The 64,116-nt window shown below is 36.2% G+C and overlaps 2 protein-coding genes and 1 long non-coding RNA gene across 9 annotated transcripts; 1 reads left to right on the top strand and 2 right to left on the bottom strand.

Annotated features, from left to right (window-relative positions):
- Positions 1 to 2,964: 2,964 nt before the first annotated feature.
- Positions 2,965 to 6,731, bottom strand: LOC131436186 (TLC domain-containing protein 3A). Of its 3 annotated transcripts, XM_058604757.1 has the most exons (8): positions 6,620 to 6,731; positions 6,531 to 6,556; positions 5,834 to 6,230; positions 5,288 to 5,741; positions 4,996 to 5,226; positions 4,837 to 4,935; positions 4,671 to 4,786; positions 2,965 to 4,572 (listed from the first exon to the last, which is right to left on the bottom strand). In XM_058604757.1, the coding sequence occupies exons 3-8, from the start codon at positions 6,106 to 6,108 to the stop codon at positions 4,566 to 4,568; spliced, it is 1,182 nt and encodes a 393-aa protein (XP_058460740.1). In that variant the 5' UTR covers positions 6,109 to 6,230; positions 6,531 to 6,556; positions 6,620 to 6,731; the 3' UTR covers positions 2,965 to 4,565. The 3 variants fall into 3 exon arrangements, with proteins under 3 accessions (XP_058460740.1, XP_058460739.1, XP_058460741.1); XM_058604756.1 differs by having other exon boundaries at positions 6,531 to 6,728; XM_058604758.1 differs by lacking the exon at positions 6,531 to 6,556 and having other exon boundaries at positions 6,620 to 6,722.
- A 2,266-nt stretch (positions 6,732 to 8,997) lies between these two features.
- LOC131436245 (uncharacterized) lies at positions 8,998 to 10,292 on the top strand. Of its 2 annotated transcripts, XR_009230600.1 has the most exons (4): positions 8,998 to 9,494; positions 9,583 to 9,686; positions 9,757 to 9,866; positions 9,923 to 10,292. It is a non-coding gene; the product is annotated as an uncharacterized LOC131436245 (long non-coding RNA). The 2 variants fall into 2 exon arrangements; XR_009230599.1 differs by having other exon boundaries at positions 8,998 to 9,686.
- Positions 10,293 to 35,391: 25,099 nt separating this feature from the next.
- Positions 35,392 to 47,448, bottom strand: LOC131435175 (eukaryotic translation initiation factor 5). 4 transcript variants are annotated; one of them, XM_058602796.1, is made up of 6 exons: positions 47,324 to 47,448; positions 46,355 to 46,561; positions 38,825 to 38,921; positions 37,753 to 38,751; positions 37,433 to 37,687; positions 35,392 to 37,095 (listed from the first exon to the last, which is right to left on the bottom strand). In XM_058602796.1, the coding sequence occupies exons 5-6, from the start codon at positions 37,643 to 37,645 to the stop codon at positions 35,947 to 35,949; spliced, it is 1,362 nt and encodes a 453-aa protein (XP_058458779.1). In that variant the 5' UTR covers positions 37,646 to 37,687; positions 37,753 to 38,751; positions 38,825 to 38,921; positions 46,355 to 46,561; positions 47,324 to 47,448; the 3' UTR covers positions 35,392 to 35,946. The 4 variants fall into 4 exon arrangements, with proteins under 4 accessions (XP_058458779.1, XP_058458777.1, XP_058458778.1 ...); XM_058602794.1 differs by having other exon boundaries at positions 47,254 to 47,403; XM_058602795.1 differs by lacking the exons at positions 46,355 to 46,561; positions 47,324 to 47,448 and adding an exon at positions 41,389 to 41,923 and having other exon boundaries at positions 37,753 to 38,522; positions 38,610 to 38,751.
- Between the last annotated feature and the right edge of the window lie 16,668 nt (positions 47,449 to 64,116).

The following is a 64,116-nucleotide window of genomic DNA, read 5'->3' as shown; positions in this document are numbered from 1 at the left end:
GTTCAAAGTTATGAGGTGAAGGGATGAGATTGAAATAGGAGCTCAGATGAAATAGGGAGCCGTTGCCCTAACATATTGTAATGCGGTCTGTGGTACTCTGAAATTCTCCTCGATTAGAAAGTGTCCCAAGTAGCACGTTAAAGTGCTGTCCTGTATTTTGTGGAACTTATCAAATTAGTTTATATACCTATTTTGGTAACTGTTGTGTTATGGAAAAGAGCACTTCTTCTGTGTTGTGCAACATATTTTCAAGTTCTTCCGTTGTAACAACCATGTAACTCTTTTTATATTATGACAAGTCAAGTACTATCGACAATCAGTGATATTTGATGGAGAAAAATTATTCAAAGCAACTATATAAGTAACGTTTAACTATACATATATATTTTATGAACGCTGATATGAGCTTCGAAAACTTATCTCTATCTTATCTAGTTACGTATGCTAAAGCTTGCTTCAGGTAGAATTGGAACAAAGACAATTGCCTGTATTTCAGTTATTTATTATTGAATTCAAGATCTTTTTATACAAATGTAGCGTTTTCTTCATACTTTTAAGAAAAAAACGGATAAAATTATTTGTCACGGTTTCGAAGGAATTCTCGAATTTTTCCTGTAACACGGCTCATTAGGCGGCGAACACCTTCTTCATCCATCGTTTTAGCTATCTTATTCTACCAGGTCGTCTTCTGGTTCATGTCTTTGACATTTCCTTGAGTCTCCTCTTCATGATTGCCCAGTATTTCACAATAGGGCGGAACTGGGAGCAGTTGGGTGGGTTAAGGTTTCTCTGAACAAACTGGACCCCTTTCTCTGCATACCATTCTTGAACGACTTTGCTGTAATAACAGCTTGCCAAATCTGGTCAAAACATTACGGGATGATCGTGGGATCTAATGAACGAAAAAAATCATTTTGGAGACACTCTTTTTGGTATAATTCCGATTGTCTTATTTGTAACGAAAACTTTCGTTTTTCTGCCACAGCTGCAAATGCCCTGTCAAATCATAAATTTTCTTGCAAATTAGTCGGCAAAAACAAATTTAAATTTAGCTGGAACATTCCCCCGAGCCGTTGCCAAGTAAAATTTTTGAAATAGAATTTGCCCGAAGTCAGCCCTGACATAGGTTTCATTGTCCATCAGAAGACACCCGTCGAACTTGGTCAGCACCTGGTCATATAGTTTCCGAGCACGAATTTTGACCACACTATTCTGTTTTAGGGTCCGATTGGGCTGTTTACTAGCTCGATACGACTTGATTCCTTCCCGGAGTCGAGTTCTCCTCACGGTACTATGGGCAGCACCGAATTTTCTGGCCAAATCACGGTCCGACCGATTAGGATTCCTCTTAATCGTCTTCAAAATCTTATCATGCAGTTTTCGGTCGACAGTTCCACTCCGACGATTAGCTCGAGGCTTCCGAATCGTCGTCAATGTTTTCTTATACCGTTTGATAACGCGCCATGCGGTATTTCTGGGCAATTTCAGCTGTTTAGCTAGCCTAGATGCAGACCACAATGGATTTTCCAAATAACTGTGCACAATTTTTTCCCTTCTTTCGGCTTCCAAAATCATACGTGAAGTTGACAAAATTTCCGACACGTGGGCTCCAAGAACTTCCAAATCCGCCCACCAGGAGCGCCACAATATGAGCAAAAGTTTGTTCCAATTCTAAATGAAGCAAGCTTTATATTTAAAACGATTGTGACATTGATACAAAAACTCAAGCCTCAATCCTATTACAAATGCAACAATAAATTCTACGAAATAAACAATTGTGAAATTCGTGGAAACTACTACGTGAATTGAATTGAAGATTTACAAAAACATACCCAACATAATTTATATTGAAGAAATTTTTCAGTTGATTTTGAATACAACTGCTCGCAATACAAACATGGATCTTTAAAAATATTATGAACATGAAAAATGATAATGCTACATATTGTAGAATTGATCGTTTGTGTTTTTGTGAAAAGAAAATCGACATACGTCTGTAGCATAAATTTGATTCATAGAAGTAACAGGAGCGCAGCATTGTCAACATGTCTCGAACACACAGTAGGCGCAGTGTTTGAATGGCGCGTTTGAATTGGCATAGCGGTAATCTGCGCTCCTGTTACTTCTGTGTACGTAATTCTAGCTGAATCGACTAATGTTGTTTAATCACCTGCATAACATGATTTGTGATTGTTTTTATTATCTTTCTAATTATCACTAATCACAGCACTTGCTGCTTTTATTAAATGACATTACACCACAACCACGGTAGTGCTTAATAAATTACATCACCACTATTGATTCACATATCAATCACGCTACGCACACTGAATATTTGCAGAAAGGTTCAGTTTTCGTTCATCGGCGAATTTATTCATCATGCATTCAGAAAAGGATTTGGATTGGATTGTTTTAATTTAAGAGGTTTTACACTTTTGTGCATTCGCCTCTTCTATTCACCAAAGGGTTGATATACAACGGTTATGAAAATTCATTTCCCAAAATTCTTCTGTTCAAGAATCATATCAGATATATTCAATGTGCGAAGTTTTTTTCCTAAATATCATCGAGCAGAATGTTCGCTAGTGAACTTTTCACAACTGATTTTATGCCATGTGAAATCAGTTTCAGTTTCAGTTTGTCTAAAAATCATTTGTGAAAAAATTCAGTCGTGATTTTCGAAATTTTGATTTTTTCTCAACATCGCTTTGCTTAACAGTTCGATATGATCTGATAGAGCACTGGTAATGAAACGTGTATTGCATTTATTACTAGATAACTACTATGCTTGGTATATCAGAGCTACGCAATACTCAATAATATGAATAAAAATAGGAATGCTTATTCAATTTATAAGTCAGAAAAAATACCAAATGACTGCAAAAAATGAAAAATCTTTTTTTAGGTTTGAATATATTGTATTAGAGTTTTTGTTCGGATAATTAATTGACAAATACAATTCAATTATTTGTGAATGACTTTTTTAATGCCGTCTATTAGGGTATTACACATAACATCGGTGTTATTTTGATTTTTCACTCTTTAGCTATCATTTATATCGCATCAGTAATCACTTAATCTGTCGAAAAATTCCAAGTTATTACACTTTATTTTCTATGCATTTACTTGTTCACCTTTCATTTGCATTATGAAAGTGCCAGTAACCATTTACATTGTTTGACACACTTCACAATTTGTTTGCTACGTTATGATTACTGAATGTCACACGTATCTTACCTCATTTGGAAGGAACATCTAACAATGAATGGATTTTCAACAATCATGGACAGCATACAGATGTATTGGGAATTTGTGTTATTCGTTCCATCGTCAATTCAGTGTGGAAGTATTTGTGTTTGTATTATTGTTTCGGTAACTTTTAAACTCCAATAACCGAAATAAATCTAGTCTTTTGGTTTTAATTACCTCTCATAGCATTGGGGTTTGTTTAACGGCTAGTTTGATTTGGAATATCTGTACAATTCACGGATACACTTGATATACTATATATTCGGCAAAAATATCATTTGTAAGAAATTTGTTTAGCACACTTATTTTTTAAAAAAATTTCCAAACATTTTGTATACGTGTATATTTTCTAAAAAATGAAAGCTCCGACATTGATATATTATTTCTATCTGTTCTAATAATCCAATCAATGCCTACACGCTAATTCCATTATTTGAATGTTATTCATTGTTTCAATTCAAAATATGTCGTTGAGAGAACTAGCTGCATTTGTGTATAGATTACCCATCTTTCCAAACATCCACAGCATCTTTTTTGTCAGTGTTTAAGCTTTATTAATTTATCACCTATTGCATTGTAAATACTAGTACTGCAAAAAATATTCATTCTTTCCTTTCGTTAGTTGTTCTTTAGTGCATGATAGAAGAAAGCTCTGAGACGCTAGGCGAACTAGTAAAGCGACTTGTAATGGTTTGAAACTATGCTTGCGCGTAATACTTTCAAATTTGTTCATTTACTTCTAAACTAAGACTTTTTTTATACCTCAACGAAGATGCAGTGAAGAATCTCGATTTAAATTCTTTGTAATTTCTTTAATTAAGACCGATTGAAAATAATTTCACTAATCAAGACCGATTGCAATTTCTTTAGCTTTTGTCAATTGATGTCAATTGATGTTCGTTCAATATTATCTTTTTCGCGAATACTGATTGTTTACAGCTGGATCACTAGGCCGTAGAACGTCTCATTTTTTAAATTATCTTTTGTTAAAGGAATTCCTCGTTTTTAGAGATTGCACCTAAAATAATAATGCATGTTTTAAATAAGTGAAACCAATCGGAGTTGCTCGTAAATTTGCGAAGGCAAAAGAATCGGATAATTTTATTTGTATTATTAACCTCTTTGCCTAGCAGCTAATTTCTTCAAGATATTATCTATGACTAGTGAGTGAAAAGAAAACCCAAAATGTTAATTAGATTGTGGGATTTAAACTATTCTACTGTGCTCTCTCTAAAGTAAATTAATTTCAATCAAACCACTTGGTAGAAGGTACGATTGATGTAAGCTGCCGAGAGAATCAACCCTGACTTTCCATCTTAGAACCTTGCTCAGTTTGCATGGTTTTGATATATAATGCAAGAAATAAAAAATAACGAATGAAAATAACAAGATATATATAACTTCTACATTGTTGTGCTTACATAAGCGAACGTATTTCGCTATCTTTGGATTGTGAATGTTTTAGCCCTACGCCATTGCTCGTTGTACCGTTCGACATTTTGCCTTGTTTTGAAGATTTTTTGTTGGAAATGAAAACCTGAAAATGTACCTTGTATTTATTGTTACGGATCAAGTCAAGTTTTCTACCTTTATGGCTCCTCTTATCATCAGCCGGAACCAATACAACTGGGGTAAGAATAAAGCTAGAATACTGACTTTGCAGCCCCGTGGAAGACGCCACAATGCCTGTGAGCAAAAACAATAATACGTGAAAAAAAGCAAAAGAAACTGTAAAAAAATACTTACTTCAAAAAATGGTAAATTTACTACATGGCTATAATAGTAGCACACGTATGGCATCAGGAAGACTCGGCACCAGAAAAATGAGACCAACATCACTAATCCGTTAGCAATGTATACCTTACTCTCCTTCAGCCCTAAGATGCTTAAAATACCACGGAATGATACAAATGGCGTTGATAGTTCCATCATATACATGAAACTAAATACACAGTCTCCTAGGCCACCACGAAGAAACTAAAATAAATATTGAAAATATTTTTACCAACTAAAATCATTACAGCGTAATAAATATTACCGATATTACTGCCAAACCGTATGAACCAATGAAAAGATGGTGAAACACCATCAATTTATGAGATATTAAATAACGTAAAAAGCTAGGTGTTCCTAGCTTACCAGAAAGTAGAATGCTCAGTGTACCATTACTAATGCTTGGAATGTCATCTATTGTTTGTAGTTGAATACCGTGTGTACCTGCAACACATTTTTCAATGTTTTTCCCATTGCTACTTGCTTTTTCTTCTCCATTGTTGGATGTAAGCCCGAGCTTCGCTAGAAGTTTATTTGAGGCTTCTGCCGCGTATACTTTGTACATAGACCAGATATCGTAGAAGAAGTATGAGGCTGCAAACCATGCGTACGATTCGGACAAGAAGTGTGTGGCGTGTAAGAAATTTCGAGGACACGACCATCGGCAAACGAAGAACCCTGCCAAACAAGAAAACATTGCTTGAACAGCCGAAACGATTCTGAAAAACGCAACAATTATTCAGTAATTAATAATCTCACAAAACTAAAAACGACTCGTGCATTTCTCTTAGTAACTTAGTAACGTACTCACTTGTTAGTAATATCTAGCACATCAGAAATCCTTAGCCGGTATCTTTTAACAAAGCACAGTCCTACACTTGTACGCAGGATTAGTTTATTGAGAAACTCGGTGAGGGCTACAAAGTACACAAATCCTAAGCTAATAAGTAGAGCTCCCTTCTGCACTGTGATCCGATCTGATGGATTCAATTCCCACAAACTGGCGCAGGCCAATCCGAAAGAACCCAAAGAATACAATAGCGAGAAAGCACATCCTTTCGTGTCCGTTTTTACATTATCTCTCATGGTGGCTGATTAAGAAGGTTTCGTAGGAATTCGTGAAGGAAGTGTAGTTTCGGTGGGATATCTATTGTTAGTTTTACCAACTTTAAATGTTGAGTAGTTGGTAGTCTGTACACTTCTCACAACTAAAACATGAGAATACAAAGTTTGTTAATTAAACGACATGTATTAAATATTGCGATGGAAGCAACAGTAATAAATTTTTACTTAGAAACTGATACGGTTTACCCAAAATTAAACTGGGTGATTCGATTAAGTACAATCTCGATCAATTGAGAGAACAAGCCAATTAAGGAATAGTATTTCTTACTCAACAAAAAGTAAATTACAATAGAATTTACATTGTCATGAAACAAGTTACGCAACAAATACTAAGCATTCTAATCTCTCTTTTCCATCTATAGTGAATTTATGTTATCATTTACCTTGACATGAAAACAGCTAGAACATTCTGCGTAATACATCAATTTATAATGCGTGATGAAATACTATAAGGTAAAATTAAATATCTCACTTATCAGTGTGCTGCAGTTCTGAAATCGTGTTATTTTCCTTTGAAATCTTCAAGGGCTCGAGCTGTTGATGGGGATATTTTCAGCGAATTTGACAGCGAAAACACGGAAAACACACATGGTCAGAGTTGCCATTTACATAGATTTATCGAAAAAGCAGAACTCGATAGTCCCACGACAAAAGGGCCTAACTGCAAATGAGAGCCTCTCTTTGTTTACTTTCACTTTTGATTATTACGGAGCCATTATTGGAAATTCTCTAAAGTTTCCAATATAAATCGAAAGCTTGTAGTTTTACCTTGAAAGTTTTGCAAAGAGTGAAGCGTCAAATATAAAATCAGTTCGGTAAATCGTGAAAGAAAAAGTAAACAAAGAGAAACTGTTATTTGCAGTTAGGCCCTTTTGACGTGGGAATTATATAATCCTGCACTGAGAAAAACACTATAGTAGCCGTAACCTGTTTGTCATGGTCATGTCAACTATACCCACATTATCGAAATGACGGAATGAGCAATGAAATCTTACTCGACTGCATGATTTTTTAGTGCTCGATCGGTTCAGTGCTAGAATTTTCGCCTGAGTTGACTGCTCGATCAACCTAATTGACAGTGACATTTTAAATGTCATTGAATATTCGCTCATTTTATGAATGTGTTAGTGTGAAATTTAAGCCATTTCACTACACTCCAGCTAGAGGAATGGATGATGCTGACTAAGGTAGGCCGTTTTGTTAATTTCCAGCGAATTTCAATAGTTTATGTTGGGATTCTAAGAAGAACTGGTTATTTACTAGTTCTGTATATCCGAAAAACATGAAGATTTAAACTTGTATATTCAGTTGTATAATGTTTTCGTTGAAAAATAAACTGAAAATCAGCACGAAAACGTGCAAAATCAGGAAAGAAGAAGAAGAAGACGAATTGACAATTCAGTCCGCATCTTCTCACTCAATTCCGAATGATTTCCGAATCAACCGGTTGTAGGCGAACCGGTTCATTCGGAATCGGTTGTTGCACTGGAGTTGAAATTGATTCGGAATTCATTATGATTTCCACATGAAATTCCGAATGAAAATTTCTCGCCGATTCGGAATTGATTCGAAATCCATTCGGAATTCATTCGGATCTGATAATGTGGGTATGCTTAAATAGTACCCACATTATCAAATCCGAATGGATTCCGAATCAATTCCGAATCGGCGAGAAATTTTCATTCGGAATTTCATGTGGAAATCATAATGAATTCCGAATCAATTCCAACTCCAGTGCAACAACCGATTCCGAATGAACCGGTTCGTCTACAACCGGTTGATTCGGAAATCATTCGGAATTGAGTGAGAAGATGCGGACTGAATTGTCAATTCGTCTTCTTCTTCTTCTTTCCTGATTTTGCACGTTTTCGTGCTGATTTTCAGTTTATTTTTAAACGAAAACATTATATAACTAAATATACAAATTTAAATTTTCATGTTTTTCGGATATACATAACTAGTAAATAACCAGTTCTTCTTAGAATCCCAATATAAAGTATTGAAATTCACTGGAAATTCACAAAACGGCCTACCTTAGTCAGCATCATCCATTCCTCTAGCTGGAGTGTAGTGAAATGTCTTAAGTCGCTTAAATTTCACACTAACACATTCATAAAATAAGCGAATATTCAATGACATTTATAATGTCACTGTCAATCAGGTTGATCGAGCAGCCAACTCAGGCGAAAATTCTAGCACTGAACCGATCGAGCACTGAAAAATCATGCAGTCGAGTAAGAATTCATTACGCATTCCGTCATTTCGATAATGTGGGTAACAACGGCCATGATATGAGATTATTCACTATCTGTATTGTATAAAATACTAGATAACAAAGACTATAACACAGACTAACAGACAGGACACTCAAATTAGATTCTTCAATCATTTTAACGGTCATTTCGAATATTCCTTTATTTGGGACAGTACTCACATGTGTCATGATGGCGCCACGTTACCCTATCAAAAACATCCTGTCTGTTATCTATACTGTGTTTATTTTTTTCATTTACTAACAGAGTTGCCATTCATGCAGAATTACCTGTAATGTATTGATTTGTATACGTCCATGCGAATTTCATGCAGGATACAGATTTAATACATATTGCCAAAACTATATACAGAATTATGCCTACTTCTCATCCTCCAACGCAATACAAAATCGAACCCGTTTTGTTACAATATTCACTTGCTTCTGGTCTGCCGCCACTTAATTTCGGGTGAAAACTACCAACACAAGAAAAAATAGTATAGATGAACAACGTTGAGTCAAATAAATGGTTACCTTCCAACATCGTGAAAAAGTTAAATATATTATCAACGTAATCCAATGATTTATTGTGACGATTCATTTTCAAAAATTTTGATGAAATCAGGCATCCCTGCAAGCAGCTGATCGGTGTTGACAAACGAGGGGAAACCAACTAGTAAAAAAACTTTTACGTAACACAAGGGGTGTACCGATAGTAAATAGTTCGCGCAGTACAATATAGGTGGAACTAGTGCATCTCGAAAAATTATTTTCATAAGAATTTACTCATACTGTCATGTCTGTTAGTCTGTGACTATAACTTGAGAAAACTATTTGTATTTATGACTTTTCTATTATGGTCATTCTAACAATGGTTGTCATCTCAAAACTAAGAACAAATAGATAAAATAACCATCACAAGGAAGGTGAAATCGCTCATGATAAATTTGAGAAGCGAAGTAGTTATTGCTACCATATCAGTATATTCTTCTTTACAATGAACAAATGTTACCATGAGTATATATATATAGTTGGCTAGAAGATTGTGAAGTTTGAAAACACTATTCATATTGTTCATATGAACAGAATTCATGTGGTAACTACATGATCGTATAGTGTTTTTCAACAGACTATGTCTTTTATTGTCAATAAACGCATCTACTTTTTTATTGGACATAACAAAGTTTCAGTATGGCTGAAAATTGCGTACGTGTATAACATAACTGGAGTGATGGATGCAGTGTATTTTGTGATTGTGCATAATTTTTCATTTACATTGGTCTTGAAGGTAATTAATGTAAATTTTTTAGTCATACTCGTTTCCGTCGTTGAAATTAGACTTTTCAACTTATTTTCAGTCAAATCGAAACGTTATGTAAATGGACGTCTTGTATACGAAAAAATATAGGTCGCGGGGGAACAACATATACTCTGTATGACGGAAGAAGTAGCAAGATATCTCAGTGCGGTAATCTAACAGGTGTTTAGGTTTACTTCTTGACTTGGCTGTTGATTTCGTTCTAGCTGCTCATTCTTGTTCCGGGAAATACTTCACCGGATAGTGATCCAGATTCCTGGATCAGCAACTGCAACCAGTAATGCTTCTACGTCAATCATGAACCTTTCAACAGACAACGGCGTAATGAGTGATGCAGCATTGAACTGATGTCACCACATGAGCTGAAGTGACAGTTCCCAGTTCCAGACGGTTTATGTCGACCAGCGGGCGTGAAAACGCACCGTTTCCGACGACATCTGCCATCGTAGCATGAGGATTCCTTCCTGATGAGGACTCTGAGTCAAATATCGCCATTCCCGTTGGAGGCTTGCTATCCCAAGTAACATTTTTAATACTAATAAATACTTGTAGCTGTCTTCAATGCTACATAATAAATCTTGCATTAAAACTTTAAACTCCACGAAAGCCTACCGAAAACCTCTATAAGAGCATGTTCCTGCCAAGTGGACCATTCTTCATAAGGTTTATAAAGCAAAGTGAAGAATCAGCATAAACCTGCGTTAAAACTCCAAATTCAAGAAAATTTTGAAACCAGCTTTACGATCAACATTAAATTTATTCGGATGGAATGAATTCCACTATGAATAAACTGTCGTTTTGATCATATTTTTCTTGACTATGTGTTTGTCATGTCTGCTTTGAATGGAATCAGTAAGAATTTATTAGATTTTATTTACGAGTTTGAAGCTTTTTCCGAACGTAGAAATTTCATGCGCTTTTATTTTTATCGTGAATGTATGGATAAAAATATGAATTATAACTAATCGCCTTGAAATAAATGCGGTTTTTGCGAAAGTCTCCATAATTTATTAACATTATTTTCTGTGATTCATCGTCATTTTTGTATAAAACTATTTCGTGGCGTTAAAACTTGTGCATACGTCCTGGAAATGAATCATGAAAGTCCATCATATTTCCTTCTTTTTGCATTTCGAAGTTCATTTGATGTCAATAAAAGCAACGGCAAGAAACATCATAATGGCGGCCATGAAATTTCCTTTAATGCAAATTACACTTAACGTAAGATGCAATAAATCAAATAGGCCACAACAAATATGTCATAAATGTACTTTAGAACCCTCAAATTTGCTCTGAGTGAAACTGTCATCCAATGAACACGCACACACACAAAACTAGACTTATGAAAGAATTTAACTGACAATAATGTTTTAAAGAAAATGTTTGAAAGCAATATTAAGAGCGTTTGAATGGTTTTATTCTAGTGCAAATTGTTTTATTTTCAGCCAAGTTGTAAGTCTAGGTAAAGGGTTTTAAAGAAGCTTTAAAAACTATGATATTACTTTTCAAAAGAGACACTTATTATAGTTGTCATAAAACAGATAGTGATTGAAAAATCAATTACAAAACTCCTATAAATTATAATCAAAACCATAAGGCATTCGAATTGTTACTTGAGATATGAACTGGGAAAACATTAGCAATGGAATCAGTATCAGAAATCGACGGTTCGTGTCTATCCACACCTCAACATGACTACTACGATGATCGATGTCACCGATGCTTCCACGCAAGCAGTAACACGTTACTTCAACATGGGAAATATTATAAAATTTGATTCGGAAATAAAACAGATCATTAACAAATTTTCTTATTTTTCTAGTACTTAGTATGATTTTAAATTCACTAAACTTTTAAACATTGGCGCATATTTTTCTGACATTCAATATTGTGGAATCAACCATTATTTTGAGTTTCGAGATAACTAGAAATGAAAATTCAAAAATACCATGGCTCTGGTTATAACAAAAAGAATAATGTAAAAAAATGCAATCGTGGTTACGCTAACCATCATATTCGTAATAGTTATACAGACAATATACTGTTCAATATTACTGCTCAAGAGGCGAAGCCTTATATAGTAAAAATTAACTTGACCATTGTTGAAATCACCTGATTGAATTGTTGGCTGAAAACCACTATACTCGCATGGTCAAAATGATCCCTGATATAGTAACTGGTACCATAACATTTTTCTGAGTGTACACTGAGAAAAAAACCATAGTAACCGTAACCTGTTCGTCATTGTCATTTCAACTATACGCTTAAATAGTAGCAACAATCATGATATATGAATATTCACCATCTGTATTGCATAAATTACTAGACAACAAAGACTACGACTTGACTAAACTATTTGTATTTATGACTTTTCTAGCATGGTCATCCTGACAATGGTAGTCATCTCAAATATAAGAAAAAATAGTTAAAATAACAATTTTTAGTAAGACGAAATTGCTCTCGAGCCTTGATATATATATGAGAAGCGAAATAGTTATTGCTACCATGTAAACATGTTCACAGTATAATAATATTACCATAAATAGAAACATGGTTTAAAAGACAATTATGAAGTTTGAAAACACTTGTCATGTAGACCATATCAACATAATTTAAGTAGTAAGCACATTATCGTATAGTGTTTTTGAACCGACTATGTATTTCATTTGTGCTGACTATACAAATTGTCAATAAACGGGTGTACTTTGTTATTGTCACATAAAGTTACAATATAGCAAACAATTTCGTAACACAACAGTGATTGATTTGAAGAAAAAAAGTATATTGTGATTTATATTGTGCAATTTGGAAGGTCTTGCAGGTGAGTAAATTTTGTAGCCTTGCTAGTTTCCGTCGGTGAAATTGAATTTTTGACTATTTTGCCGTAACGGCTGTTTTCTAGTGAAATCGACGTCCTGTATAATTTTTATTATTCGTTATCGGTCGCTGTAGAAACAACATCAAACGATTGATGAAAACGACGAACATCATCCGATTCCCGGATTCAAATCGCTCGAATCCGACAGAACAAATAACAATATATGGCAGGTGGGTATTGAGGTTTGCATCTGGATTGGCTATTAATTTCTTCCATGCTGCCCATTCCTGCTTCAGGAAAAACTTCACCGAACAGAACCTGGGATCAACAGTTGCAACTAAGCAATGCTGCTCCGTGTCTACGTTGATAATCAATATTTCACCAGGCACATCATCATTTGATTTGATGCAAAAATAAAATAGAATTCAATGAAACTATTTTGTTGTTCTTGTTCTAGAATTAAAAATCATAAAACTTTTTAACATTAGCTCATGTTCTGCTGATCTTCAGCATTGTTGAATCAACCACTGCCTTTAGTTTCAAAATAACTAGAAGTGAAATGTCAAAAATACCATGGCTCTGGTTATAGCGAAAACTACTTTTTTTATTAAGAGGAATCAAAAGGTGCAATAAAAGATAAATGCATTATTATAAAAACTTTGTGATTTATTTTTATCATTTCATAATTAGTTCGTTTTTACACTCACGTCTACCGGTGATTTTCTGTTATCGCGCTGTTCTTTCAGGATTCGAGCTTTACTAGTGGTGAATCCCTGAAGAACTTTTTGCTATTAACGGTAAAGAAATGTGACCCTAAAGCTATTAAATAAAAAATAAATCATTTCACTAGTCAGTAATGAAAAAAATGAAGTATACCTTATTATTTCATGATTCGTAAATATATCCTTAATGGGAGTTGAAAGAGCTAACGTGTCTGCGATTATAAATTGTTTTATGATGCACAAATCCCAGGAGAACTGCCTGAAGCAGCTGATGAATATCGAGGACTCACCACATACAATACGAAATGGGACAAGTTCTATAGAGTTTTCATATAAATTGTATGTGATATTCTTATCAATTCATTATTGTTACACTAATTTAGACTTCATGTACATTCTTGATAAAAAATATAAATTTCCATATGGTTTCAATGAGTTATACGATGCATACGATTCATATGACGAATCTAATAGTGGCCCTTACACGATCATTAAAAGTGTCATTACTAAGTAATGACACTTCTGCTCAAACGCTCGTCATTACTGCATTACTGTACATCATTACTTTTTAGCATTACACGTTCATTATTAATGATGAGTATTTGTAACTACTCCAGCAATAGCAATATTTTTATTTTCGTTTAGCTGAAAATAAATTTGATTTGCCATTGAAACGTTAAGGTTAATGAAATATTAACAATTTAAATCTACACTTTGTCATTTTTTCGCGTATAGTTCTAAAGATATTCATCACTTCCACAAAAAAAATAAGAAGAAGAAATAATGTTGGTAATGATGGAAAATCCACAATTCCATCATTACTGAACTCGTAGACCTTACACGATCATTAAAAGTGCCATTCCTTTTTAGTAATGACACTTTTAATGATCGTGTAAGGGCCGCTAATGAATATAAAAAAATATTTTTATTTCAGTGTACAATATACTGTTCAATATTACTATTCTAGAGCCGATACCATTTATAGTAAACATGAACTTGACTCTTGTTGAAATCATCTGATTTAATAGCGGCCCTTACACGAGCATTAAAAATGTCATTTTAAATGATGACTAACTAATGATGTAATTCACATTTGTTAGAAATTTCGTCATTAGTGCACCACTACACGTTCATTAAAATGATTTTTTTTACTAATGACATTTTTAATGACTCGTGTAAGGGCCGCTAATAGTCGGCTGAAAACCACTATACTCGCATGGTCAGGTTGGCCCTCTATATAGTAACTGTTACCATAATATTTTTCTGAGTGTAGTTTCGAACCAATCGAAATATTAACCCAGATGATGGAACGTAGATTCGCCACATTTTAGCCAATTCGCAGTTAGCGCAATTGATATCAAACGAGACAGAAAATTCAACCACGATTATACTCGAGGTGAGTAAAAGATACTAATAATAATAATAATAATAATAATAATCCGTATGTTATATTACAAATGTGTCGTTACTGATAGAAAGACAAATTTCCGTCGTTTGAAGCACCGGAGCCTGGTTCGTCACCTGCGGAAGCAACATAATCAGCTGCTCGTTCATCAAAAACCGTTCCCATAGATTTTGAACTTGAGAGTACAGAAGATTTTGTTTTGGACGATGTACCAACTACTTCCGGATTGTCTTCGCATTCGTTTCCCGCAGTATGTATCTTAACTGCAATGAAGATTATTATTCATACATTGTACGAATTCAAATATCATGTTTGTTTTGCGACCGCTCAAAAAGTCGTTATTGTTATATATTTTGTGTTTACCAAAAGGAGACGGACTGCGGCAACAACAACTTGTAGAACTGATACCTACGATTTCAGTACATGCATTAAGAAGAAGTATTTTGGGACATGTATTATTAAAACTTGGAAAGCAAGGTGCACCCTTATCCGAAGCTCGTAAATTAGAACTTGCTGGAATTGTTGCTGAATGGCACCTAATCAATCGCTCGAAAACAACCGAGAATGATCTTCAGTCTGGTATTACCCCAACACTAAAAGATGACTGTATCAATTTCTATATTTAATTAGTTTACCTTTTTAACAGAATTCTTATTATTTTCCCAGAGGAGGAGAGAAGAATGGAAAAATGGGGGGAAAATCTATAAAATCTATAAAAAGAAGTGGTCCATTAAGTAAAATGATGTGTTTTTTTTTGTTTCAATTATAGAGGCTTTAACATCTTAGGTCATTCGCCTCTTCGGACCAGAAAATTTTTCTGACCCTATGTGCGGGGTTGGTAATCGAACCCAGGCGGGTTGCGTGAAAGGCATCGACTATCCCATCACGCTATACCCGTCCCCCATGATGTGTTTTCGTTTCGAAGCAAAACAAACAGATCAAACAATACGCCCACATGACTTCATCTCGAAAAAATATTTGTTACACCATACACGCAGAGAAATTGAGCATGTTTAATATAACAGAACAGTTAGTAGTTTTTAAAATTTGATTTATATTCATTTCAAGCTAGAATATGATTGTTACAAACCAATTTCCCCCTTCAACAAAAACAATGATCTTTGTTTGATTTGAATCAAAATTTTGGTCCAACCAAACCAAAAATATATTTGTTCCCGCTGAGTTTATTGTTGAAATAAACTAACAATTTTATACATGTCAACCAAAGTTGAGTTAATGTTATCGGCAATGTTCTCGTCGACTCAATCCTGCTATACCTTCATATCAAGAAAAAACTTGGTTCTATTTATCTATGATATTATTTGTGTAATAATACAACTAAGTTTACTGTTTAAATGAACCGCGTTAGTTTTATTTCATATAAACCAGAACATGTTTTTTCTAGCGCGTATAAACCACTGCATTTTTGTCTCCGCGTAAGAAGTTTGCTTCTTTCATTTCCTAGGAGGTTTCCAACAATTCAAGTGTATGTATTGATGATTAAGTATATTTTAAAAATTTGCATCGTATTACATAACACATTTTCTTTACAAAAAATATTTGATGCAGGTTCGCTGTTTTGGCCGGACTGATGGAGCACCGAGCAACGGATGCTATAAAAATAAAAAAAAACATGGCTTTACTGCGGCATGTAAATAATTCGATCGTGTAGCAACGGAATGACGAAACGATCAAATGTCTTAAAAATATTCTAAATTAAAGATAGTTTTCTAGAAATTTGTGAACCAATATAAATCGAAATAAAAGTAGTATAAAATATAACCCTGTAAATTAGTTTGAAAGAAATCATTTTATTTTTAAAAACAAACAAAAATGTATGATTTCAACAAAGAAAAGCGTTTGTTGAAATAGCTAAATTTAAGGTAATTTATTTCAACTAAATAGTTTGTAAATTCAAAGTGCAACAATTCCTAACTTTATCTAAAGTTCGTTCATTCATAAAAAAATTTTCAAATTGAATTCACTGTGAAATTGTTTGTCAAGAAATTGACAGAAACGCACAAGTGAAATATTTGTTGTTTTTATCAAAATGTCGTTTGAAACAAGGTAACACACTGAGTAAAATTGATTATTATGTTTAGTAATTTCAAGCAGCAATATTTTCTATATCAAACCAGATTTTCTTTTGTCACTATTTTAACAAAATAAATCGTTGCGTGAAACCCAAATTTGGTTATATTTAAAAAAAAATTCTCTGCGTGTAGCAGTTAAAGCCTCGATACAGTTTAGTTTCGATCTACGTGAAAATATTTTTTTCAAAAATACTGCCACTAATAATTTTACAGCAATTGACTTGAAAGCAAGATACTATTATCAGAAATTGACGGTCCACCTGTAACAGTACATTATTGAAAGGATACATTATATTTTAAAAAGAGATATGATTTTATGTTTCAAGAAAATGATTTGTGAATAAGCAATACATCTTTATCGAGGTTAGCTATAAGCATTATTCGCATTAGGAACATATTGTAATTTTCACATATGTAAAACAATAAAAAGACTTTTAAAATACTGCATATCATTATATTATTAAGTAAATTAAACAGTACCATCTGAAAAACTTTACATATGGTTTTATGTGATCAACATGTTGCAATCTAGTATTATTCAGTTGAAGCCAGTTTATTATGATGTTGAAACACAGACTAACAGACATGACAGTATGAGTAAATTGTTATAAAAATCATTTTTCGTGATGCACTAGTACCACCTATATTGTACTGCGCGAACTATTTACTATCGGTACACCCCTTGTGTTACGTAAAAGGTTTTTTACTAGTTGGTTTCCCCTCGTTTGTCAACACCGATCAGCTGCTTACAGGGTTGCCTGATTTCATCAAAATATTTGATAATGAATCGTCACAATAAATTATTGTAGTACGTTGATAATATATTTAACTTTTTTAGCGATGTAGGAAAGTAAACATTTATTTTACTCAACGTTGTTCATCTAGACTATTTTTGATTGTGTTGGTAATTTTCATCCGAAATTAAGACCAGAAGCAAGTAAATATTGTAACAAAACGGGTTCGATTTTGTATTGCGTTGTAGGATGAGAAGTAGGCACAATTCTGTATATAGTTTTGGCAATATGTAATTAATCTGTATCCTGCATGAAATTCGCATGGAGGTATACAAATCAATACATTACAGGTAATTCTGTATGAATGGCAACTCGGTTGGTAAATGAAAAAAATAAACACAGTCTAGATGACAGACAGGATGTATTTGATAGGGTAACGTGGCGCCATCATGACATATGCGAGTACTGTCCCAACTAAAGGAATATTCGAAATGACCGTTTATATGGTTAAAGAATCTAATTTGAGTGTTCTGTCTGTTAGTCTGTGGTTGAAACTCAAGTGTTTCGCCGATGAATGCCATGTAAGATATCATTTCACATATTTCGAAATGCGCTTTACTTGACAGATATGTGTAAATTACTTTAATTTAACATCGTATGTTGTTCGAAATTAAACAGAAAATTTCTCAAAATAAATAAACACAACATTGATTTAATTAAGGAATGTTATTGTTTGCGGAGAGAAGGGTTCATTGATTTCTATGTGTAAAACACGATCAATGAACGTGCTTTGCTGTTGAATTAGTTGTGCGCCACGCTGGTAGATTTTCAGGTGTTTCGAATATGCATTTCAACTGGGTAATTTTATAGCACAAATTCAAGTGTAAAACCATCGAAAGCAACGTGCAGATTATTTTCAGTGTAGTTTTAACGTTGTTGAACTGCACGATGTAAAATACCTGGTGATCACGTTTTTCTATGTGTTAGTGCGGTTGTCATTTTATTTTGGAATAACAGAGAGACGTGAAGAAGAAAAAACATAAACAAATGACATTTCGGGAGTTGCTTTTATGAAAATATTTAGAGTTGGTTCTGTTTGCGAAAATATTGACAGTGAAATGCGGTGTTTTGTTCCGGGATGTTTCAATCGTCGAACTCGAGGAAATGATTTGTCTATTTCATATCATCGAGCACCGAAGAATCCGGTTATTAGAGAAAACTGGTTTATTTTTTGCGGACTGGAGTACAACAGTGTAAAAAACTTGCGCGTATGTTCTGCGGAACCAAAGATTATCAGTCGAGCGAAATGCAACGTAAATTTTGTGGATTTCAACGTCGGGTCTTAGCAAAGCATGGTGAGTTCAATATTTTTAGTCATCACAGGTAATGAGGACACTGATTTTAGCTCAACCTTCGATTCGCTGTAAATCCATGTCGGAGTTGGATTTCATTCCATTTGATAGCACTGGATGATGAACAATCGTTTGACGAATCCATGAAAACGGATCCTGTTCGGACTTCTGATTCCCACTATGTAAGTCGCTCTAAGATATTCGGGTGTAGTTATACAGTAATAATAACTTAAGAAATTTTCAGGTATTGCTTGATGAACAGAACGCGAACAAGCCGGATGCTAATAGGATAGATGCAAACGATAACAATTTCGATTTGCTGTTGGCAGCAGTTAGTCATGTCGAAGAACAAGTCGAAAGGCAGTATGCTGAAGAGGTTAATTTAAATCAAATTACCTGTGCGCATGATCATTCTTATGTTGAGAGCCTCGAAACGATGTCGACTGAATCAGTGGAAATGTCATTTCCAATAACAAAAGAGAAAGAACTAATCCAAGAAAAACTGTTTTCTAAGACACTGATTCATCAAATCGCGAAGCTTCAAGAGATGTTGCAAAAAGAACGATTGTCTTTTACTGAATGTTTGCAAAGGAAGCAGAAGGAAATTGTTGGGAAGGAAGAACGAATAGTTGCACTTAGAGCAGCATGTGAAGAGCTGAATAATATAAGGGAAGAAGAAGTTGTGAAGCGGATAAAGGAAGCGTTGAAAGACATCCTTACTTCTAATCAAATAGATCTTCTTCTTGGGCGTAAGAAAAAAGTTCGTTGGACTGCAGAAGAAATCGCTATCGCTTTTACTATACGGTAAGAACTAAACATCTTTTGATATATTTTGTTATTAGTAATATTCATTTGTGCAGATATTGTGGAATTTCAACATGGAAACTCCTTAAAGAAGAACTTAAGTTCCCTCTTCCCTCCTTAAAAACCATGCAAGAATGGAGCTCGCGCATAAAAATGCATGAAGGGGTACTCGAAGATGTTCTAAAATTAATGAAAATTGCTGCTACTGTTATGCCAGAAAAAGAATGCGTTACCATTTTGAGCTTCGATGAAATGTCTGTCGATGATACATTCGAATACGATAGCAGAAACGACACCGCTATTGGTCCTCATAAGCACATTCAAGTTGCAATGGCTCGCGGCCTATTTGGCCAATGGAAGCAACCTGTATATGCGGCATTTGACACAAAGATGACCGTAGAGATACTTAAAACTATAATAATTTCTCTTTATAATGCGGGTTATAATGTTGTTGGTTGCGTTTCGGATTGTGGTGGAGGAAATCAGGGATTCTGGAGTTCCCTATTGGTTGACCATGAACATACAAGTATGAGACATCCTGTTACTGGCGAAAGTGTATATTTTTTTGCGGATGCGCCGCATTTGTTGAAACTATTCCGTAATTGGACACTCGATCATGGATTTTTTTACAAAGGTAGCTGAATTTACGAATAATGCCAATCAGTGCATTTTTGCTTTTCATATTTGTGTCTATTCTTTTCTACCTATATTCTTTGTTTACCAAACCAAGTAATGACACTAACATATTCTTTCAATCTTAAAATATTCCTTATTTACAGGTAAAATTATTACCAAACAATTCATTTCTATGCTTGTGTTGAAAGCATCAACTTTAAACGCGCAGAGAAGGCGATGTCCAGAATTTAATGCCTTGTTCAAGCTCAACCAAAGACATATTATGTGTAAACAATCTGAGCGACAAAATGTACGCTTAGCAGTACAGCTACTGAGTCACACGACTGCCATCAACCTTAGAAGACATTTCGGCGAATTCGAGGAAGCTCGTATTTTAGCCGATATTATTCAAACCATAAACGATTGGTTTGATATAATGAATAGTTCTAATCTCAAAGTAACAATACCATTGAAAAAGTGTTACGGCCTGCAAAAACATGAACAAGATGTAGCACTGGAAAAAGTAGCGACTATGCTCTCGACGATGCGAACACTAACCAAACATCGTTTACCAGCAGCACGCTCACTACAGGTAAATTCTATGAGTTCTAATAGAATGAAGCAACAAAAATTAATATTTGAAGCAACATATTCAAATAAAAATGCCTTGTCGCTTTCACTTGAATTAAACTTTCGTAATATAAATATCACACTTCTCTGATTCCTTACACAAGTAACTCTCATTCTAATCAAACATTGTTGCAGGTCTTTCAAAAAGACATTCTAATGTCAATCAAGTCTACCAGGTTACTGCTGAACGATATGTCCAATAAATACAAAGTAAATTACATAATGACTTATAAATTGAACCAAGATGTTTTAGAAAACTTATTCGGTCAAATTCGCCAAAATGGTGGCCCAAACAACCATCCTTCTCCTCTTGACACATTAAATCGTTTGAGGATGATAATTTTAGGCAAGGGGCTCAAACATCAACTAACGCGAAATCAAAACTCGCAACGAATTCAAATAGAAGAAAATTATGTGATTTGCAAAATTTTCAAACAATCAAACATTTTCGAACAAAACAACGAATACGATGATACTGATGAAATGCCCAAAAGTCCAAGTCCAAGTGAAAGTCTGAAAATACAAAGTGGCTATTTGGAAGAAGAAGATGGTTTCGAATATGCGATGGGCTATGTCGCTAAAGTGCTGAAACCAAATCATCCAGAGATTGCTCACTATACATTCGAAAACGTGGAATCTGAAAAAGAGAATTACATTAACGATCTCTCATATGGTGGATTGACTGAACCATCAGAGAAATTTCTGGCTCAATCACGGAAGCTGGAAAAATTCTTCAATGCTATTCACAACAGTTTGGATAACACTGGTTTCAAAAACCATAAATTTGTTAGGAATCGAACAATACGTTTAATGAAAAAGAAGTTTCCTGAAATTGAAGATGATATCATTCTTCGATTTGTTAGAACCAGAATAAATATACGTGTGCGCCACACACGAAAAAAAAAATAATCGAGAGCAAATTTCTAAAGTTTAAGCAAACCCGTGCCGGAATAGACAAAAGAAGTTCAGTTATTAGAAAAAATAACACAAAACTTGAACATTTTCGGAATGCATTCTAACTCATAAACATTATGTTTCGAATAAATTCACTTTGTTCCTTCTCGAAATTGTTCCTTTATTTTTACGAATAATTCTAATGAATCCATCTATTTTCGTACCTATCAAAACAATTTAAAAGCATTTTCGGAAAATTTTATTTCACGAATCTTCCATAAGATTTCCTGACAACACTTGCTATCAGCTTACTGAAATATGTGATGCATTTGCTAAATTTTCATACTTGATGGATAGAATCTCTTCAAACTCATCGTTTCCTAACCAAGCACCAGCCAGTTATTCTAATTGCAACCTGAACAAACTGTCAACTAAACTAATTGTTCTAGTGTCAATCGACCCGTGAAAGATACCAACCGAATATACAATTTACAGCAATGTATCATGTGTTCATTTCGAAAGAGTACGTTTCTAAACCCAGGAATATTGATCGATTGTTCGTATCCATGGAATTTCACTTTCTTTAATCATTGCATTTTACCAAAGACATCATATTAACAAGATATCCAGCTCTCACATTTCCCGAACAAATTATTGGCAACATCCTTTTTTGCGAGAATGCTGCCCTCAGGCGAGTTCGCATCGAATCTCGTACATAGAAGTAGGGGAGATAAATGTCAAATTCGTGCGCGCAAAAATAGCAGCATTACGCACTCATACAACTGACATGACATGTTGAATGAGATGCCGTGCGATGGCGTTGCTGAACTGAAGATTGATTTCGCTCCAAGCTGACAGGGTCTGATTTTACGTAATACTAATTAACTGATCAAACAATTAGTCATCAAGCTATAATGAGACATCTCTTCGCCTCTTGTCTTGCCAGACTTAGTGACCACAGCACCTTCCCTCTGTTTAAAAAACTTAGATCAGAAACACGTCGATCATAATTAAAAAAAAGCACTTACGTACTACGGATATAAACTTGAAATGAACCGTTCGTACTGTGTGTGAGTTAACGGATGTACTGAAGCCAGTATCGTAGAGTAGAGCAGCGTATGACCAACTCGCTCGTAGTTAACTTCGAACGGATGTACGCAGTAAACATTCGGAATCTAAAACTTGATCTGATAACATTCTCACCGATGTATTTCAGTGTAATTCGAGCGAACAAATGAAATGATTCGATCGACCTCCATGTAAACATCGGTTGTCTGGAATGATTTCAATTTGTCATCTTTGGTGTTTCACGATGGATTGATGTCTCCTTGTGGTGTTGACAAAACATCATTTTCGCCAGTGAGAGCGCTGAACCGATGACAATAAATTGTGTTAGAAAAAGTTAATAGGTCAAATAAAACTATACTTACGAGTCAGAAGAGCTACAGTCAGACATTGTTTGATCGATTAGGAACTGTATTAGGAACTAAGATGTATCCATTATCGGTGAACCGATCGGTTAAGCAACAATCAACGTGTGGTCTCCATTGTTTATCAGTTAATATTATCAATAAGTGCAACATTTTTCTCATCCAATTTCGAATCATCTAGAGCATCGCCAGCATTTGAAATGCCAGCCACAGCACAATTACACTGATCCATGTTAACCGTAATAGATTCCACAGTGCGATCCGCCAAATCCTTCATCCAACGAAATGAACAGAATCGGATGTGTACAATTTTCTATATTTCGACGTCCAGATTTTCAATTAGTGTCAAAGATTCGCCAGGCTGCGCGACAACTGGAGTAACTTTGAAGTGAAATCACGATCTGAACTGGTCGTTTGTTTATGTTTACATGCTTGAATCCCGGCGCGCCATACTTAATTTCGTGAGAAAATTACCAACACAACTAAAAATGTCTTATCACGCCACCAGGGTATTTTACATCGTGGTTGAACTGAAAATCGAGTCAGTTTCGAACCTGGTTGTTATATTAGGTTTGCTCAAACCCCCGTTGCTAAGTGCGAAATCAACACAGTTTCGTGAAAAGTGTTTGTTTGATGAAACTACCCTGGGTCAGTTTCAGTTTTCTCAATCGAAAACGACATAATTGAAAAACTCGGGAATATCATAATCATATTTCTCGGTTAATTTTTCTAAAGGGCGTATAAGCAAGTGACAGTTTATCTTTGTTTATTTTCTCTTCTTATAATTACCAATTACAAATCTATTAATCCACGTTTATCACTCAACTCTTTGCATGAAATGATACCCGACACTTTCGACTTTGAAACAGAATAGTGATATCAAAGAAAATCGTTTTAATCATATCACAATAATCGAAAGAGAGAGTGATTAAAGAGAAACTGTCACTTGTTTTCACGCCCTAATGAAAAATCAACCGAGATTTGTTTTGTACCGTAGCAACTAGCATACTTCGATTTTCAAGAGTGGCCAGCGTGCACCCAGATTGATTCCTGTGCCGTTCTCTGTATCTTGTGCTTCGCCATTCAGATGCTCGTCATAGTACTGCCAAATACAAATTATAATACGGAATACTTCGACAAATTTTCAAGGACACATTTCACATCGTGCGGTACACTGTCATGATACACTGTCAGAGTGACAATGTACTTTAACCAAATACAAATTATAATACGGAATACTTCGACAAATTTTCAAGGACACATTTTGCATCGTGCGGTACACTGTCATGATACACTGTCAGAGTGACAATGTACTTTAACGAGTTTTCTATAAAACTAGCAACACTGAAGGGTATGAACTAGTTCACCATAGTTACTGTTTATTATGCAAAATGCAAAAAAGTAACGTTCCTTACCCTAGACAGCATATTGATACTATTTTCAATATTATAAAGTGTCTGGACTGGTAAGTGGTATTGTGTTAGTTTTACTTAAAAGAATAATTTAATTTTCGTGTATTGGTTTATCAAAACACATCATTACAGAGATAAATTGAATGGAGTGGAGTTCATGTTACATGCAACAATTTTACACTTCTTATTGAACCAAAGATTTGGTCCATGGATTTCTGATTACGGTTGGATTCAAACTGGCTAAATGTTTCTTAAGAAAATCTGTTTTTTCAGTTCGCACGAAAAATCGTATCGCAATGTACTGCATCCGAAAGGATTCAGTATTATCAACTATGATGCACCGGTCATCAACGAATATTACACATCATCTCTACGATGGACTATAGGATGTGACCATCTCGTCGGCGTTGTGAAAAGCCACAGCAAGCAATCAAGTCTAGATTCAAGTTCAAATCCCCGTGGGATGAGCTGAAGAAATTCCAGTGGAATGTGCTGGCTAATGGTTCTTTGAAATTGGAATACTGTAATAATCGCACCGAATATTTAATGTATCTGATAACTATGTTGTTAAGCGTGATTGTAGATCGTTGGCCCAAGGATTGAGAAATATTGGACAAAAACAATTGCGGAATAAATAAGCATCTCTTTAGTTATATTAAATGTTATGAATATATTTCGACACACAGAAAAAGTGCATTTAGCATCCCATCTAGAATTGGGACCGGAAACTTTTCGGTACTTACATAATACACATAATGCTAAGTACTAAAACCTCAAATAAAAACGATAAATTTGTGCAAACTCTGATTTTCCAATTCTTTTATATTAACCGATTCTTTTATATTAACTAATTTGCTTGGATTTCAGTCCTCACATTTATGATCATCTGAATTCAGATTTTCAGGATCACTAATTTAAATCCTAACAAACGTCTCCGATTGTTTACTTCCAGTAATTCCATAATTCAGTTCGTTTCATAATTTTATTCATTAACGAATGATTGTTGCAGTTTATTACAGCAACGATAAACATAAACAAACAAGTTTGTTTTGCACCATAGCAACTAGCATAAAGCGTTGCCAGAAACGATCTTCTTCCATATTTTCAAACTATCGCAATGAAAGGGAGTAATTTGCTAGGCTTACTTGTTCAGGCTGTGAACCAAACATTGGCGGTTCGTTTGTATGGGACTTAGGGGTATTATTATTTGTATTTGCTTTAACGAGTTTTCTATAAAACTAGCAACACTGAAGGGTAAGAACAAGTTCACCATAATTACTGTTTATTATAGTGAAAAATAAATAAACAAACAGTTTTTATTTGATAATCAAGATCACAAGCGAAATATCTAGAATTGTTAAGCCACCATGAATATACTACTAGCTGTATTGATATTTGTAGATTCGTGGGTGTTTGTGTTCATTTATCATCTTTTGTGCTAGTGCCGGTGATATTTAGACTGATTGTTGCAGTTTAATACAGCAACGATAAACATAAACAAACAAGTTTGTTTTGCACCGTAGCAACTAGCATAAAGCGTTGCCAGAAACGATCTCCTTCCACATTTTCAATCTATCGCAATGAAAGGGAGAAATTTGCTAGGCTTACTTGTTCAGGCTGTGAACCAAACATTGGCGGTTCGTTTGTATGGGACTTAGGGGTCTTATTATTTGTATTTGGTACTGCTTCCACCTGTCGATTACCTCACGTTCGTTCGGGAGAAGGTTACCACTGGTATCTCTGCATATTTCGGCCTGTAGCGTGTAGCCTCTACGTGAGCAGTTCACCTTCTCATAGAACTTCCGTGTGTCATTTGCGCGGTACAGCTGTTCCATCGTGGTCTGTCATATTTCCCCACTCTAAATCTCCCAGACTTTTTTCACCTGGGAATAACAAAATAAAAATAAGGACAAAATAGTATTGAACATTTTATTGAGATTTCTCTATCCATTAGCGGACCTTACACGACCATTAAAAGTGCCATTACTAAAAAATAATATCATTTTAATGAACGTGTATGGTGCAGTAAGGACGAGTTTTCTATGCAAATTTGAAATATCATTATTTAATCATCATTAAAAATGACAAAAATAATTCTAGTGTAAGGGCCGCTATTGATTAACAGAAAATCTTAATTATCACCTCAAAACAAACTAGCTGTTTGTAGGCAAATAGTTTATCCAGTCATTGAGTATGCAGTTCCAGTTTGAAAAAATTGCGCAAAATGTCACAAAAACAAGCTCCAAGTCATTCAAAACAAATTTTTAAAAATGATTCTGAATCTACCTCCATGGGCTAGAACTTCTTATGTACATACAATTGCTGAACAAGAAACAATCGAGCAGAAATTTGAAAACACACACAATAAGTTCAAAACTAAATGTTCAACTTCTGAACATGCCATTATTAGAGCACTTTACAGCTAGAGTTAGGTTAGATTAGTAGATAAAAATATACAATTTCAAGGATATAAATCCAAACATGAAATAAAAGTCGCTAACAATGTAGTACAACTGAAACAATAAGAAATAAAATGAAAGATATACTAAGCAGATAATACTATAGATGTAAAGTTACGAGCTGTAACACTAAAATATTGTAGCCACTGTATATAAATGTCCCAGGTTGGCGGTTCAATGTATAGGACGCTGGTCTTACAAGCCAGTTGTCGTATGTTCGAGCCCCGACCTGGAAGGATTCGTAGTGTCAGTAGGATCCATAATACTAGCCATGCAATGATTCTGTACACTAAGAATCGGCTGCGAAGTCTGTTGAAACAGAAAGGCCAAATTCCACAAAAGGAATGTAATGCTAAGACTTTCCTTTGTATATAAATGTTGACAAGAAATGGATAATAAATAAAATATTTAATGTAAAAAATGTCTTATATTGATACAGACGGAACTGGATGTCCAACTGGAATAAACCAAGTATAAATCCGCAAGCGCTCAGGTCGTGCTCTCATTTGGACTTCGGTCGTCAAGAGGAGCGATCGGCAATGAAATCAGACCTTCGCGTGGTATTAAGCCTCAAACGCTCACGCCACAGTGCCAGTTTCCCTTCATAGACCGATCGCATCATCCTGCTGCTGGTCGTTTGCATTGGAGCAAAGACATCATATTAACAAGATATCCAGCTCTCACATTTCCCGAACAAATTATTGGCAACATTCTTTTTTGTGAGTATACAAGTAGTTGAGAGAGAGAGAAAGAGAGGAAGGGCAAATGAGTGCGCGCGAAAATAGCAGCATTGCGCGCCCAAACAATTGACTTGATATGTTGAATGTGATGCCTGATTTCGCCCGAGGCGCCATGATCATTTGTATTCTATAACATTTCCCCGAAAACTCTTCTCCAGAACATAAAAAATCGAAGCTTTTTCCCCAGAAATTCATTGCCCAGAAAATACTAATCTCCAGAAATGCAAACTCTAGAAAGTAATAAAATCCAGAAAAAAAAATCCCAGAATGTGCCAAAGTCCAGAAAATCATATACACTGAAAATAATTTGCACGCTAGCATCATGTGCAAAGCATTCGATCTATCACTGCTTGTAGAACACATGAAATTTATAAAAATAAACACTTAACTCATGAAATGAGTGTAATAACTGTTGATATTTAGTGGAAATCATACTACGTTTATATGAAATGCACTGTAAAACGATCAGATATAGGGTAACAGAGGTATTTTGGCCCACTTTAGGATTGATTTTATTTTGGCCCACTTTATAAAAATATCCACCAAATATTGCAATATCTTTAAAAACCCCTTCCGCAATAGGTAATTTAATGTGATTAGCTTCAAATTGATGCAAAATGAGTTACCTAACATCGATAAAATCCGATGAAATCGATAAAGTTTGATAGGTGGGCCAAAATATATGAAGTGGCCAAAATACCTCTGTTACCCTATCGTTACCTCTAGATTCTATATGCATTTCATGTGAACGTCACATAGTTTTCCACACAGATTTCAATTGAAACAGAGTTGACCGATTCAAGTGTTTTGCACATACATTTGTGCTGTAGTCATTTCCACTAGAAAATGAAGTGTTTAACACATGTAGTTCGATTCAATAGCAAAACACATCACATCCAAAGGAAAAACACATCAAAGCTAAGTGAAAAATAATCTAATCTCATATCTTAGTGAATTTGCACATGAAATCTTGGAACAAATCGCTTCTTTATGTATTGAAATGAAAAAGCATATTGAATTGAAGTGCTATTTACATATGAATCGATCGTGCAAATTTTTATCAGTGTACCCGAAGGCATTAGTCGCTAGAATATTGTTATTGGTATAATGCCGTTTGGCATAATGGTTATTTTGCATAATAGCTATTTGGCATACTGATCATATAGTATAACAGATCAACATGCTGCTTAATAGAATTTGTTCTTCCGTCTCGACCTGAATCATCTATGACGAACAGAATGTTGTGCTCAGGGGTGCGAAAATTTGACATTTTTTTTAACTGTCGCTAAGCACAAGACAGCCACTACCAACGATCCGCTCAGCTGCTACGTTTAACAGTAGCCAACAAGCAATGACACGATAGCTAGGTGCAGTCGTGAGAGCCACGACACCCGACAGCAACGTTGAGAACAGTTCATTTTGTCGCACTCTCTCACAGCAGTCAAAGCCACATCGTTCGCTCTGCGGTAGTGTACGTACATTCTGGATAGGTAGCTGCTGCATTTATTTTCGTTCAAGGTTTTTTAAAATGTCGCGAGGTCGAAATGTCATGACATTTCTATAACTGGACAGTCATATCGGTTGTGACTGCTCTGAACTGCATTAGAGTGGGAGCGACGCAGTCTATATTGCTTGACACCGCAGTGGGCAACCTGGAATTCTGGAATAATTATAAGATCATGTACAAAATGAATGTTTTTTTATTTAATGTAATTTATAATAGCAAATCACTTGGTAAAAACAGTATTTAGATTAACTTATGAATTCCGACATACATATATGATATTCGAAATGTATTGCTACGTCAAAGAAAAACTTATGTATATTGCCTTATGAAGCAAAGCAAAGTCTTGGCATTACATTCCTTTTGTGGAATTTTTCCTTTCTGTTTCAACAGACTTCGCAGCTGATTCTTGGTGTACAGAATCATTGCATAGCTAGTACTACGATCCTACTGACACTAAGAATCCTTATGAAACAAACGTACACACTTAAAAAAAGTAACATCTTTATAGATACACATAAAAGGAGCGTCGCGATTTACTTACATTCACAATACAAAGCATTTAAAGATAAGTCATATATCATTAACTTCACAGTTGTTTTAGCTGAAACTCACATCGATACAAACGCAAAATTTATGTTTACATGTTAGTAGATGTAATATTGTGTCATCACCGAAGAAATTACGGCATACTTGAATTTACGTCAAGCGTAAATTTCATTTTTTCTAAGAGTGTAGTTATGAAAAAAAAACGCAGCGGGTAGCGGTATATATATATATATATATATATATATATATATATATATATATATATATATATATATATATATATATATATATATATATATATATATATATATATATATATATATATATATATATATATATATATATATATATATATATATATATATATATATATATATATATATATATATATATATATATATAATACATTATGCACCAAACCTCTACAAATTCGTGCCACCATCCCGGCTGGAAATCAAAGCATTAGTTAACACTGCTTTTCAGCTTTGCTCACCGAACCGCTTCCTTCCAACGAGAGTGCGGAGCAACAAAAAAGAATGCAGAAAAACCGTCTGCATAGCGGACCAAAACTTCCATGTGTGTGTCTCCATACACCGCGTGAGAACAGGCATAAAACGAATTTCAACGTTGAGCCTTGTTGGTGAATGTCTCCCGAAAGCTGTAGAATTTGAAAGGAGAAACTGTTCTTTGTGGTAAGCCATTCTCTGATTGAAGAGAGGAGAACAACTACCGATGCGAGCATACGGGTACATCCACGAGAGAAAATGTCATGAGAGCTATGACATTTTTATCCGCTGCAGTCACGGCAAAGTTCATTCAGCGACAGCTACCATTTGTGCGGTTTGACTGTCTGCTGTTTCGTGTCATTCTCCGGTACCGTTCGCAACCCTGGTTGTGCTAGCATTAAATAAGATACTTATATAAAATGACAGTGTGCTATTTACTAATAAATTAAACAATGTATCCAAACATTCTGTGCAGTTCTTCGGACCTTACAAGCAGGTAACAAAGTTTATGCAAAAAGGTCTACCAAAGTAACTCAAAATGGAAATGGGCTCCTGGGGTTATCATTGAAGCTATCAGCGAAGTAAACTTCAACTTTCTTCTGAATGACTGGCATGGGAGAAGGAAACTCATCAGATCACATGCAAATCAAATTAAGCATCGCTAGAAGACAAGAAGACGAATCTCAACAAAATTCTCCACTCAATATTTTCGTCGATGAGTTTGGATTGCAAGTTACCCCGATTCCAGTGCCTCAAGAGCCTGAAGAAAATCCTAAATCCAAAGACGAACCAAATCCCAATGATTCAGTTCAGTCTGATTTAGAAGCTTCTGGTTCCAATCTGAGCGAAACAGCCGATTGTTCAGTCGAATACTAATCAGGAACCAAGTACAAGCCGACCGAAACGTATGATCCAGATGCCATCAAGACATGAACCTTTTCTGGTATTCTGGAAATAACGAAGGAGGAATGTTCACAGACTAACAGACATGACAGTATGAGTAAATTCTTATAAAAAATAATTTTTCGTGATGCACTAGCTCCACCTATATTGTACTGCGCGAACTATTTACTATCTGTACACCCCTTGTGTTATGTAAAAGTTTTTTTACTAGTTGGTTTCCCCTCGTTTGTCAACACCGATCAGCTGCTTGCAGGGATGCCTGATTTCATCAAAATATTTGAAAATGAATCGTCACAATAAATTATTGGATTACGTTGATAATATATTTAACTTTTTCGCGATGTTGGAAGGTAACCATTTATTTGACTCAACGTTGTTCATCTAGACTATTTTTTATTGTGTCGGTAGTTTTCACCAGAAATTAAGTGGCGGCAGACCAGAAGCAAGTAAATATTGTAACAAAACGGGTTCGATTTTGTCTTGCGTTGGAGGATGAGAAATAGGCACAATTATGTATATAGTTTTGGCCATATGTATTAAATCTGTATCCTGCATGAAATTCGCATGGACGTATACAAATCAATACATTACAGGTAATTCTGTATGAATGGCAACTCTGTTGGTTATGTCTGTGGAATGTTGGCCACTAACATAGCAAGTGACGACATTTGCTGTTTGTTGAGACAACCCTTGGACTTACCATAGCTAACCCTAGCAACAAGGTAGAAAAAGGAATATAGAATTTTCACTTTGTACTTTGAATTGGATGAATAAAGCCCCATTTTTTTTGGAATACGAAGATTGCTTCAATTATACACCCTCATTCTTGTTTACGTCCATATCGGCAGTACGACGAACGGGTACTTTCGAACGAATACGAATAAGCCATTCTTGTTTTCACTCGAATGAATTTGAACGCGACTCGTTTGCCGCAAAAAATTCAAATATCATTAAACTTCTTCAAATAAATGCTAATTCTTGATGAAATCAGTCCAATTCTTGTGATTAACCATATGAGAAACGCTAAAATGTATGCCAATTTAACTTCAAACGATACGTGTATTCGAACATCATTCGTACGAACGGAAAGTCCCATTCTCGTTTACGGACGAATAGACGAAATGACGTGGTTTCGATTCGTCAGTTTTATGTTGCGAATCAACCGTTCGAACACATTGAAAAAAGTTTAACCGATTTCTAACAAATTTACTATTTTTCAAACTTATAAAACCGATACACTGAAGAAGGATGTAAATAACATTCCGAAATACGCGTATCTGTATTGTAACGTTTGTTATGCTTCATTAAAGTATAGTGACTTTGTGAAAGTGTAATAACGTGACAGTGAAATAGTGGAATTAAATGGTACATAAATAGTGCAACTGTTTAACAAATTTATTTTCGAGTCTAAAGGTGATTTGCAATCAAATCATAAATTTGTGTATTGCAGAAAACATTTAGAAAGCATAGCAGTATAATAAAATGCTGTTTTTTTCTGGCGAGCCTTCGAATATATGCGCGGTTCCAAGTTTTTACGCATCAAATTTTACATCCATTAGGTACTGGAAAATACGCCATGGGCAAATATGCTTTATTTTATATTAAATACATGATTTTACCAATGTAATAAATATGAAGACTATCGAAAACATGACAAAATTGCAAGAAAAATGCAACATATTTTTCGCAGATAATACTGATCGGACTGCTTTTTTTACTTTGCACGAAGTTTAATTTGAAAATTTCATTTACCGAGTTGAATAAAATTGGTCCTGAGTACGATATTTATTTATTATGTAGCATTCGTCACTTCCTTGATGCTTGGAATCTTCCTAAAAACAACTACCTGCGCTGCCGATCCTTCTTTTGCACAGGAGTCGCGTACGTACACGTTCGAGTGAAAACAAGAATGGCTTGTTCACCCTCGAGATCATTGAAACCTTGCCCAAAGACCATTACTTCATTGTCACGGACAGTCTAAGCTCAATAGAAGCTCTCCGGGCAATGAAGCCAGGAAAGTATCCCCCATATTTCCTGGGGAAAATACGGGAACACTTGCGAACTTTATCTGAACGGTCTTATTTAATATCGTTAGTCTGGGTCCCTTCGCATTGTTCCATTCCAGGCAATGAAAAGGCAGACTCATTGGCTAAGGTGGGCGCATTAGAAGGTGATATTTATGAAAGACCAATCTGCTTCAATGAATTTTTCAGTATCTCTCGTCAGAAAACTCTCGAAAGTTGGCAAACTTCATGGAGCAATGGCGAACTGGGACGATGGCTACATTCCATTATCCCTAGGGTATCGACGAAACCTTGGTTCAGGGGGATGAACGTGAGTCGCGATTTCATTCGTGTTATGTCGCGCCTCATGTCAAATCACTACACCTTCAACGCACATCTCCGGCGTGTTGGGCTTGGGGAGAGCGGTCTCTGCACCTGTGGCGACGGTTATCAGGACATCGAGCATGTCGTGTGGTCGTGCGTAGAGTATCGTGAAGCCAGGTCGAAGCTACTGGAATCCCTTAGGGCCCGAGGTAGACCGCCTGAGGTTCCGGTTCGGGATGTGTTGGCGAGTCGGGATAGTTTATATATGCTTCTCATATACCAGTACCTTAAACACATTGATATACAAGTGTAATGTGTTATCCCTCGCTCAGAAAGTATAAACTCCACCTACAGGTTCGACACTAACATCCGCCCGATTCTCTCGATCCCCGTCCCTGTCCACCATCTTCATTGGAACTAACAAGATCTTTTTTTGTCACTAACTTTTTCGTTACCCCTTCCCTGTCTCTTCACCATCTCGATGGCAACTAATTAGATCTTTATCGTTTTCAAACATTTTGTTCCCACATCCCCTTTTTACCCCGTTTCCACAATATTTACTTTTTTTCATTCTCTTCCGTAACATCACCATCATCGTCCACGGAAGGCCGCCCCAGTCGAAAACCAGCATGCGGGCCACCCGCCGGGCCTTCGTAGCCTGGGGGTGTTTCCCGCGGACCCACACGGACCGGAGGATGCGGCCAACATGGATCTTCGCCAATGGCATATGGAAGACCCTCATGCGATATTGAATTCACCGGCCACTACCGATAGCTTCTCGAGAATCCGCTACCGCTACATTACATAATGATACTATTCTAGTTTTATGTTAGTCGTAATTAAGATTAGTAAATACCCTTGGCATCTTAGAGCTTAAGCAGTGTGCCTTAAAATTATACTATAATATTGAATAAAAAAAAAAAAAGAATGGCTTGTTCGCATTCGTTCGAAAGCATGTGTTCGTCGTATGGTTGATACGGACGTAAGCAAGCATGATGATACAAAGTCGGCGAAAAAAACAAGTCAAATAACAAATGATAGCAAAGATTTTTAATTACAACTAAAATCTGTACCAGAACTGATAGTTTAAAGTTGGATGGGCGTTGTTTTATGCATGTGCGATGTTTAAAATAGTGATTGATTCGAACGTAAACGGGAATACGAATTTGATATACTTTCGAACGTATCGCATACGGCCGTAAACAAGAATGAGGGTGATAATGAAGTACAATACTATATGCGAAAACAGATACCCAATTGAAAAAAGCTATGTTTGGGTTTGAACCCATTGCTACTTGTTGATCACGTTGCTAAAAAAACCGTTGAAATTCTTACACACATTTCGACCATGGTTCTTATTTTATACTGTCCGAATATGAGAAAATCAAACAAGCATGACGCTATTTTATTCATGATTCCAAGTTAAAAAATAATACATTTTTGAGTTATAGGTAACTTTATATGCTGCTTAAAAATTAATAATGTGCTGTTGATCATATTTCCGATTACATCTAGAAATAATGATATTACGTTTAGTACAACAAGAGGTATTTGCGAACAAAAACTTATCAATCTTCTACGCGGTGAATTTTTGAAAGGTACCGGGTGCGGCTACACCATTATTTCAAACCGGGTACGGGTTTAAGAATTCGCATATCCGACCATCTTTACATCGAATGTCAAAAATCGTACTTTTCTATATTTAGCAGAAAAAACAAGAAAACACATTCTCAGGAGGGGCAATTTCTTTCATTTTTAAAAATAAATATGCGACCGTGTTTGTTCATATATGTGCATTTTGATGAACGTAATTTGATTAGTTATATTCGTATCTGTAATATTTTGTTCCATTTTCAAACAAACGAATATGCTTGCCCTGCGTTGCTTAGTAGCAGATTACACCATAATGCATTTAATTTATACGCATCAGTTAATAAACTAAGAAATATAAACACAGACAAATGATAGCGCATACAAAAAACAGAAGGTATGTAATTATTCATGGCATTGATCCCTCGAAGAAGACAAATTCATAATAAAGATACATATCTAAGTAAATCATTCAGTAGTTTTAAGGTTATTGTAAATATGAAGTCGTGGAAATGACAATAAAATTGCGTTTGATTTCTCTTCAAATTGACCGTGTCGCTTCGCTTCCAGACAGATGCTACAGCATTTATAATTAATATTTTCGTTCTACTTTTAATCTGGGTTGTTTTCTACAATATAGGAGCATTAATTTACTTGGTTGTTGAATTTATGGCTAAACGATAACAGTTCAATTTTCAATAGGGATTCACAAAACTGATTTGATTTTGCATAGATTGTTGCATTTAGATATCATCAATATTAAGATCATCGCCATCTTCTTCATCATCTGCTAATTTAGTCGATTTTTTCACCTCAGATTTGGTTGGTTCTTTACGTAGCGAATCGGTTTTGGCACGATCGTCATACTCGATTTCCACTTCGGAATCATCTTCGTCCTCAGATGATTCTTCTTCTTCTGCTTCCTGGAGCCATTTCACGAACGGATTTGCTTTCTCGTGAATCTGTGTGGCGACGTCCTTGGAAACATACTTCTTGCTCACCTTTTGGGACCACTCCAGGATAGCTTTCTCTTCGAGTACGTCAGTATCATAAAACAATTTCAAGATACCAGGAACCTTATCCATAAGCTTATCAGCATGTAAGGAAATAATCTGTTCCAATCCACCAATGAAGTACTTTTGGGCTTTTACATCGTTGTGTGTGAAACGGAGCAACAACTTACGATGTTTGCGAGCTTCCTGCACAATATTTGCAGTGAATAGCAGTTCTGCCAGAACGAGAGTTGACTTTGATTGAATATCTAAGCGACTAGCTTCAGTGGCAAGCTCTTTGTGAGTCTGCACATTCTCAAGATCGCCAGAATCACGCTTTTTCTTAACCTGCTCATAGAAAATATCCAATCGTTCTTTCTCGGTCTTATCAAAGTCATCAGAAACTGTAATATTTTTTGCTCCATCGGTAAGATCTTGCATTCGAGCACGAACGGCTTCTTCCGATGTATCTACTGTCCAATTAACATCATCGTCCCCATTATCCTCTCCGATTTGCGAATCAATTGTTTCGTCCGCAGTCGCCGTAGTATCCGCATCGTTGACAGTGCTATTGTTGGCGGTCGAATCGTCACCATTCTCACCCGCTTTCTTGGAACGTTTACTACGTTTTCCTTCAGTTAGTGATGCTCCTTGGCTGGCCGGATTGACATTTGGAGGATTTTTGATAATGAATGTATTTACCTTGTGGTTAACCTCAAGGGGACCGTGGAAACCACACGCTTTACATCCCTGTGAGATGGTACCTTTTTTAGAGGACACAAGCAGTTCGGTTTCGGGATTATCACACTCCGGGCATAGCACAAACTTACGAATAAATCCGTCTAATAGGTCCTGCAGTTTGTTTGCATCGTGAGAACCATTAACAATAAAACGTTCATTCTGAAATTATAAATAATGTAGATTTAAATGGTATCTTATGGCGTTTTCGTTTTTAATTTGCACTACACCGGTGCAGTGCTACACTGAGGCATGAATAAACGAACAAAAATGACGAAAACATAAACAGTAACCATTGACTACAATAAACGATTCCATTTCACAGAGCTACACCAAACTTTTGATGAGTGCTACACCAGTGGTATCGGTGCAGAAAAAGTGTAGCACTGGTGTAATACAATTGGTAAAAACGAACGGTTTCAGTGCAGCTTTCGCTACACCAGTGTAGTGCAATTTGAAAACGAAAACGACATTAGATGCATATTTAAAAAAAACTGACCTTATAATCAAACTGTGTTTGAGCTCCCAATTCGCAACCGAAATACTTGGTTGGATACGTTGCCGGGCGACCAATGGCGCGAGCAACTTCCGCCATATTGACGATGACTGTTTTAATACCGTTTCCTTTTCCTTCTACCTTAGCATTGATTCTCGGCATCTTATAACGGTAAAAAACATCCGTAACATTTCGGTTCACGTTGACGGTACCCATGATGATGCTGTTATTGCTTCTCAAGCCAAATAGATGGGATGGCTATATAAAACAGATTATTTCATTATTTTCGCTTAATAGTGGTATGAAGAGCAACACAAACTTACATCTATTAAGAGCAAATTTTCTTGTTTAGATTTATTGCCGCTTCAAAAACTTTTGGAGTGTGCCAATCGATACTGCTCCCAAATTACTGATAGCCTGGCGGTCGCTTAATTTACCATCTAGTGATTTTAACTGTAGGCTAAATTCATCTGCTGTTGCTGTTGTGGTAGGGTCTGCGTGTGTAGGGCCTGCGTGTGTTCCCAATGAACGCACTGTCCTTTCTTATGGGCGCAATTGTTGTGATTTGAGGTGCCGATATTGCTGGTAATTAAAACTCCGTCTTCGTTTTGTTGTGGTATCGCGAATAATATCAAAAGCATTTGTATATTGGTTATGGATTCTTGTTTTCCGCCGACGCGCAATAACGATAAGTTTCCACTCGCTGCACAATCTCCTCACAGTAACTGGAGTGCTCCGCTGCTTAGTTGGAGTAATAAGGGTGTAGCTTCTAAAGAAACTACGAAAGGAGCTTTATAAGGGTCACACAGCAGCGATATCTGAAATCCGCGTACGAGAATGGGAAACGAAATCAAAATAGAAAACAAAATACGAATCACTGCTATTGAAAGATAAACCAAATATTCAAAAACATAAATAAACGAAACGGGAGATAGTGCTGAATTAGCAAAAATTATAAAGGAGAAATCTTAAAAGTAAACGTCACTTCTGGGAAAGCTTATCACGCAGTTAGCAGCTTCGAATGTTGTACACCCTGCTTCTAACATACACGATCTGTTTTTTTTAGCGATATAAATGACAGTACGGCAGCGGTCTAATCCAAGGGCAATTTTATATTGTTGTGAACACCAGGTCAGTACTTATTTTTAACAGTCGTATTAGTATGTTTCAATATAATCACCTTTTGCTGAAATGCTAGCGTAGACGGATCTCAATTTGTTTGCTGATTTTTTAGACAAACTGTTTCGAAAATGCAACGTGTTGTTCACGTTTCTCTAAATGGTTGCAGTTTCCGATGTCTATTGCTGGAATACTTTGAAGTCCTGAAACATATCAAAAATATACAGGATAAGGTAGGTGTTTGAAAGGATTTTGATTTTCTTATGTTGCACAAACCTGTGACTTATGCTACGCTGTCGAGAAATCATGCACAATGTATCACCTAAACTCCGTAAGAGGGGAGAAAGCGGTGCTCCTTTTAGTGCTGGTGTTTCTAGAATAAATAAAAAAACACAGGTTAATGATGATATTAAAATAAATTTACACATTTGAAACCAAAGATTTATCGTTCTTAGTCATATAAAACCAATTGTATTTTATTTTACTTAACGATTTTGACCTGTTTATGCGGCATATCTTAACTACTCACAAATAGTCGTGTTTCTCAAGGTAGTCATATATGACTATCAGTATTTTTAATGTCGGTTCACGATTATGTTTTGGAACTGTATTTGGGAGCCTGTTTCATTAACAACCGTGGTAATCCTCAAAATTTGGTTAAACTTATATTACCTCATTATATTTCCGATAAGAAAAATAAAAAACTGGTTTGTAGAGTAACCCATTCATCCCAGCTCAATTTTTCATCTCATATACAAAAACCATTAGTTAGAGTGAGATTTGCTGTCTCTGTTCGATAGATTGTCTGTCAGAATAAGATGAAAATAGGCGCATTTGCTTCTAGTTTTTGCGTCGCTATAAAAGTAGTATTGAACAATTTTCGAACTATTTTTCTGCGGTATTGCTTCTTAAAAACTGAAGCAAACATATTTTATCACAATTCAATTCATTTTTTGAAAGACGAAAAATCGGTACAATAGCTCTAAAAAGATTTGCGAATTCGCAAGATATAGTTTTTCACTGACATTTTATTTTCAAGCCGATCATCAGGAGTTTGGAAGAATATGTATAATCGTTTGTTTAGACCCAGCTAAAGTAGAATTTATAATGATTTCTAATTTATAGCCAAATCCATAGAACAAACACGAAGGTTTTATTAGTTTCCCAATCTCGTTTCATAAATATGCACTTCGAAAACTAATTCCTCAACTAGACTGTCGGCAATAAATTGTGTTCCTGAGCCGTTTTTTAAATAATTTAAATTTATTTTAATTTAAAATTTTTAAATTTTAAATTAAAATAAATTAAATTTGATTTCTCTCGCACGGCCGACGATTTCGATCATTGCTTGCACCTCGAATTTCATTCCCAATAGCAGTTCTGCTTCGATTGCTATAGGGATGCATTGCGTCATGCATAGAAAGCACCGCATCGTTCTGCGTAGTATTAAGTTTCGCACAAGGAGGAGTCTATAAATATATGCTGTATAACATTACTTAGCTTAGTAGATGTTTGCCTGTGAACAAAGCAATCGCAAAATATATGCGTTCGCTTGTTGGATTGTCACATTTGCTTTCTGTGTCGGTGCAATTTTCTTCTGTTTGCTGCACAGCGTGTTTGCTTGAGTTATTCAGTTCAATTATCATTTGCATCAAAACAACACGCGACTAATCGTGCGTTGTAACTATAACAATATTCGTTCAAGTATTTATAACATCAAGTACAATCACCCCCATTCTGATCTGAACAATCCGATTCGATACAATACAAATACAGAATAGGGGTGAATATGAACAGAATTGCGGAAGAGTGGCTTTTATCATGTGAAAGTAAAAATCAATGGAAGTAACAAAAGATTTTGTACGGACTGGTCACATGTTTTTTGCTTCGTATTGTTACCATAGTATTTCCGAACATCCGGATAAATCAAATTACACTATTAGTGAGTTTTCTGGTTCCCGGTTACATTTCTCGATCAAAATATATGAAATTTTGCTTTGAATCAATTCACTGTTTATAAAAACAATAATTTTGTACGTTCTCTTTCTTATTATTATCATTATTAAACTAAATCGTTTTCTGGTTCAGGTCTTGAGGTTGTTCGTATTCATTCGCAAACAATCTAAGCGCTTGAACCAACCCAAGTTTCTAATTGGTCACATGAATAAGTTTTTAGTTTAGTGCATCCACCGTCATCTTTTTTATTGTTTTTATTATGGGAACTTCTGAATTGATTCATTTTTAATGAAATTGTGCTCGGTCATGTCTTGCATAAAACCCTTTAATTTTCTTATATCTTGTAAGTCTTTACATGAGATGCGCCTTTGTGAGGTTACTTAACACTTTTCACGAAACCCAGCACAGTTTCGTGAAAAGTGTTTGTTTGAGGAAAGCAACACTTAGCAACGAAGTTGTGAGCAAACCCGATATAAGTATCAGGTTCGAAACCGACTGAAACTCAAGATTAGAAATTCGAGTTCAATAACATTGAAACTAAGCATCGAAACGGGCTTCAAACCGCATACAATAATACTTGATATAATTTTCATCCATATACATGGCCGAATGTTTCATAAGGTGGTACGGAAAAATTTTTGCGATTAAAAATATTGTGGACTAATAATTGATCTGTTCGAGTTCAATTACAGTCATGGTTACAACACCAAATGGATATAACCATCAACATTGTAGGTACGAAACTTAAAATATAGTTTGTATTTCATTATATTGTAAACTAAATCATTTCTACTTATCAAAGAAAATAATTTCAATATTTTAATCATCAAATCAGGATAAGACAAAACATTTCCGAAAAATTGAGCTCTATTAAAGAGAGTTACCTCTGTGATGGCCGGCCAATTCCGGCTGGAAAATCCCAATCATATGATATATGGCTTCCTTGGGTGCTATCGACACGCTGGATGCTATTTTTCCAGCCACTAGTGAACTGAACGGTACTGACTGCTTCAAACTAACTGATTTGCTAATTGATGAAAATTTTTGCACAATATTCGCACAAGGACAAACACGTCATCCGTCTCGCAGGTAGGAAATTATTCAACTGCAGTAAAGTGAGCACTGAGAACTAACACAGGTTATCCAAGGGCTTTGCTCTCGCTCTCAGAAGAAAAATTCCGGTGGTGGCAAAATCTGAACTCTCTTAGAGTTATCACGAGATGAAGCAGTTCCAAGCTCTTTTTGAATTACTATGTCGTTGGCAAGGCTCACGATTTCCTATTTACAAAACGTTGTGAACATTTGACTGGGTCATCAAAAAGAAATAATTGTTTTGTAACGATTTGATAAAAAAAAAAACAAACTAACAATTTGCGATGTGGCACTGCTGAATGTTATGCTCTGTTTTGAATCAACCACTAGTGCTAGTAAATGCAACCCATAAGAAATCATTTGGTGCACATCAGATGCCAATGCGCAGGACCGTCAATTTCCACACGCGAGAGATTCTAACAACCGCAGATGGTGAGGTTTTCCTTGTCCAGCGATGAGTATGTTCAAGGAATATGTCGAGAGATCAAATCTTACCAACAACCCCGGAACACTTTCTTGTTGTTTATTTCTTGTTTTTCTTCCAACAAGAGAGGCGTCGCAAAGACGGGGTTCTGATTATTGGAAAAGGTGTGAAGTTTCGCTTATCAACAGATACATAAAAATTCAACCTTGAATTAGCTCACACCGCTTGATTTGACACTGTCAAATGGATTAACTTGGTTGACATTCATTAACGAAAGCGGATTATGGAATCATTCAGCTTCGTTCGGGATCAATATGTTTCAGAGCACTTATCGATCGTTCCATCTGAACATATTTTCTTTTCTCTTTCTGGAAAGATTGGAGCGAATTTTTAAATTCTAAGCTGCGGTAGGGTGGATCTTTCATTGAGAGCACAGAGAAAAATGTCGATGATTATTCTTTAGTTTCGTATTTTGATATTATGAATCCTGGCTGGTGTTAATTTTTACCTTTCTCTATACAAATGATATTGCTGGAAAATCAATTTTTGATCGAAACCCAGGAGACCTCTAAAGTTATATAGCATTCGGCTCAACTCGGCTCGACGAAATCGGACCTTTGGCTCGTTTGAAAATTACCGATTGATTTTTTAAAGCAATTTCGAAGATCAAATGACTGCCACACATCCGATTCCATGGATAATGTTTCAAGGATAAAGGGTGATTCAAGCGACAAATTACTTTTATCTATCGGCTAAATTTACTCGTAGATTACTCTATGAATTTCGATAATCTTAGGCTTATTTGAATGTCATTATAAGGACATTGATCCAGTTCGGAAGGGTAAAGGTGAATATTTCCAGTTCGGGATATCTATTTTCGAATAAACATAGACTTATTTAAAAGCTATTAGGAAGTCATTGATCTATTTCGGAAAGAATATGGCAAACATTTCCGTTTAAGGAGATGTAATCTTATATAAGACGTAACTGACAAATCGAAATCTTATTTTATACATTCACAAAACTTTTTGTTCCCAAGATATAAGTGACGTACCCAGTTCGTGTTCACACATCATCCGACACAGTCAAAAATCGCTAACGTTCGAGGCGGCAGAAGCAAAGATAATCCAGTATAGTAAACAATAGAGTATATGAAATGGGCAAATACGATTTACAAAAGCCTGAAACTTCAACTTCAGGCCTTCAAGATCAAATTAATTTTTTTATCCCTTTATGGGCTACTCTAACCGAGGGTGTGGGTTACAACGCTCCACACTTTCCATACCAGACGAACTAGGCTATGGTGCCCAAATGAACACCAGTAATGCAGGATAAAAACCTCCAGCATGTAACCCAATCGACAGATTCCTTTACGGTAAAACATTTGAAACGAAAGATATGAGTAGAAGTTGTTCCTTGGGCACGAAATGTGTTTCACTCGGTAACCAGTCAATCATTAAGTCGTGCGTCTGTATCGTATCGGTATTTTGTCATCAAACCAACAGCTTCTGCATTTTCAATGTTTCCTTTAATGAAACTTCGAAGAATTTCATGTATTGTATTCGCTTCGATGTTGGCCCTCCTTATACAGTCTTTTATGTCTGAAGCAGTACATACGATTATTACTTTAATTATCTAGAACTTTTCTAATCTGCTCTGATTGTTTCTATCTTTGTAGATATATTTTGTTGTATTTTTTTCTTCCGCATAATGGGATATGAATAATGATTAATGAGTGAGTGCAACATTAGTGAGGAACTGAGTTAAAGTAACGAATGCCAGAGAAAGAACAACTCAATTTAAGAGAGAGCTACATTTAACATGCAATCAAACTACTAGGTCAGTTCGCTTTCACATCTCATTCAAGTCAGTCGATAAAACAAAACCGCTTACGTTCGGGACGGAAAAAACCAAGTACAGTATTGTGTAGTGAACAATACAACGATCTCGAAATGAGTGAACCAAACGAACAAAAGCTACCGCCGCTACTTATTGTTGACTTCATGCAGTGCAAAATTCGACCTTCGAAACGAGAACTTGAAGGGTTGCTTAAGGAGCAACTGCATCATGACATTAAACGTGTGCATTTACTTCAATGCAATAAGACAAATAATGTTGTTTACATACAGTTTTATAAAGAGTTGGATGAAATTCAATTCGCAAAAGAAAATAACAATGTGCACTATGTGGAGCACGAAAACATTAAGCACAACATTCCAGTATATATGAGATAGTGGTATAAAAGTGCGTGTGCATGATCTTCCCTCAAGCGTCATCTATCCTTATATTAGCAAAACTATGTCTCAATACGAAGCGATTCTCTCTATTGAAAAAGAAAAGTGAAAGTTTCCCCGGTTTTCTAAATGGCGTACGTTTGTTACGCAAGAGCTTGAAGAGGGCTATACCTTCTTATGTGACTTTCGGTCAGGATACAAGAATCCCGTGCAAATCACTTGTTACCCATGACAATCAGATGGCCAAATGTCAATATTTCCTAAAAGCTGTTCACTACGGTAAGTCATGTGATAAACTGGACTAGGAAACAACTACACCAAAGAACAACGGTGCTTCCTTCACACCAACCACAAGCAACCCCAGTACACCTGTGACAGTCACCAACAAAAATAAAGCATCCCCCTCAATGAAACCATCAGTATCCCCCATAGAACAAAGTACACCAGCTGCAGTTAACAACATACCCAACACCTGTGAAATAAGTAACGACTGTTCCGCCAATAACAGTGATGCCAAACCAATAAACGGAAGCGTGAATAACGAACCACTGCTCCCCCTTCATTCGCTAGATAACATCGAAAGCGCCTTTCCACCAAGGAAAAAAATTACAAGATCCAGCAAAAAAATAAATATTTTTTTATTGTAAAACGGCCGCGTTAAGCTTAAGTGCAAAAGAACCAAATAAAAAAAAACTATTGAAAATAACTACTAGTAGTGCAAAATTTGGACGATGTTGTCCATGCTGTTCACGACTCCCAGAGGTGACAAAGGGGACATGATTCCATTCCCCTTCTTGAGCCAAAGGATAGGGAAACAAAAATATTGAGTTAATACACATTGCATTTGATTATTGTTTTGGAGATTTGATTATTGTTTTATTTTTTCCACAGATCAGTGGGCAGTATCCATTTTCTTGAAAAAAATTTCTCATCCATGCTCATGGGAGGAAATAGAATGGATAGTGAAACGTTGGGGTGTGACGATGACCTCATCATGTTGTCTAATAAGAGTTACTTAGAAAATGGTTTTGGGAATCGATACCATTCCAACCATTTGTCCCGGGTTGGCAGTTCAATGCATAGGACAGTTGTCGTATGTTCGAGCCCCGACCTGGAAGGATTCTTAGTGTCAGTAGGATTCATAGTACTAGCCATGCAATGATTCTGTACACTAAGAATCGGCTGCGAAGTCTGTTGAAACAGAAATGCCAAATTCCACAAAAGAAATGTAATACCAAGACTTTGAATTGACCATTCCAACTCGGATTGAACATCTCAAAAGCCCCATCTGATAGGCCCCATTGCCAGCCGGTTTTGTTCAGCTAATGAAAATGATAATCTCGTGTTTGGTATTATAGTTGTGCGATATTAAGGCCCTTATTACCGTTCTCACTTCCAATTTCACTTCACTTGATTTTACCTATTACCAATATCATAGTGAAGTGATAATTGTAGTAGAACAAATTAATTTTTTCAACAAAATGTTAGTGGCGTGATATTCATAATGACATCAAGTTCATCCAAGTAATTACTTTTGTCTCTGAAGCGACTTCCGTAATAAAGACCCTTCAATCACTTCATTCGATTTTCACCATGAAGTGATACCCATAATAAGGGTCACAATCATTTCACTTGGTTTTCACAGTGTAGTAATACCGGTAATAAGGGCCTTTAAATTTATTTATGTAGTGTAATCGTTATTGGTTATAGTAGTCGTCAAATTATTTTTCGTATTATTCGACTTTCGATCAACGAATTGTGATAAAATCGAATACAATATCTTCGTTTCACTTCTTAGAAGCAATAAAGAAGAAAAATAGTTCTACTGCTGTTATAGCAACACAAAAACACTGTCTGCGGCCTTAGAGTCGAACAGAGACGGCAGATCTCATTCTACCTTATGATTGGCAGATCTCATTCTATCTTATGATTATGATTTTAGTTTTCAGCCGAATGGCCTTAGGTCATTTCTGTGTACGGATTTAAATTAAAATAACCCATTCAAATAAATCAATATATGATTTCAACCATTTTTGAAATTTTCTAGTATTTAAATTATATAAATCATACAACAAAAATATGATATGTGTTAGAACTTACCTTGGATTCTTTCTAAAGTCATATAAAACGCTAGCGCCACTCGAGGCGATCCTTTCCTTTAATCAATGCACAACTAACGACAAATAGTATTTCAACTTTACTGGGTTATAGAGGTACGCTGATATCTGTATCTGCAATGACTCAGCTTCAAAACTACTCTCATCAACTGATATAGTGTCAAAATACAGATCTTGGTCTTAAAGCACTCTGTAAAATTAAATAAATTACATTAGTTTATCATAAATTTTCATCATCGTAGTAAAGAGTCTTCATGCTGGGAATATATATTAATACTTAGTAGCTCTATTAATATAAATTCGTCACAATTATGACAACCGTGCTAATCAACCATCGTATTGCCAATTTGTGAAAATTTAAACGATAATGGTTACATATGTCTCGTGAAACTTGACTTAGGTTGGTCTCTGAATAGGTATACATGTATTTCTAATCTATTAACTAGTATTTTTTCTCGACATTACTATTTTGGTCGGTAAAAAGAATCGATAGCCCTAGTACGAGATACATATTTCACACTTTAGGAACACCCTAGTTCAAAACCGAAACAACATGGCGACGAACATTCGCGAAATAATTTGCACAATCGCACAATGAACTTTAATATTTCGAGCAGGAAGCAAATAGTTTCAAATATCAAATATAACTAAAATTTTTAATTCGGCCTTCAAACCACAATATGCGATAATTTGGAAATTATCTTCGCAGAACCATCTTGCTTACGCAAGCTATTCTGGACATGCCTGTTTTAATGTGAGCGATTGGTACCACGACGTTAGATGATGAAATTAGAAACGTGGAATTTCTTTCTGTAAATTTCATTTTCAGCCAAACATTCGACTATTTTTAAGAGCTAGTGCAATGAACTATGACGTACTTACATTTAGAAAACGATCAACGGACACAAAATTGGACAAAACAGATGTAATAGCACAAGAAGATTAAACTTACGATTTCCTTCTACGAGGTGAATAAGTCAAAAGTGAACGAAGTTTACTTTCGTTTTCCAATAAGCATGTATGAATGATTCTAATCACTCCTACAGTCTCGTAGCGAACATGGATGCCAGTCAAAATTTGGAATTATCTACACCGAAAATAAAAACTACCTACTATATGACTACTTTTTTACCTTTTTGTGTTTTAAATAAAAACATAATAAATACTTATTTGTATTTTTGATAGTTTCACTCGCTCCTTTCATTGATGTCAAAACATGAAAAGTAAATATTTCTTAATATTGAGTACAAGTAAAAAATAATAAAAATAATTCAATTTGCGTCTTTAATTTTATTAGAGAAGAAGAAGAAAATCCGGATATATACTATACATACTCTATCTTGAAACTAAAATTTGTTCTACGAGAAATTTGTTCTATTTTAGTGGATAAGTTAGTTTTAGAAAATAATTTTAAGAATTGACCAACATTTTCCTTGTGCGATCCTGTATTTTTATTTATCAATTTGATTTTAGATTCTTATTTTTCTTATTAATTATAAGAATTGATATTTATTACTTAATTATCATTCAGTAAAAACCGTTTAAGCGAAGAGGTTGTGTTTCGATCATCTGGCTCGTGAGTTAACGGCTGCTTCCGAGACAATTCTAACCCTCTCAGCAGGCGGTTCTGTTTTGTTGGTCATTGAGCGCTTATTGAACGACATACTGCATGAAATATTCGTTCAGTTTACTGGAACGGTTTGTGGTTTTTTCTCTTGCAAAAATAGGTGTTACTTTCATATAGAAAGAAGATTTGTTATTAATCTACATGAAGTAGAATTATTGTACAGGTATGTAGTGTTGGTTTAAAAACTAAGTGAAAAAAACTTCGGAAAATTTCCAGTAAAACTAGTCCAACATGGCTCCAACTCCTCATATTAAAAATGGCTCAACAATAAACCTCTGTCTGCCGGGTTTGTTGAACAAAATGGCATTCGGTTCAACGGTCTGTTTCAAAATCGGCAAACAAAGGTCCCGTGTCGGCCCCCCGTTGAACGATTGATTGGACTTTCATTGGACCAAAGATCCAACGTATTAGACCAATGAAGGATCCATCCCGATCATACGCACAGAGGTGCAGAGACATAGAGGTGCGAACGCATAGAAGTGTCGAGTCACAGAGGTGCCATCGCATAAAGGTGCGAAGACGAAGGGGTGCAAAAGCACAGAGGTGATAAGGCAACCCAGTGCTGATCTATCAGGTACCAGAATTTGTACACTGCCGATACATATCGCGTGATTCTACACTGCAAGCATCAAATTTGATCGCCACTATGAGATGAGAATAGCACTGTACCTGGGACCAGGTACAGACAGCATACCAAGTTCAGTGGTGACCACAACGACGGTAGAACAACTGAGATAACAGAAAACGACTGCCAATTGGGTGAGCTTCACGTCGTTCTTCATGACAGAGGAACAGAGACAACTGCAATAAGGTAGATTTAATTTAATTTAATTTTTGTCGTGAATACGACTTACTTTACTATGGGGCGCCTTTTCAAAATTAGCCATATGGAAGAATGGGCAGAACTTAATCGTGAATATCTCGACTTGTATTAATGGTAGCAACATAATTCTTTCACCATTTCATCAAAAATATGATCAGGAATTCAGGATAATATTTTAAACAGTGTGCGATAACCACAAACAACTCAAAAATTAAGTTTTCTTAAAATTTGAAAACAACGCGGAAAACACCTTACTTTCGCTTGGGTTTTTCGCGCAAGGACGACGATTTTGAGGTAGTCAGGCACATATCTTCAACTGAATGCGTATAAAAGGGGAACCGTGGTCGAAAATCGATCATTTCTTTTCGTGCGTTCGATGGAAGCAGACGTCGTGGGAGTGGAATCATCAACCAGCAGCGACGGGCCAAATAGAGTTCCTCAATTTGGTCCTTGTGAATGCTAGAACCGAATCCCTACAGCATATTGATAATTTCTTTCAATAAATTATGCAAATCCGAAATGAAATAATCGACAATAAAATTCTGTATGCGGCTATTTTTATAGCCGTTAGGACCGCCCATTAGTGAAAAAGCTACAAACGAAATCACATAAAAGGAAATCTCTTAACAAAAATTCAATCAGTTTGGATTCAATCGCCACTGCGAGCAGATGTGTTTTGTGTCGTCTGCACGCTTTCGACAAGAGCGATTACGTCACAGCTGCCAGTCATTAGCAGTGGGAAAAAAACGGTGGAGAGCATTGCACAATATCAGCCGTTCTAATGGCTCTAAAAGTTTTCTAAAGAACTATTAGGATTTGTTGTTCGCAAATCGTAGGGAAATATCCTCAGTTTACTGCAAATCAAGAACAGTTTGCTTAGATTTGTGCACTTTTCGCTGTGTGAAATTCACAGTAATCGAGATCAAGTGAAGCCTTTTTTTGCGAAAAATGTTCCAGAGTTTAATGTCGTAGAGAATTACGCAATTTGACTCTTCTGAATTCTGGAAACGAATCCCTACAGCATATTGATAGTTTCTTTCAATAAAATATGCAAATCCGAAATGAAATAATCGACATTAAAATTCTGTATGCGGCTTTTTTTATAGCCGTTAGGACCGCCCATTAGTGAAAAAGCTACAAACGAAATCACATAAAAGGAAATCTCTTAACAAAAATTCAATCAGTTTGGATTCAATCGCCATTTCGAGCAGATGTGTTTTGTGTCGTCTGCACGCTTTCGACAAGAGCGATTACGTCACAGCTGCCAGTCATTAGCATTGGGAAAAAAAACAACGGTGGAGAGCTTTGGACAATATCAGCCGTTCTAATGGCTCTAAAAGTTTTCTAAAGAACTATTAGGATTTGTTGTTCGCAAATCGTAGGGAAATATCCTCAGTTTACTGCAAATCAAGAACAGTTTGCTTATGGCGTTTTCGTTTTTAATTTGCACTACACCGGTGCAGTGCTACACTGAGGCATGAATAAACGAACAAAAATGACGAAAACATAAACAGTAACCATTGACTACAATAAACGTGGAATCGCACAGAGCTACACCAAACTTTTGATGAGTGCTACACCAGTGGTATCGGTGCAGAAAAAGTGTAGCACTGGTGTAGTGCAATTGGCAAAAACGAACGGTTTCAGTGCAGCTTTCGCTACACCAGTGTAGTGCAATTTAAAAACGAAAACGACATTAGATTTGTGCACTTTTCGCTGTGTGAAATTCACAGTAATCGAGATCAAGTGAAGCCTTTTTTTGCGAAAAATGTTCCAGAGTTTAATGTCGTAGAGAATTACGCAATTTGACTCTTCTGAATGCTGGAAACGAATCCCTACAGCATATTGATAGTTTTTTTCAATAAAATATGCAAATCCGAAATGAAATAATCGACATTAAAATTCTGTATGCGGCTATTTTTATAGCCGTTAGGACCGCCCATTAGTGAAAAAGCTACAAACGAAATCAGGTAGAAACAAGCCTCTCAACAAAACTTGAATCAGTTTGGATTGTATCGCCACTGCGAGCAGATGTGTTTTGTGTCGTCTGCACGCTTTCGACAAGAGCGATTACGTCACAGCTGCCAGTCATTAGCATTGGGAAAAAAAACAACGGTGGAGAGCATTGCACAATATCAGCCGTTCTAATGGCTCTAAAAGTTTTCTAAAGAACTATTAGGATTTGTTGTTTGCAAATCGTAGGGAAATATCCTCAGTTTACTGCAAATCAAGAACAGTTTGCTTAGATTTGTGCACTTTTCGCTGTGTGAAATTCACAGTAATCGAGATCAAGTGAAGCCTTTTTTTGCGAAAAATGTTCCAGAGTTTAATGTCGTAGAGAATTACGCAATTTGACTCTTCTGAATGCTGGAAACGAATCCCTACAGCATATTGATAGTTTCTTTCAATAAAATATGCAAATCCGAAATGAAATAATCGACATTAAAATTCTGTATGCGGCTATTTTTATAGCCGTTAGGACCGCCCATTAGTGAAAAAGCTACAAACGAAATCAGGTAGAAACAAGCCTCTCAACAAAACTTGAATCAGTTTGGATTGTATCGCCACTGCGAGCAGATGTATTTTGTGTCGTCTGCACGCTTTCGACAAGAGCGATTACGTCACAGCTGCCAGTCATTAGCATTGGGGAAAAAAACAACGGTGGAGAGCATTGCACAATATCAGCCGTTCTAATGGCTCTAAAAGTTTTCTAAAGAACTATTAGGATTTGTTGTTTGCAAATCGTAGGGAAATATCCTCAGTTTACTGCAAATCAAGAATAGTTTGCTTAGATTTGTGCACTTTTCGCTGTGTGAAATTCACAGTAATCGAGATCAAGTGAAGCTTTCTTTGTTTTTGCGAAAAATGTGAAAAAGAAGAATGCGTGCATAATTCATACAATTGATATTCGGAAGTGTTAAGGAACATGTCAGTTGTTTTCGTATTCACGACATCCAGTTATGTCTCTGACATTACCCACCCGCCTTTTTTATTTCTCTTTTAACTAAAATTTTACTATACATAAGTTTTCATTTTGATATTATTAGTTTAAAAAAATCAGTTAATGTAATGGATGATCTCATGGAAGATCATCCGAACCCGATTTCTAGTAAGAGCTTAAATACTCCAAGGACTAAACCGACGACACGACCTGCCACTCGTGTCTGAAAACTGTATCACAAATTCAACTACCCCTCAGTAACTCGAAATGTCAAAATGATATCTTTTGAAATACGTTCGAAACTGGCAACACAAGTCGATAAAATGTTGTCTGTCGGAAAACAGTTACCATAACCTTGGTTACGCATTCGATTTCTTTTATCAATATAAACAAAAAAAAGACCAAAATATGTGGTCTTAAAAAACCGGTAGATACATTGAAATCGAAAACCGGGAATTTTTTCATATGAGTAAACATTTGGTTTAAGTTGCAGTGATAAACATAAAAACAAGAAGATATGATACTTAGAAAAACAAAAATTAGTCGCTCAAAATTGTGTTTTAATTCATTTTTTAATTTTAATTCCGAAAGATAATTAGCTGACTCGGGAGAAGTATGGAACTGAACAAATCTTAGATTTCATTTTGCCTTTGTAGCAACTGATAGCTGATTTTACCTTATTTATAAATATTTTGCGAATTACGATTTGTTTTTGGAAGTGATCTTCACTATTGAAAACTTCTAGGTGATGAAAATTTGCTACACTTATGTTGTTTTAGAATTTCTGTACTTTGCCCGCTTTCAAAAAGATCCACATTAGTGCATTTGCGGAGGGCCGTTCAGATTGACTCTTCCTTATAAACTAATACATAAGAAATAAATTTCTTTTGAAATCGTTAGTCTTCATGCTGAAATTTACTCTGCTGATAGATTTTAAGAAACCGAGATCGGTTTAGTTATCTCCAAAAAAACAGAGCAGATTGAAAAAAAAAACGTTCCGGCCCTGGAAGCAGATACATGTTTCAAAGGTCATTAAGAGGAATAATAATGCAAGGTATCTTACCAAAATTGAAAAAGCTGGAAGTTTCCATTAACTGTTAGTAATGTTATCTGCAATCTGAGTCAATTTTCACTTATTCAGAGATATGTTAGATTAAAAATAATAAGCACTAATCGAATAAATAAAACAAAATTTCAATTTACCTTGAACTAACAGAGCAATTTTCGAACGCAGAGCATTTTTCAGTTTGTTTGTTTATTTGAGCTCCTAGTGTTCCTTGGTAACTAGTTCGTAGCAACTAAAACAGTGTTGCTCAAGAAGATTATTTTTATCATTTCCAAGGGGTCGCTATATTTGTGGTAAATGATGGTAAATCGTTCACGAACACTTTTTATTCCTATTTTTCTTCGAAGTGTCTGGTCGTGTCGTCGACTAAACATTATCCAGAGGGTACCACAGGGTCTTGGATAGACTCGGTCTAATCGGACTAATTTTCTAAGAGATTGTCAGTTGTTTTTTTTTTATATTCGTAACCGTTTCTGAGAAAATCAGATTTGAAGCGTGAAAATAGCGCTCTAAAACACACTGGCCTCAGACCTTAAGTACAGTCTTGGTAACTAATGAAAAAGAAATAACTCAAAGGGTAAGCGATCTTAAGCTAATTAATTAATTAGTTATGCTAAAATATTTCAATTTCGTACTAGATGCCCGACATGCCACCACCAGGTTAAGCTGATTACCGTTTGGAAGATGGAGAGCAATTTGTTAATTTTACACCAGAAAAGGAGTCAACTCCGATGCTGCTTCAACGTTAAACAGAGAGTGGAAATCTTGACTTGTCGGCTCTAAAGACCGTAGAGAAAAACCAACATCTCACGTTTTTAAATCAATATCATTTAAATAGGGGATTATGAAGTTTCAGAGAAGTATGATTTTCTATAGAATAACATCTTTACAGCAGAGCTGAGATTCTAGATCTTTTATGAACTTTTAGATAAAACTAATATACGAGACTTATACCGACGACACGACCAGGCACTCCGAAGAAAACTCGAAATAAAAAGTGTCTGTGAGTGATTTTCCGTCAGTTACCACAAATATAGCGGCCCCTTGATAATGATAAAATTATTCTTTTTAGGCAACACTGTTCTGGTTGCTATGCGTTATTTGTCAAGAAACCGCAATTATAGGAATAAACAAACAAACTGGAAAACTATCCCGTTCCATTGCCACGAAAATGCAAGAAAAAAAAGGATTAATTTCGGAATACAGGGAGCTATTCTCTTGTGTGCAGCCACATATTTCCAAATCTGTTGCAATAAAATGGACACAAGACGAAACTGAATTTATTATAATAATAATCAAGTAAAATTACTGTGTGGGTGCAAACGAGTTTATAATAACTAATGTATAGTATGCCATGACAAATTGCGGTAGACATCATTGCACCAGGTCAAGCGAGCTGTAACAGAATTGCTTTGGACATTTCACCACGAACAACCTTACAGGTAAGAAGTGTACCGCTCTGGGTGATTCCGTTTCCGATTAATAGTTATAAAATGCACAATGGCGATCCTGCCAGGAGTTGCAATTCAAATAGCATAGTTATTCAAAACGGAAACGGAATCACCTAAAGCAACAGAAAATTATTCAAATATTTGGCACAAAGGTTTTCATTTTCAAATGAAAAAAAAAGAAGCGTCGGTGGAGATTACGTAACGTTGAAAATAACTGGAACAAGCGGATCATTATGGTCGCGCATCATAAGCGGACCAGGAAGGTCGCGCATCATAAGCGGACCAGGAAGGTCGCGCATCATAATCGGACCAAGAAGGTCGCGCATCAAAGCGGACCAGGAAGGTCGCGCATCATAAGCGGACCAGGAAGGTCGCGCATCATAAGCGGACCAAGAAGGTCGCGCATCATAAGCGGACCAGGAAGGTCGCGCATCATAAGCGGACCAAGAAGGTCGCGCATCAAAGCGGACCAGGAAGGTCGCGCATCAAAGCGGACCAAGAAGGTCGCGCATTAAAATACATTTAAAAAAATGTTGACGATTTTTTTTAATTGAAAAAGGTGGATTCATAAAATCGCGCATCACATAGCGGATCTGGAAGGTCGCGCAAATATTTAAATATAAACGAGCGAACCGAAAACGTCGCGCATAAACGGAGCAAGCAACGTGGCCGTGCAAATGAAAAAAAAAAGAAAATTAATGAGCGGATTTTCAATAATCGCGCATCGTAAAGCGGATCGTTAGATCGCGTACATTTCAGTTATAAGTTATCTCACGCATATATTTTTGTGTATAATTCCAGACCACAAAAAGGCGTTAAACTAAAGTAATATGGCAAACGACGGAAAATATGTCCGATTGGGCAACTCAAAATACATACCAATATTCGGCTACAATCGTACTATCTGGTACGCAGATTTTCTCGTTCAATTGTGAAACGAAAATGGCCGAAGAGAAAATGAAATGAATGAAAAAGCGGATCACTATGGTCGCGCATTATAAGCGGACCAGGAAGGTCGCGCAATTTTAATAAAAATGGCGGATTCTCGAAATCGCGCATCACAGAGCGGACCAGGAAGGTCGCGCAAATATTTAAATTTAAATAAGCGGACCGGAAACGTCGCGCACAAAAGGAAGCAGGCAACGTGGCCGTGCAAATAAAAAAAAGCGGATTTGAATAATCGTGCATTGCAAAGCGGATTTTGAGATCGCGCACATTTGCTTCGTAAGTAATCTTACGCGCATATTTTTGCGTGCAATTCCAGACCACAAAAAAAAGTGTTAAAAGCAAGATATATGGAGAATAACGGAAAATATGTCCGATGGGTCAGCGGTACGAGCAATGCAGAGAATCAGACGACATTTGACGCATCTGTTGATCAGACTGACGAGGAGTCAACGATTTCAGTAACGCCGTGCAATTTGAGCATGTTATGCTTCAGGTAGTGAAATCGAACTCGAAAACATGTTGACAATGATTTAGAAAATGTACAAACAAATAATGTAGGAGTTTCGCTTCGCCATCATGATACACCACACACAAAAAAAAATTGTATTTTACAGGTGTACTCATAAAGACCTGGAAAATTTCATTTGTAATGGCTTAATTTTTTTTTCCATAAGTACGTTTATTTAATAGGCAATATGCTTAAGTTTTTCTTCGCCGTGGCATCCACAATATATAGTACTTTAAACGTAATACATTTCGAATATCATATTAGTATGTTTTTATCAAGCGATTTACTATTACTGGGACATTGGATAGTCTACCTTGGGTACGCAAGAAATTTATTAGTTGAGATCTGACATCACGATACTCCACGCATGTCCAAACGACATGATCAATATCGCGATAACCTTCGCCATAAGCACAATGATTAGTCTAGGAAAGTCCAATTCGAAGGAGATGTGTAGTGATTGGACATGAGTCTGGATATCACACGAATGAAGTCCCTACTCACATTCAGTCCCCTGAACCATGCCTTTGTCGATATTTTAGGAATAATTGAGTGCATCCACCGACCCAGATAATCTATATCCCAAGAAGCTTGCTGGCAAGTGTTCTTTGGCGGGACGCGCTATATAATTCGTTGAAAGCAATTGGTCTCTCATGAGTTTCACCCTCAAAAGCACCACGTTTGGACAAACTCTTTCATTGCCTAGAATGAAACAATAAACCGGGAGCCAAAACTAAAGTAATTTGATAATTATTATTCAATATGTCGTTCAGACACTGTTTTATTTTGCCCAAGAAAAATGATTCATTTTTGCCAGCAGCGTTTGAGCGAATGGCTTCAATTGCACTCAGACTATCTGTGAAAAGAAAATAATGGTTTGGAGATAATGTGACGATTACACTCAAACTATAATGAACTGCTGCTAACTCTGCTATATAAACAGATGCAGGTTCTTGAAGCCTAAATGAGGCCGAAACATTATTGTTGAACATACCAAACCCTGTCGCTTTTTCAATTCGCGATCCGTCCGTGTAAAACATTTTCTCAGAGTCAATAGGACTGAACTTACTTGAACATATTTTTGGGATTTCCATCGAGCGTAAGTGTTCCGGAATTCCACGCTGCATGGATGTGTCGAAAAATTAAGTTGAGTCAGTGACATTTAGGAGGCTGTGACGGATAGGAATATATCTTGAAGAGTCGATTTCCTGTAACATATGGATAAAATATACTGTCATGAATCTTGTTTGAGATTGAAACTCAACTAGCCTTTCGAAGTTATTAATAACTAAGGGATTCAGTACCTCACATGCTATTAGCAGTCGCGATGAAAGCTCCTAAAAACGATCTTTCAATGGAAGAACTCCTGCCAGAACTTCAAGACTCATTGTATGTGTCGAATGCATCCAGCCTAAGGCAATTCGCAAACAACGGTACTGAATTCGCTCAAGTTTGATAATATGAGAGTTTGCAGGGGAACGAAAACAAACGCATCCATATTCCATCACTGAAAGTATCGTTGTTTGATACAATTTTATTAGATCTTGCGGATGAGCACCCCACCAAAATCCTGTTTTTTTTTTCGAAGAAAATTTACTTTTTGTTGGCATTTTGTTATCAGATACCTAATGTGCCCTCCCAACGTGCATTTGGAATCAAACCACACTCCGAGGTATTTGAAAGTCAAAACCTGTTGGATCATTCTTCCCATCATATGAAGCTGAAGCTGCGCGGGATCATGCTTTTTTGAAAATACGACCAGCTCCGTTTTTTCCGCAGAGAATTCGATACCCAGATGAACAGCCCAAACGGACAAGTGATCTAAGGTATCTTGCAATGGTTTTTGCAGTTGTCTTAGTGTACATGGGGTTAGCTGTCAATGTCATTTACGTAACAATTATAGAGGAGCGGACAGAAGCAAAATCAAATATCCATCTGTTCGAGTATTCCTCACTCTCATGTCCTACGTAACGATTCCTCATTCGACTGGTCGTATTGACAAACCTTCGACAAAATGTCTCCAATAGCTGCATTTCTTGGCTCGAAGTATGTTCTTGTACTTGGTTTCTAAAACAAGAATTTTTCAAAGTTCTGAAGAGTTCCTCATCCTCGTTTTAAAAACGTTTTGAAAGCATTTTTTTTCGCGTGTTTAGCACCTGAGCACTCTTTGTCCCACCAAGGGCTTGGAGGCCTTCTGTTAGACGATGGACCAAGAAATCGTTTGGTTTGGGCTTGTTCTGCGGCCTCCAAATAATGGCTTAATATTTTACTAGTTTGATTGTAGTGCATGAATTTTACTAGTTTGATTGTAGTGTGCATTCGGCTAGCGGGTTAGACTGTATGAATACAGATGTGTTCTTCTGTTGCTCAGTCGATCAATGGACGTACTTTGTAATCCGATTATTCTCAGTTCAAGTCACAGCGGTCGCAATCATAACCTTCTTTTTATTTCAATGAATTTCATGTCATGGAATTTTAGCTATAATATTGAATGTTCTTGCACGTAAAATTGCTCCATTTATGTGCATTTGATAAAATATAAAATCACAGGATTTTTTCGAAGTGTGCAGTGTTAATTCTACATCGTGGATCCGAGCGATATACCACTCGATACACCCAGGGATGCCAAAGGTTAAAAAAAAATCTGTGCATTGCGAAAAATCTGAAAACTTGAGTGAAACTGTATGATTACACTGAAACGTTATTCCTTCTCTGACATAAGTTCTCGTATATCGACCTATAAGATTATTTTATTTGTTTTTATTTTGATTTATTAGAAGTAAAGCTAAGAGAACTAGTATTACATTTTTTTTTTGAGAAGAGGGTGGATGTGTGGGTGCAAACGAGTTTATAATAACTAATGTATAGTATGCCATGACAAATTGCGGTAGACATCATTGCACCAGGTCAAGCGAGCTGTAACAGAATTGCTTTGGACATTTCACCACGAACAACCTTACAGGTAAGAAGTGTACCGCTCTGGGTGATTCCGTTTCCGATTAATAGTTATAAAATGCACAATTACCTTTTTGTAAAACTCGAAAAAAAAAACGTGGAGCAGGATGTTTATTTCGTTTATTATGCATTCAATTAAGGCCAAAAACATTATTTCGTAACACTAGAAGAACCCTTACAGAAGTTAAAATCAATGGGAAAAGAACGATAATGAAATTGCTGCGTTCTGTGATGTCGATTTGAAACACCAGTATTAAATTTAAGCTATTTTCAAAGATCCTTCATGCATTGAGTCATCAACAATAAAATGCATTTATTTATGTTATTTCTCTGCTAAATCATGCTAAAAAGCTTGATTGTTTTCCATGAAGATCTTTATTGGAGATGCGTTTCAAGTCTTTTCAAGAGAATTTTCCAAGAATTATCCAGATGTCATACTAAAACTATTCTACGGTTACCAGAAGTCATAAAACAAAAGTTTGTCTCAATGGCGCGAAAAAATAGTAATGCTGATGATACGATCTTAGAAAAAATTCTTAGTCGCACAATTTGAAGATTTTATGAAAACTATGCTAAAGTTTCAATTCATGTTTGATTTTTTCTAATGGTGTGAGATGCTGATGTAGTTGATTGGTAACTGCTTTGGTATCAAATTTTCGGTGCATACAATTACTGGTGGTGCAAATAAAATAATATAACATATCGGTATCGCAAAAACATAGCGCTTCACTTAACTTTTAAGGGCCGATTCTTTTTTTAGGCACAGTAGTAAAATGCGCAACTGGTATATAATGATTCGAAGTTAGTTTTGTTTATCTACATAAACATGTTTTTGAATAACAGTATCCAAGGTATCTGTTATTCGAAATCAATAATTTATCAAATCGAGTTGCCAGTTTGAACAAATTTTCAAGTAATTTCGTTCTGACATTTAGAGTTACTGAGGGGTAGTCAGATTTGCGATACAGTTTTAATAGACGAGTGGCAGGTCGTGTCGTCGCTTATACTATGTTCACACTATGAGTTAAAACATGTTATAACTCCGATTTCATGTTTTAAGCGAAATAACATGTTTTACTTTTGCGTTATTTCATATTCATAAACGTCACATCAAAACATGTTTTCCCGAAATAACATGATATAATTGTCAGTAAAGCACAACCCTGCAAGCATTTTGCTTCATTTTTCGACTATGTCAATTGACAAGCTGTTCAACAACAGCAGTTTTCCATCAAAGTAGCCATGTAATCATAATAAAACAAAACTGAAAACAGGTACCAACGTTGCCAGGTATACCGATTTCTCGGTATTTATATAGATTTTTTGACCTCTATATCACAATACAGATATGTTCTCCCAAAATACCGATAATTCACGGATCACACAGATAAGTACCGATTTTGGTTTTTAGCTTGAATAGACATGAGAAAAGGTCGTCGTAGGACCTTTTTTTTCGCTCACCTTTTCTACTACTTATGTAAAAGAGATATTGATACCGATATGATACAGATATATTTTTGCGCCGAATACATATTTTTGGAAAAATGACCTGGCAACGCAGATAGGTACAACCATTTTTCGTAGTGTGAACAGTGCGGTTTTAACTTTATATTACTATCGTTAAAACATGTTATTTTCGGCCAGTGTGAACATAGTATTAGTCAAAATATGAGCCGAGGAGTCATTACCGACAACGCTTAGAATAATTGGAATCATAACTAGCAGCAGAGATGGCATTTCACCAGAGTGATAAACGCTAGAGTCAGATTTCTGCCACACCGAGGATGAAAAAAACGAAGCACCGCACAAAGAGGAAAGCGCACTTCTTCTCAGTGTCGAATAGACAGCATTTGAGTGTGTGCTTGTGGTTGAAGCAGCTGGCGCGAGTGAAACACATTCTCTTCGCATGAATCGCTCACACGCGCTCTCATCTAAATACACCCAAGTGACCACTGGCGCGTGATTGTGAGCGAACACTTCTGTGAACTTCAATTAATAGAGAGTAGATCTGGCCTTGCTATGAAAAATTTGCAAAGAAAACCGAAAATTTTACGATAAATTGTTTTATTTTGCTGATTTTGCGTGTCCACGCTTCATCTACGAAAACCATACAGCAGAGTGCTCACCGGCGTGTACTTTCACAGGTATCTGCATCCACCTCAGAGAATTTATTAGCTAATGCTCTAGCACTTTGGTGCGATTCAGTGGAAGAGGTAAAAGGAAATAAACAAACGCACTCATGATGCGTGCACACTTACACAACAGTGGTGTATAAATGTGAAAGAGAAGAGCTCTCGTTGAAGTTGTCAGTGCGAGGGGAGAAATTTTGCTTGCTCTTCGTCACACAGAGGAGATAGACATCTCTGACTAGCAGAACAGAAGACACACACAGAGCAATTTGAGGTGGACATAGATATAAATTTGCTTAATGTGCTAATATCTTCAGATGCATTCTAACTAAAAACAATTTGTGAAAAAGATTCAATAAAATTTAAAGTCTATTGTGTGTTCAGGTATACATCGGTGAATCTCTCGTTTTTCAACGACTGCTTAGTCATCCAAGGCCTACACATTTTCTCGGCATTAATTATTGGTGGAAATCGACAGAGGAGTGTGAAGTGTATACATGACTAGATAATATTAGCATCTTTCCCCTCGCACTATTAGCTGTCAATAATTCAGGACGCACTGTACTGACGAAGTGTTTTCCCTCCTTTTCAATGATGCGTCATTTTGTGGCTGAACGGCGGAGCGGTAACATGGTTTGTGTCAAATGACTATTTGCATACCTAACGCAAAATGGCAACCGAACTTCATTCTCGTGGAATATGGGCTTTTCCACAAGGACTTTTCATAACTTTCACATATTTTACCGTGTCTTCACCGAGCGGTTCAAAAAGACAAGTGGGAAAAATATTCCATGACTGAAAATAAATTGCCTAGGGTTATCTGACTTTTAAGCTATCATTGAGTCGGACGAATTTCTTGTAACTTGTTGATGCTTCATGCAATTGCTGCAATACCACAAAACTCACTCCACTGAAAAAGAACAAGCAAACCAGTCTTGTAACTCTTATTTCGTAGCAACATCGTTACTGTGGTATCTGGTATCTGGTATTCCTTGTATTGATGTCTGCTTTTCGCACTCACAATTCATATGCGCCGCCAAGTGGTGAGTGCGGTCATTATAGAAGGTACCGGATACACTCAACACTGAGTCAGAATTTATTCAAATGTTCTTCGTCACATTTAGATTTTATTCAACTTTCTTTGCGTTTCGCCTTCGGCTCGTCAGTACTTAAAGCAGTTCAAATTGAACTGCCATCTCGTGCCTAGCAGTTCAACTTAAACCGCTAAGCGCTAGATTTTATTATTTTTATTTGGTTATACTCTTATACTGTAACCGATGCTAACTATAAACAAGTATGGGATACCCTGGTTGAGCATTCCGACAAACCGAAATTCACTGTTTGGTCGTTTGTTCAGGAATTCTGCGACCAGCCGGTAATCAGGGTGCCAAACCTGACAAATCAGCGAAAGCTCATATCCATTTCCGATGAAGTCATATGCCAGCTAAAAGCTATGGTGTAGGTCAACAAAACGGGCGTTAACGCTATCATCTTTAATTTGTCTTCATTTTAAATCAATTCCAATTCCGATTTTAAGACGATTTCAGGATTCAACGAAATGACTGATTCGGCGAAATGGCTTTTGGCGAAATGGCATTCGGCGAAATAACCCTTTCGGCGAAATGGCTCTCGGCGAAACGGCTTTCGGCGAAATGGCTTTCGGCGAAATAACCCTGATCCGTTTAAGACCTGTGTTACTTTCGGCAGTAGACCATCGCGTAGTAGATACAAATCGTGAAGTTATGAAGGAGGAAAGAAAATACCCACTAATCAAGAAGGAAATCAAAAGCATGAACATCGTCAAGAAAGTTTCCACGCCCAATCTGCTCCGAAGATCACGCAATGCAGAAACACTGACTGTAAACAAAAACATCATACCCTGTTGTGCGATAAAAGGATGAATGCAACTAGTATCCTGTTCTGCTAACGTCAAAAGCAGCTGTTCAATGTTGACTGTAGGTACTTTACCGACAGCCGTGGCTCGACTAAAGGGAAAAAACGAGCAGTACTATGAGGTAGGGAAGAATTTCCCCGGGCCCGGACTTTTCCAGGGGGGCGGAAATTCGAAGATTCAAAATTATTATTTCATTATTCATATAAAAAAAATCAAAACAAACTTGGCTTGCGAATAATTTTGTTAAAATAATGTACTTAAAAATCTTTCAATTCGATGATATTCCCATGCCCATGGGTCGACAAACGTCCCACATTTGTTGAAATTGAATGAAGAAATGCAAGAACAACCGATCGCGCTGAAACTGGTACAAGAGGCGGATTCATAGAAAGCATTGGGGATACATTGGTCTCCATCAAAGGACGAATTCTGTTACAAACTGAAACTGAACCATCATCAGCAAAATACTAAGCGTCAACTGTTGTCAGATACAGCTCGCTTGTACGACCCTCTTGGAATGGATTTCGCCGGTAATCGTTTGGATTAAAGTTTTGTATCAATCGCTTTGGATTCGCGATGACTCCATTCCTGCAGCTTTTGATGATGAATGGACCAGGATTAAATCAGGTTTGCAGTTGTTCGAGGAAATACGCATTCTCAATTGGCTAGCAAACTACAATGGAAAAATCCAACTGCACGGATTCACCGATGCATCGGAAGCAGCCTATGGAGTAGTTGTGTAGTGACGGTACGTTATACGTTTCTCTCATTGCTAGCAAAGCGAAAGTTGCACCTATTCGTTAAATTTCCATACCAAAATTGGAGTTAAAAGCGGCAGTTTTGCTGACCGACCTTTTGCGACGGATTGTGGAAGCCTTCGCCGACCTAGAAGTCAGCGTCCATGCCTGAAAGGACTCCCAAATTATTTTGGAGTGACTCTCAGCGCACCCCAAAAAATAGAAAACATTTGTTTCCAATCGCACGTCGACAATTCGTGATTTGCTTCCTCGAATCTCATGGAATCATGTTGCCAATCTGGCTGATCGTGCTTCTTGAGGAGTTTTCCCGTAGATTTAGTGAATCATACTTTGTGGTGATCAGGCCCTAAATGGTTGCAAGATGACTCTGAAAGATGGAAAACTGAATCAATTTTCCCATTACCCGAAGAATCAATGAGTGAAAATACAAAATCAATCAAGTGTATGAGAACAAATAATCGATCTGACGTCAAATGCTTTCATTTTTGTTTTGAAACGTTTTTGTGGCCATCGTAAATTGCCATCTCAGCTGTGGTCAGACAATGGGACCAATTTCGTTGGTGCGGATCGTATGATACGAAAAAACCTTCAGACATTAACACCGATATTGATCGTCAGTCGTCGTTAGTCGTTGAGAAGTTAAAT

The sequence above is a fragment of the Malaya genurostris genome, chromosome 3, assembly GCF_030247185.1.
Source record: "Malaya genurostris strain Urasoe2022 chromosome 3, Malgen_1.1, whole genome shotgun sequence".
In the NCBI taxonomy this organism is placed as follows: Eukaryota; Metazoa; Arthropoda; class Insecta; order Diptera; family Culicidae; genus Malaya; species Malaya genurostris.
The sequence above is the reverse complement of the archived record's forward strand: the minus strand, read 5'-3'. Positions and strand labels throughout refer to the sequence as shown.

What these genes read in the sequence shown, in the direction of transcription:
- LOC131436186 (XM_058604757.1), bottom strand. Translation starts at nt 6,108, where the DNA reads ATGAGAGATAATGTAAAAACGGACACGAAAGGATGTGCTTTCTCGCTA. An exon ending in GTGCTAGATATTACTAACAA is followed by an intron (nt 5,742 to 5,833) that starts GTGAGTACGTTA and finishes TGCGTTTTTCAG; the next exon opens with AATCGTTTCGGCTGTTCAAG. An exon ending in TAAATTTACCATTTTTTGAA is followed by an intron (nt 4,936 to 4,995) that starts GTAAGTATTTTT and finishes TTTTGCTCACAG; the next exon opens with GCATTGTGGCGTCTTCCACG.
- LOC131435175 (XM_058602796.1), bottom strand. Translation starts at nt 37,645, where the DNA reads ATGGGTACCGTCAACGTGAACCGAAATGTTACGGATGTTTTTTACCGT. An exon ending in AAACACAGTTTGATTATAAG is followed by an intron (nt 37,096 to 37,432) that starts GTCAGTTTTTTT and finishes TTATAATTTCAG; the next exon opens with AATGAACGTTTTATTGTTAA.